The sequence below is a fragment of the Tasmannia lanceolata genome, unplaced genomic scaffold (genome assembly GCF_043159265.1).
Source record: "Tasmannia lanceolata isolate RefF3 unplaced genomic scaffold, GAP_Taslan_0.1 ptg000003l, whole genome shotgun sequence".
Classification (NCBI taxonomy): Eukaryota; Viridiplantae; Streptophyta; class Magnoliopsida; order Canellales; family Winteraceae; genus Tasmannia; species Tasmannia lanceolata.
This window is the reverse complement of record NW_027518680.1, coordinates 40,926,960-40,999,048: the sequence shown is the minus strand read 5'-3', so window position 1 is coordinate 40,999,048 and position 72,089 is coordinate 40,926,960. Positions and strand designations below refer to the sequence as shown.

Sequence of the window (72,089 nt, the reverse complement as noted above, 5' to 3'; positions counted from 1 at the left end):
CTAATTCTATACTAAAATCAGGGTATACTCCCTAAGGGGTAAGATCTAAACAACAAAGGCTTGTATCCAAGGAGAATAGCTTGATGAGAGAAAGTGTGTCTCCTAATGAAGGCTCTACTAGATCACTGATTTAATGGGATTTTCATTCAATTAAAGCAATTAGGGGTTCGGTCAAAATGAGGTGTCTACACCGGTCGACTGGCCCGGTAAATTTTAGGATGTCCTGGAATTACAGGTATCATCCCGCAGTCGTCCGGCATAGCCCGATCGACCGGTCCTTTATAAAATTCCATTTTTACGTTAAGAGATTAGGGGCTTTGGGCCATGGTCTTTGGGCTTAAGTCCTAGGTTTTCAAACACACTTTTGGGTGTGTTGATGGTTTTCACGGATGTGAAATGTTAAGTACAAAAAATTTGAAAACCTTTTGAAAGTGCATTTAAACATAAAATCAAGAGGACTCCAAATACATTTTATGAATACCATGAGTCTTCTTGGAATGTGCCGGCTCCTTTCCACTTTCTTGGACTGCTTCTACTTGGGTGAACATGTTGAGGTACTTGTCCTCAACATTTATGAATACCTTGTCTTGGATCTTGTGACTTGTCCTCCAATCTTCAATATATGTTGAGGTACATGAGGTGTCACCAATGACTAGTTCAACTCCAAGCTCCTTCTTGACACTTGCTTAGGAACTTGTGGAATCTTATGTTGAGCTCCTTGACTTGATCATCTCCAGTTGGTGATGATTTCAATGTAGGTTCAAGCTTTTGGTTCTTTTGATCCTTGATCCAGAAGCCATGTGTTGAGAAGAGTTGTGTAATGGCGATTATGACATGAAAATCCTGTATACAACACAACACCTCAAAGCAACACATCAGTCCATAATTGCCAATCAATTTGGTTTGCTAGCATCAAAACAAGAGGTAAGGTTAATGATTAACCCATGGGAACCCTTGGGCTTACACTCGGATTTTTTATTTAAACAGATTTCGTCATTTCCCCCTTAAAACCCTAATTTTCACCTTTAAAACCCTTTCCCCCCCTTTAAAACCCTGAATATAGTATTTTTTATTATTTTTCTTCTTTTGGTGTCATTTCCCTATATCTTCAGTTTCAAATTTTTAGTAATTCATATATTTCTCCTCCTCAATCGAAATTAATCAGTTTTGGACTGATAATCTAGAGCATTTAAATTTTGAGAACTAATTGTGAGTCCAAAACTGAGTTCAATACTGACTATTGGACCCAAAATTAAATGCAAAAATTGATTGAGGTTATCAATTGTATCATATCAGTTCTTATTTAAATGCATGGGTGGGTGGTGGTTTGATATTTATTTAAAAATTGTATCATATTTGTTACTTCAAATATGCTGTTTTGATATTTTTTTTATTTGTGGTTTGCTGGTGGTGGTTTGGTGGTTTATGGCTGGTGGTTTGGTTGTTTCTTGGATGGTTGTTTGGTGGTTAATGGGTGGTGGTTTGGTGGTTTATGGCTAGTGGTTTGGTTGTTTCTGGGTGGTTGTTTGCTGGTTTATGGTTGGTGGTTTGGTTGTTTATGCGTGGTGGTTTGCTGGGTTATGGTTGGTTGTTGTAGAATAACCTTGATGGATGATTCTTCGTCGCCCCCTTCTGTCTTTCCTGTCGACGAAGTATGTGGCACATCCTCAGGGTTTGTTGAGGATGCTGTGTCACAAGCATGCAGCTTATCGATAAATGATATTGATGAACACGCCCTAATTTTAGGTGATCAAGGGGAAGAATTAAATGAAGGAAACCAAATAGAAGATCAAGGGGAAGATTTAAATGAAGGTAACCAAGTAGAAGATGTTGAGGAAAGGAATGGCGAGGAGAGTGTAGACAACAGGCCATTTGTTGGGCAGGAGCTTGATAGCTTTGACGATGCCTACGTATGTTATAATACCTATGACTTGAATAAAGGTTTTGGAGTGCGAAAATCTAGTACAAACAAGTCAACCAAGATAAATGAAGTGGTATCTAGAAAGTATGTGTGTGACAAGGAGGGGAAGAAAAACCCTAATGACGAGAGACAAGCTGGTAAGGAAATGATTCCGCGTCACACTATTAGGTTTGGCTGTGAGGCCCACATGGAGATAAGATTGAGAGACAAGAAGTGGAAAGTGACAATCTTTGAAGATGATCATTCACATGAACTCACATCTCTACTCAGAAGACGCATGCATCGTTCTCTATAAGACTGAAAGTTATAAAAATTTGATGGATAGTTACCATGGAATTGAGTTGAAGCCTGCTGGAATTGCAAAAGTCGTTAATGTCCAATCTGATGGAGCATATGGTGTTCTCTCATCAAATCAAGTGTAGTCCCATTTGAGATTGAAGAAGAAGAACAATATGGGGCTAGACACTGAGATAGTGGCCGACCGTCTCCAAAGGAAACGAGCTGAAGAGCACTACTTCTTTTTTTCTATTGAGTTGGACTCAGAGTGTACATTAAGATCTATGTTCTGGGCTGATTCGAGGGCTAGAGAGTAATATATGACCTTCAGCGATGTGATTATTTTCAATGTGACTTATAGGACAAATATGTATTTGATGCACTTTGCACCATTTACAGGGACACCATCATAGGCAGTTGTGGACCCCGATCCGAGAGAGGTGGGGGACGAGCCCCACGGGAGAAAGTCTCTCTCTGGAATCATCCACGTGAATGGAGAGCTCTACCAAGGAACTCTCAAAAGAAGTGCCTCTCACAGCATGAGTGGCGATGTAAGGTGAGATACCTCTCAATTCGGGGACTAGCCCGGATTCGAGACGTACCTTAAACAAAGAAGAGTCGTCATCCAAGGAAGTGGGCCCTGGATCCCATACTATGCTCTGCTGCAACGGATAACCAGAGATATAAAAAGAAGGTTCGTGCCTAGTTACGAATTTGGAAGGTCCGAAGAGCACCTCATCCGCCCAAGTGCAAACACCTGGTCTCTTATGCCATTTACTTATTGATTTTGAAGAGTCTTGGGCGAAAGTCATATGAAATGGGAACGAATATCTCCGAGAAGATGTCTATCTAATCATGCATGTCTCGGAGATGAATAATAAGCACACATAAAGAAGTGAAAGAAGTGTCACCTAAGAATAGCTAGGTTATGAGTGTCGTACCTAATTGGTGTCTAAATTCTGGTGTGCAAGCACATGCATGCTACAACTAAAGGTATAGGGTCTGTACATGAAAGTAAGAAAACACAGCAAAACACACAACACAATTCAATTCTATACACGACTCGACAAGACGAATCCTAAAACTCTAATGCAATACTTGACTCGGACCAGAATGGCCATCCACCCTGGCTGCTCTATGTATCCCAGCCTCGGGAAGAATCAGAATCAACGTAGTTCGATGACCTATTCTAAACTACGATGCCTAACCATCTAGAACCGCTATCCTAGACTCAATCCACTAGACTCGACTGATTTTTAAAGCTTTTTGTACAATTGCTTAAGTTCATGTGAATTGTAATTTTTAGGACTCTCTATATGCCCTAATTAATGCAAGTTGATTAGCCTTAAGCTAATGCAGGTGGGCCCTACATTCTATGTGTGACTAGGCTGTGCATCCTAAAGAAAATCATGGGTTGACTATATGCTTTCTAGTCTAGCCATCGGTTCGACTAAATGTCTAACCGACCAGGACTCGAGGCCTCCTAACTCTAGGGACACTCACACGACAAGACACAGCAGATCAACACAAACAAGACAGACTCCTAACTCTAAAACACCCAAACAACTAGGACAGTCTCCTAACTCTAGGGGAAGATCTTTTTGAAAAGGTTTTGAAGATTTTTGTAATTTTGAAAGGTTTGAAATGTTTATTTTTAAAGATTTGGCTGGACGTGGAATATAGATCGCAAGCTGCACTGCATACCTCGTGGAAGAAGATCAAGCCAACGTAGTTCGGAAAAGACTTTCCTAACTACACTCCTAATGACTCAAGACTTTTGAGAATGTTTTGAAATTTTCAGATGTTTTTCAAGTGTTTTTGACTTTTGACTCAAGATGATAGAATCCTATCATCATAAGGGTAGGATAGACTCCTGATATCCCGCAAAGATTGGACAGCATCCTATGCTTTGCGGGGGAATTGGACAGAATCACGACTCTGCAAGGGTTGGACAGCATCCTATACCTTGCAAGAGTGGATAAAAATCACATGACTTGATGAGAGGTTGGACAGAATCCTAACCCCTATGATGATAGGTCTGACTCTTGAAAAACTGACTCTCTACTAAAGACTGACTCATATACGAAAGGACAGACTCCTATTGCACAAACCCTAAGAGGGGAGTGCTAATGAGACTATGCTAGTCTCCTAAAAGAAGAGGAGATAAAAAGGGTGTTAGTGAGACTGGGCAAATCTCCTAAACACAGAGATGGACCCCAAGTAACCCTATCATTGCCCTTGCAATGATGAAAAAGAATAGGATAATTAACAGACCAAGTTGGTCTTCAGCTAGAAAGGGGTGCAACTTATGAGACTTGAGGTAGTCTCCTACGGTCTGACTTACTAATGGGACCAAGATGATCTTCTAAAGGATAAACTATTCTACTAAGACATAGCCTGTCTCCCTAAAGGAGTACAATTTTTTCCCGAGACACACCTTGTCCCCTAAGAGGGCTCTAGATAACTCTTTCATTGCCCTTGCAATGAAGAAATGACCTAATGGTTTTAAGGTTCTTGTCTAAAAGACTGGGCTAGTCTTATAACAAAAAGAGGGGAGCGTTATTCAGACTGTGCAAGTCCCCTAAGGATGGGCTTGGGCTAACGCCTTCATCGCCTTTGCAATGTATGGGCTTCTAATGTTCAAGGGTACACATCTAAAAGACTGAACAAGTCTTTAAAATAAAAGAGGGGAGAGCTACTTGGACTGAGCAAGTCCCCTAATGATGGGCTTGGGCTAACGCCTTCATCGCCCTTGGTCAAAGGGAATGGATCCCTAGAATGCAATAGAGCTTCCAATATCTCAAAGGCTAAGATAAGATTTGAAGAAAAGAATAGAGTAAAAAAAAAAATTGTATCAGCCAGTAAAATCAAAATATTAAACAAGCTTGTCCCTACACCTTAACACATATTTTCAAAATCAACATGCTAAGACATGCCCAATCCAATTCATGCACTTTTAGACAATAAGCAACTATCATAAAAAAATGAAACACAAGCTCTACTTAATAATAACAACCCTTTCTATACTATGCTTTATTAGTTATAAAGGCATCTTATTTCAAAATCTTTCTTCAACAATGAAATTATGAGTGAAGTTTTTTTTTTTTAAAGTGTCTTATGTTCTTCAACTGGTTTTACAAATAGATGAGCAAAAAAATGTATAGACCTTATGCTTCTAAAATTCATTCACTTACCAACAAAAACAAGAATAGGCACCTATTATAATTTCAGTTCACAGAATAATACAAGCATGGTCAGCCAACATAGTAAGAATATTTATCAAAAGCAATTCCTGAACTTGCTAACTTGTTCATTCCAATGACTAGCAAATACTCATCATTACAACAAAGCAAATATTTCTCAACAAATATCATCTTATAAATGCAAGGTAAATGATCATTCAAACAAGTATGAAATGGTTAGAGTGTTCATCACTCTGACAACCCGACACAACTAATGACCTCAAGGCTAAAGTCTGAACTTCATCCAATACTGTATCTAATGTCTATTCTTGTTTCTCAAAATGTTTTAAACGCTGAGCTACACACTCCACATTATCAAAGCTTATTAACACTAACACTCATTGAATAGTGTAAGAAAGAAACGATAAAATAAATAAATAAATCTAACTACTGAACCTATGTAATAGTACAACTAGAGACTGTTTGATCATCACTTCAGTTCTGACAGACTTACAAGCTGATTGAGAAAGAGAAAATACAATAAATGGATATAATAAACATAATTGGATGGGACTGACATGGGCATCACTATGTTTTTATAACACAATGAGGGCTGCTATAGAAATTTATTAGGTCTTTGATAGAAGAATAGGCTGAACAGGGGAAAGCATCATGTCTAAATAAACTTGTTGTCTTACTACTTTAAAGAATAGTGGAGTATTTCAATACTTCCAAACACTTCTTACAAACAGGTCAGGTGCAAGAACCTAATTGAAAATGAGCAGCTTCATGGTAATGTCACCCTCTTATACAAGGGTATTATTTGATCATTTCTATTACAAGAATAATATCATTCATCTCTTAACATTAAATAAACCAAATAAGGTACAACCATCAAAAGAATATCAACAATTTCTTGTTTCATTTATACTTAAACTGTGCCACTATTAGTAGGGTGACTAACTGATGGAATGGTCAAATGGATACGTAAGAGCATGTAAATCGGGACAGTATATTGCAAACTATGAACATGCTAACACCATCTGACAAATAGTACACTAAAAGGATTTCATTTCAAGATTGATTTAAATATACTGAACCCTATCCATTCAACATTTACTTGTCCATTCAACTAACAGTTAAAAAAAAACAATGTCTACGCACATGGAAGCTCAACAATATTAGCAAGTCTACTCTTAACTAATTAATGCCTTATAGACTTAACTATGATACAAATAAAATTTAAAACATGCCATCAAATGATATTCCGTTGGCATTAATTTACAAAACTCTAATGATTCTCACTTTAACATATGAATCCCATCCCAAGAGAAGAAACCTATAAACTGCTTATGTTATAAATCTTATTGACTCAAGAAATACTTCCAATTATTTGAGTATCATTACCCAATTACCCCAAAAAATGAGCCATATGAACCTACTCTTTTGAACAAAGCACAGAAAATCAATTCTCTTCTATCCTCATCAAATGCTCCTCATAATATAGTCTGTTAGAAATAAAAGCTCTCCCAAACCACTCAAAAGAAGATGAGTGACAGACTGATTATTGTGCAAGTGCCTAAACTGATTTGACATTAACAAAATCCAAAGAAAAATGACAAATAACATGTGGACATGGCATCAGTGAGCTTCACCCCAACATAAAATGAAAGTAACTCTAGACAAGTGAACAAGAAAAATCCAAATATCCTATAACTAATTTTCTAACTTAAACCCATTCAACATGAAGAAAGACTTTAATGATTTTGCAAACATCCAGACAAATTGAATTCATATATGTCATAGAAAGAGTGATTCCCTAACATATACCCAGAACCTGTGAAATTAGCAAGCTTGTCTATATTGGCTTACAAAAGTGCTGTCATTTAGCACTATTCTGTTTTGATAATGACTGAACTCATTTATTCCCTCTGATTAATGACATCAAATCCTTAAAGTACAGAGCTTAAATTATTTAACAATCCCATGTCCATGAGCAATTTGAATGACTAAAAGGAAATATGTAGCATTTTTGTTCTAGATATGATCAAATCAAAAAATCATGTGAGGTCGAAATTTAAACACATACAAGTGACAAATTAATTCATATTTCCAAGGAGCATGTATAACCTAATGAAACTTTCTTCTTCTATTTTTTATGTCTATTATTGATTTCATTAGAAATCTAAAGAAGAATGAGAAAAACCTAATTCAATGCAATCTAAAAAAAACAAGAACTCAAGAAGATCTACTAGTGAAATGAAAAACAAAAAGGTGAACTTACCTGTAGCTATGCCGTTGATGAAGATATAGCTGAATAGTGGCGATCGATATCAGCAAGATTGCCGGAAAGAAAATCTGAATCCCTTTATCTTTCTGTCTTTTCTTCTCTGAAATTCCTTCTCTTAGCTTTAATTCCTCTTCGATCTCTCTTATTCTCTCTACTCTTATTTTTTTAAACAAAATGAAGATTTTCTTCTCAGATTTCTCATTTTCTCTATAAATTCCTCACCTTCTTCTGTAGATCTTTCAATTTTCTCTACTGGTTTCTCACTTTCCTCTATAGATTTGGCGAATCGGAGATCTAGAGTTTGGAGATAAGGTTTGGGGATCACAGGTATGGGTTCATGAGGTTAAAAGTTGAAAATAAACGGTAGAAGAAGGAGTGATCTTGCAAAAGAAACAATACATGACATGTTGGAGAAGAGGAATTGGCCAGAGCCTTGCCGGAAACTAGCCGGAGAAGATCGGCAAAAAAAATAAAATAATGAAAATGGGTTTGGATGAGATCCGTTTTTTCTGTCTAAAACTGAGAGTTTCTCTCTCTAGATTAGGGAAAGACCTTGATTAAAAAAAAAAAGAGGGTTAGATGACTATTTATAAGCAAATGATGGTGCTGATATTGGCACTACCGAGATGGATTTGTAAGCAATTCATGCTATGCACCATTCAGGATAAATGCACCCGCCCCTTATATGAATTTGTACTACAACACAATCTCGGCCCGTTTGCTAGGTAAACGTGCTTGGATCTCGACGAAATTTTGCAGGAACCTAGCTGGGACTCTAACCTAACTTAGGGTGAAATTTGGGATGCTAACTCATTGGTTTGATGAAGTTTTGTACACATTGAGGGATTAGGGGACGGTCAAAATGGGGTGTCTACAGCAGTATACCTTGTTTGGATGTACACTCCTCGCCGATGAGACTGAGGAGGCCTTCACTTGGTTGTTTAGACAGTGGCTGCAATGTATGCATGGAAAAGCTCCAGGAACTATTATTACCGATACGGATGTAGGGATGCGAAATGCAATTAAGAATGTCTTCCCCAATACACGTCATCGGTTATGTTCGTGGCACATAACAAAGCACCTAGTTGAGCATGTTCCTGCAATGAGAGAGGCAGATGGTGACTTTCCGAAGGATTACTACCGTTGGTATAACACGGGTGATATAGATGAATGTGAGATGGAATGGGGAAGATTATGTTTGAATTATAAAATTGATGAGAAGGATTGGCTAAGTAAGATGTGGGAGCTAAGGATTCACTGGGTTCCAGCCTATTGGAAAGGTACTTTCACTGCAGGGATGACTTCTAGTCAGCGCAGTGAAAGCATGAATGCTTTCTTCGATGATTTTGTTAACCAAAAGACTTCTCTGCATGATTTTGTTGATCAATATGAGAAAGCGCTTGCTGACCGTTGTAGGAAAGAAACAGAAGAGGATTCCAAGTCAAAAAATTCAAAGGCGACAATGACTATAGCTAGCCCATTGGAAGATGATCCTGGAAAATACTATACAAGGATTGGCTAAGTAAGATGTGGGAGCTAAGGATTCACTGGGTTCCAGCCTATTGGAAAGGTACTTTCACTGCAGGGATGGCTTCTAGTCAGCGCAGTGAAAGCATGAATGCTTTCTTCGATGATTTTGTTAACCAGAAGACTTCTCTGCATGATTTTGTTGATCAATATGAGAAAGCGCTTGCTGACCGTTGTAGGAAAGAAACAGAAGAGGATTCCAAGTCAAAAAATTCAAAGGTGACAATGACTACAGCTAGCCCATTGGAAGATGATCCTGGAAAATACTATACAAGGACAATTTTTGGCCTTTTTCTGGCTGAGCTTAATGGTAGTAGAATATATTGGGGTAAGAAACATAGTAAAATTGACAACGAGACTACCTTCAATGTAAGAAGGAAACGTGGAGATCATGAAATGTCAAAAGGGCGTATGGTTGTGTACAACGATTCCGATGGTGTTAGTGCGACTTGTGATTGTGCCATGTTTGATACTTCAGGTATATTATGCAGGCATATTCTGGCCGTATTTGACCAGAAGCAGTTAACTTCCATTCCTGAGCGTTACATTCTAAGGAGATGGACAATTGACACTAGATATCAGTTGCTGGGTGGAGTTCCTACAAGTCAAGTATGTAACGAAGGCCCAACCCCGTTTAGAAGGTGGTCCCTAATTGCAAAACGACGAATAGTGGATGAGGAACTCGATAATGACGACTTAATTTTTAAGAAGCTGGATGAATTTTACTCTGGATTGGTGGTTGAGATTGAGCATAGAAAGAAAGAGAGGCAAGTTCACGTACCAGTATTTGCCAGCCAAGTGCAGTCTAATTCTCTTCCCACTCAAGTACCTAGGATATGTATTCGAGACCCTGGAGTTGTGAAAACCAAGGGCCTGCTGAGGGAAGCATCACGCTTGAAATCTTCATTAGAGCTCTCCCAATCCAATATGGGGAAACAAAAGTGCGGAGGTTGTGGGGAGTTGGGACATAATCTAAGAACCTGTAAAAAGAAAGCCAAGGTTTGATCTTGAGTTCTTCTCTATATGCACATACACTCTTTTTCTATGTTGTAATTTTGTCTCCAATTATAAGTAAATTTTTATTGGTTCTAATAGATGAGTGAACTGGAGGAGGAGGAAGAGGAAGCAGCGGGAGACGAAGATATCGCTTCGTGATGTTGCTCCTCTCACTAGGTATGTCTTTCTTTAATTCAACTAACTGGCTTATGAAATGTATGGATGATATTTTAATAACATGCATAGCAGTTGTATCTGTATATTATCTAAATTGAATAAATCCGATGATATGGTAGGATCAATTCTTGTTTTTCTTGTTTTCATTTATATTTCTGCAGTTGCTGCTTCATTTTGTTAGCGATTTATATTGGTTGCGTATAGGATTCGATTTTTAATCAATTCTTTAACATTCTTTCTATTTCAGTTTTTGTATGCTGATGTCGTAACTCCTTATTTCTGCCAAGATCCACTACTCTCCTTATTTCTGCAACACGTGTGAGTCTGTAACTCCGCATTTGACAGTTTTATAAATGACATCCTTTCTCATTTCATATCTTAATAATTTTGCCTTGTACTGCCAAGTACTTATTCTCAGTGATCTTTCTCTTTCTTGTTTGCAGTGATAAAAAATAAATGATAGTTGCATCAATTCCGGTACAGAGAGTGGTGGAGAAAGCAGTGGTCAAAACTATGCCAGCTTCACACCCTTCAGCTTGTATGCCAGTCTGCTTGACGCCATTCAGCTTCTATGTCTTGTATGCCAGTCTGCTTGACACCCTTCAGCTTCAACTTCGAGCAGCACGCATTGCCGAAGAGAGGAGATTTGTTGCAACAGATGAAGGAGCTGATCTACCAAGAGGCACTTGCAGATTGTTAGCAGGGGCGAGCTTGATTTGTATTCAATGCTTTAGATTTTCAATGCTGTAATTTGATTCAGTCCTTTGTAATCAATTGATTATTATTAGGTGAAGCGTGAACGAAGATACATTGACTGCTTCGTATTCAACAGATTGTTAGCATCCTTTAATCATTTGAATTGTAATGAATGACAATCCTGAGTTTATAAGGTTGGAAATAAGCATCGTTCGGCAACTTTAGTGAGATTTGGATTCTATGCTTTGTATTCAACAGATTTGGACAATCCTGCTTTGTATTCAACAGATTGTTAGCAGCCCAAGCAAATCAAAGCACATAAAAATGTGTTCCTCACCCTCATGAAAACATGGGGTCTGCTACTTAGGCGAGTGAGAATTCCTTGAAATATGCGAAAAACCAGTTGAAGGAACAGTAGGCCAGGGCGTGTATTAAAATATGACAAGGAATGCATTTGAATTTTTTTAAGCAGGTTGCATTTGACAATTGAAAGTGTTGAAATGGGGGTTGCATTTTTTAAGCAGGTTGCATTTTTCAGCCCCACTGACAGCATAAACTGAAGAAATGGGAGTCTGATCTGATCTGAATTTTAGGGTCATGCCTATTGGAAAAAGCTTGAGTGAGGCTTTGGGTCGTTGTTCATATTACCATGTTTCTGCCAATCCTTTGCTCTATTACCAATAATCATTTTTCTTGAATCCCTAGGTGCATGTACCTCATTTGGAAAGAGATGAAGTACCTCATTTGGAAAGAGATGAAGTTCAAGAGGTAGATTTTAGATGCCACTGCAACAACTATTTCAACAACTATTTCATCATTTTTCTAAACAATCACATAAGCAAGTATTGTCTAATTCATCATTTCCAGCACCCTTCTTTTCTTCTTGAAGTTCTGTCCAATCTCCTTAAATTATTTTTTTTGTGTGTGAAAATTGCACAGTTTCAAAACTTCAGTGGCTTGGGAAACATGCAGCTTGGGATGCCATTGGGGTATTAATAACAGTTGAGTGTAGCTTGTAGTAGGATTTGATTCAATTCGAGGACACTTCAAGGTATAGTTTGCTCAAACATTCTCATCTGTCTAAAAGATAGGTGTTATACAAGTTATACAACTACCAATTAAAGTGAACCATAAGCAAGCTATCATGTTGCACGTTCTAATGGCAAAAACATGATACAAGGAGTCTCCAGATCCACTTTTTGAACTTTGTTTCAGGGATATTTTCAAACATGTTCAGCACAACTATTATTCCAATAGCAATACTTGGTAAACCACGGTTGGTGAAGGGATTGTAATACACCAAACTAGCATATCACTAGTTCAATTAACTGAGTCTAGGATAAGCTGCTCTATGAAAGTGATTAAGGATCTTGGTGGATTCGAACCACCATACTCTTGAGAAACATAGGTTAGGCCATGTTTCCCAAGTGCTCTTCCATTTGAGCTAAAGATCCACAACAAGATTGTTGCAAACAAGAGCCTCTCAAGTAGGAGTGTGGTTATGAACTTTACCACTCTGCAGAAATTGGAGAAGAGGAGAATAAAAGCGCAGAAATTTCCCCAAATACAAACCCTAAACTGAAAAAATTGAGAAATAACAAAATAGGGCTCGATTTTTAGGGTTTCTTGCAGAAATTTACAATGAAAGAAAGGGAATCTGAAAATTCCAACCCAAAATTGACAAAAAAATGGAAAAATAACCCGGAGAAAAACCGCTAATTTCAAATACCCCTAAATACTTTTTTTTAAAAATTTTCTCAGGTTAGGGTTTGTATTTTTTGCAACAAGAGGTAAGGATTTTTGGGTAAACCGAGATTCTTGAGTAAAAACAACGAAAACAACAACCCAATGTAAAAAAACGAAAAAAGCTAAATAAAAATCAGGAAAGAGAGTACTGACCTTGGTTTTTGTTTTGGATTGAAGAAGACGAAGAAAGGGCGTGAGATCTGGGGTAAAAACTCACCTTCTCCACTTCGTTCTCTGAAAATGAGAGAGGCGATGAGGGACGACAAAGGAAATAATCGTTAGTTGTGATCTTCGTTCTCAAAAGGAAGATGAGGGACGACAGTTGCGATCTTCGTTCTCTGAAAGACCAGCGGTGGAGAAAACCCTAGCCTTCCTTTTTTTCCTGAATATCACGGAAGCCTCGAAAAGGAATCTAGATAGAACGAAACCCAAAACAAAAACAGTGATTAGGGCGAGGAGAGAGACGAACCAGAGAGAGAGAGAGAGAGAGAGGAACCAGAGAGAGGGTGTGAGGAGAACCACCAAAAATCGAAAAAAAAAACCCTAGTTTTTTGGGTTTTTAGCGCTCCAAAGAGAGACGCTCGAGAGAGAGAGAGATACGACTGTCTTTTTTTTAAAGGATACGAATGTCTTTTTTTTAAAAAGGATACGAATGTCTTTTTTTAAAACATTAGTGCAATCCAGGGGGCTCGACTGTCATTTTAAAAGAAGTTAAATAAGTTAAAACGAAATGGGGCCCAAGCGCCGATTGAAAGTAAGGGTGTCAATTTTGGCTCGGGCTCGGAAGCTCGCTCGCTCGAGCTCGGCTCGAATCCTTAACGAACCGAGCCGAGCCGGCTGGCCAGGCTCGTTAAGCTTAATGAGCCGAGCCCGAGTTAGGCCAGGCTCGGCTTGGCTCGTTAAGGCTCGTTAAGAATTTAATATATTTAAATATATATATATATATATATATATATATATATATATATATATATATATATATATTATATGTTAATATATACACTAAAAGGGTTGTCCAGGGAGTGAAAGGGGGAGGCAAAATATGTCACTTTTTTTTGGAACCCCATTTGTTACTTGGACTACCCCTCGTAGTGTAAAAAGAGTAGTCAAATTACACTAGATAGGGCTGTCCAGGGAAGATGAGGGGTGTGAATTTAATATAACCCAAGCTCGATAAGGCTCGCGAGCCGCTCACGAGCCTGGCCAAGCCTGGCCAAGCCTGACCGAGCCGAGCTGAGCCTGGCCAAGCTCGGCTCGGCTCGGCTCGTTTACATCCCTAATTGAAAGGAACTTTTAACTAGTGCGCAGATATCCTCTCTACGCTGCTGCATAGAAACACTTCTCTCTCTCTCTCTCTCTCTCTCTCTCTCTCTCTCTCTCTCTCTCTCTCTCTCTCTCTCTCTCTCTCTACATATATATATATATAGAAAAGGGTTCCTGCACTCGAGCGCAGGAAACAAGGGTGGGGCCACATTGTTGGGGTGATCTTAAGCATTCATTTGAAAGGCCCCATCATGAATGGAGTGTGTTCCAAAAATCAACTTCATTGGATCGTCATAGGGTGTCCATTTGTGGGGGTGAAAATGGACAGATACTATTTGTCCATTTATGGGGGGTGAAAATGGATAGATACTGTTTGTCCACTAATCTGCCAATTTTTTCACCCCACAAATGGACACTCTAAGATGATCCAATGGAGCTGATTTTTGGTAGACACCCTATCCAGGAAAGGGCCTTCCAAATGAATTCTTTGGATCTCCCCAACAATGTGGGCCCACCGCTGTTTTTGCACTCGAGCACAGATAAGCTTATCTGCGCTCGAGCGCAGAAACCCTTTACTTATATATATATATATATATATATATATATATATATATATATATATATATATATGAGAATAGGGTTCCTGCGCTTAACCTCAGAAAAGCTACCTGCGGTGGCATTTTATATGCATTCTCATTCGCTGAAAGATGCGGGTCCACATGAGTTGCAAAAGTGAAAACGAAAATAGAAAAAAGACCCACGAACCCTTCTCTTTTCTATGTTTGGGTTTTTTGAACTTCTCTTCTCTGCTTCTCTCTCTCTCTCTCTCTCTCTCTCTGCCAAAACGAGATTCAATCCAAGGGTTTTTGTTCAACGAGAAAACCCAACGAGGATTCTGCCTCTTCTTCAACCCAAAAAGGTCAATCCCCTCTTTCTTTACTCTAATCCCCTCTTTCTTTACTCTAATTTGTTTTTTTTTTTCCTCTAGGGTTGGGATTTTTTCCTTTTCCTCCTCTACGGTTGGGTTTTTTTCTTTTTTTTCCCTGGTTTGTTTTCATTTGGTTGGCTCCCCTCTTTCTTTACTCTAATCCCCTCTTTCTTTACTCTAAATTTTTTTTTTCCTCTAGGGTTGGGATTTTTTCCTTTTCCTCTTCTACGGTTGGGTTTTTTTCGTTTTTTTCCCTGGTTTGTTTTCATTTGGTTGGCTTTTGGTAAATTGTTGATTGGCATTTTTTGCCGCCGTGTGGAGTGGGAGATTGTAAAGTTCGTTGTTTCTACGCAAATCTGCAAATTGTTGAAAACCCTAATAGAACCCTAATCAAATCATCTTCTTTGATTTTTCTTTTTTTGGGTTGTGAAAACCACATGGTTCAGATTATTAGGGTTCCATATGCTGTTTTTTATTTTTTCTTTTTGTGGGTTGTGAAAACCATATGGTTCAGAATATTAGGGTTCCTACCATCTTCTTTGATTTTTTTTGGGTTGTGAAAACCATATGGTTCGAACCCTAATAATCTGGACGAAAACCAGATTTTTTTTCTTTGGGTTGTGAAAACCAGATTATTAGGGTTCGAACAACATTGTTCCCCTTTCATTTGATTATTTGGGTTGTGAAAACCAAATTGTTTGGGCACCCCTTATCTACGTCAGGGCCTATCAAATGACCGGTTCAGATCACCCAAAAAATGTGGGCCCACCATGTTTTTAGCGGTCACCTCATATTTGTATTTTGAATGTAAATAGAATTCCAGTTTGTAGGTTTTGGTCAATGGAGCTTATTCATTTATATAATTTTCTTTCAGATGTTAATTGTTTAGATTGGAAGTATGAAAAAGAAAGTGATGGAATCTTGAACAGGGTTTTATGTGAGGTTTTGGTGTTTTGCATGTGTCAGTTTAGGCTTGCTCGTGGAATTGTTTTTTCTTTCCAGATTTTATTTGAGTGGGGGCCAGAGAACTTTAGGTTCATTCTTTTTTTGTGAGAAGAAAGTTGAGGACGAACAAAAACGAAAGAAACAGTAGGTTCAGAGGCTTTTTTTTTTTTTTTTTTTTACAAATGTAAAGACTGTCTTCTTTTTTGTTGTAAATTTCAAAACCATGCGAGTTAATGTTTATTTCTGGCTATAGATGCGTATAATGGAGGAGATGAGTACAAGGGAGGAGGGGGAGGATGAGTACAAGGGAGGAGGGGGAGGAAGATGAAGAAGAAGATATTGCATTCTGATATTGCTCCTTTAGCTAGGTATGTGATATTGCTCTTCGTCCATTTGATTGCTACTTTGTTTTAGATTTTGAGAACCATTGATTTATGCTCAAATTTCTGTTTAGTCGATGTGTGTACCAAAAAAACATTGTTTTCCATCCATTTTACGTCCATTTTTAGAGTAAAAAATGAGCAGATTATTTGTTTTCCATCCATTTTACGTCGGAAGAAATGCAGCCTAAAGAAAAAAATTTCCCCATGGAAAAAGCTTTTCGTCATAAATGTTTTTCTTGCAGTCCAAATAGGGACTACTATCTCTTAGCATTAATCCTGATCGAAAGTTCAACCTACTCATGGTAAGAAATTTTTTTCTTCTTCTTGCAATCCAAGACTTAGTGTCTGTTAGCAACTTAGCATTAATCCTGATACAACTGTCTACCTACTCTTTCTGTTTATAGAATGTCATGTTTGCTACAATCCAAGACCATGGATAACTAAAAAATACAATGAATTTTTCTTTGAAAACCGCAGAAAAAGAAATCTCAGGTCCTAAGCTCAAATTTCAGTGTCTCATATGGACCTCCTTCACCATTGTGTAATTGGTTGATTAAATAATCCAGAGCTCTTTGACTTGCCTTGCCTTTCAAGGACCTCCTTCACCATTGTGTTGCCATGGCCCCACAACCCCATCTCTTCTAAGGGTGCAAAACTTGGGTCGGATCGCACTGAGCTTTTGCTAAAAAATGATTTGGAATCAACCCGAACCTGACTCAATTTTATGGTAAAAACTCATCCCAAAAAATCGACTAGAGTTGCACCCCGACCCATCAGGGTGGCATCACTTTAGGTCCATGTCATGGATTCGCTAGTCCTACAATCTCATGGACTCCAATCCCTATAGCATCTTTAGATTGCCTATCTAAGTTGGGGGATTTTCTTTCATTAGTTAAAGATAATCAATCATCAGGAATTTATAAAGAAATGAATTATTTGTAGGAGTGTGAAGTTCAGGTTTTAAAAACTTGAAATTGCCCTGCTTAGTAATATAAACTAAGAGGTGAGTAAAGGCTGAGATTTACACTCAAGCGATACTTGAGAGAGGCTAATTTGCCTCTTAATTGCAAGAAGATATATTCATCACAGAAGAGGTACTAAATTTTAGCAATACCCTCATGAAGAGGGTACTTGGCTATCAAGGACCTGCCTCATCGTTTTTAATGGTTTTTTTTAGGCTGCTGATCTTGGCACTACCATATTTTAATAATTGCACAAACTACTTTGTTTTAAATTTGAGTCTATTATTAGATTTATGTTTAGTCCCTGTATGTTTTAGAATTTGAGAACCATTGATATGTACAACCTGTTGATTAGAGAGTAATAATATTTTTTCCTGGTTTTTTTCTCAATGCAGGTAGTGCAAGTGGCATGGAATGGGTGATGAAGCTCCAAGCCTGCTTGAGGGTTGGTTTTGAAGGCTCCTTGAAGGCTATTTCAATGAAAATGACTCTGATTAGTGGATTAGCAAGTTGTTTTGTATAATTTAGAGTAGAGAGAATCCAATTTGTACATCTTTTGACATTCTGTAATTGAACTTTCTACAGGTTTTACATTTTATACAGTTTGAACTCAATGAGAGTATTTTAGATATATTTGTCTACCCTATGTTTTTGTCTGTACATGCTTAGTTGACTTCCCTTCAAGAGGGTATCTTAATTTTTGAAGATATCTTGTGTAAAAGACAATGTGATTTCATTAGTAGAATAGTGAAAACAGATTATGGAGCTTCCTATGTGAAATTGATGGTGTATGTACTAGTTCAGTTGAGAAAAAATCATTGTTCCTAATTATTGACAAAATCATTCGCAGAGACAAGGTGAAAGAAGAGCAATACTGATAAAGAAAACACATTCAGATGATGATAATAAAGTGAGGATTGCAAAATCAAATGAGTGTGGATTTCATTCCCATAAATTTGACCCTCAGGGTCCTGGCAGAGCCTTCTAACACGTGCATTCCATGTTAATGTCTTGCTTTCATCTTCAGTAAAGTGCAAGATATCATGCAAAGTTCCATTTCCAATATATTCATAGACCAGAAGGCGTTGCCCATGCTCTACACAATAACCTTGCAGTGTAATGATGTTTGGATGCCTTAAACGTGACATGTTTGAAACAGCCTCAAGAAAATTATCTTCTTCTTGCAAAGACAGCGCTACGCTATCAATTTTCTTGACAACTAGTACCTGGATCAAGCAACATAATTATGATCCCTAGTTAATTCTGACTATAAGTGAAAAAAATGGAAAAGATAAGCAATATAAAATAATTCATAATAAAGCCTGCATGGACTAAGAGTTTTCTATAAGCAAACAAAATGTCTCGCCAATTCCAGCTCCAATTCAGGAAGACCCCCTGGACAAACACCTTGTTGAATTCAGCTCCAAATTTTTTTAGCAGTTTATACTCAACATGTAATTACCAGAGCAGGAATCAGATGCATGAAACAATGAAAAACGTGGGAATCAGATGCACCAGTAGAGCTAAATAAACAAGAAAGTCAATGTATAATAAGCAAATCTTCAAAGAATTCCATCAGAAATGAATGAGATAATTGACCAGAACTTTCCGTTGATATACGGATACTTCTGTTCGGAGGGAATTCTTAAGCTGAGTATTTCATGACAGATTTTAAGCAAAGCTGACCATGAAAAAATACAAACCTGATGGATAAATAGTGGTAGGGTGGATTTAGCTGTGCGTTCACAATGCATCCATTAGGAAATAGTTCTAGAATTATTCTCAAACTTGTAATAATGGATGTGATCATCCATCATGTTGTTAGCAATTTCCATCTGGTGGCATACCAGTAACAAAATATTCAAGACTCCTAGCTAAAATATTCCATCTTTTTGTTTAGTAGAACCTCGAGCTAATATCAATTGTGTATGATGCACATCACAATTCAATATTTTAGAGAACAGAAATCTCCATCTCAGGCAAAATTAAAGCTTGCCACCTCAGAAAATCAAGGGACTTCATCTTGAAGGAAGAGGAAAAGAAGAAGTTAACTAAGCAATAACTACCTTTATCTGTACTAACTGAAAGAGATCCCAAAGAGCCTTTCCAGCTTTTTCTCATTTCGTCTTACAGAGTATTTATAGGCAAACCCCCAAGAACACTAACTTCACCGGTTAACTGATTATTTTGCAAATAGCTGCCACAAAAATTCAACTTAAAAAATTATGGAAGTTCGACATGGTGCATGAAAATATAAAACCAGATTCTTAGCAAATCCTGCATTCTCAGTACACTCGCAGAGACAAAGTTAAGGATCTTGGTGGATTCGAACCACCATCCTCTTGAGAAAAATTGGGGTCATGCCCTCTCTCCCAAGTGCTCTACCATTTGAGCTAAAGATCCACTTTTTGCCAACATCTTAAGTACTTTGAACCCAATTGTATCAATGAAGGGGGATTATTGTATATTTTGAAAATCAATCCTTGAAATAGGGCTTCTTTTGTTGTTTCCATCGGATGGGGGGTTTGGTCATTTTCATCACTGTATTGCTTCCCAAAGCATAGTCATGTTTTCAAAGACTGAGCTTATCAAGCTCGGCAGCCTGTTAGAATTTGAAGATGAAGCGGTTGAGTTCTTGCTGATTTTCTAGTACTAATTCTTGACAATGAAAACTGTGGTTTTAGCAAACACATGAAAAAATCAGCAAATAATGCCAATCAACAATTTACCAAAAGCAAACCAAATCAAAACAAACCTAGAGGGGGGAAAAACAAAAAAACCCTAGAGTAACAATTTGGTTTTCACAACCCAAATAATCAAATGAAATGGGAACAATGTTGTTCGAACCCTAATAATTTGGTTAGGAAAACATGGAAGAAAAAAAATCTGGTAGATTATTAGGGTTCGAACCATATGGTTTTCACAACCCAAAAAAGAAAAAAATCAAAAAAACCATATGGAACCCTAATAATCTGAACCATATGGTTTTCACAACCCAAAAAAAGAAAAATCAAAGAAGATGATTTGATTAGGGTTTTAAACAATTTGCAGATTTGCGTAGAAACAACAAACTCTACAATCTCCCACTCCACACGGCGGCAAAAAATGCCAATCAACAATTTACCAAAACCCAACCAAATCAAAACAAACCGTAGAGGAGGAAAAGGAAAAAATCCCAACCCAAGAGGAAAAAAAAATAGAGTAAAGAAAGAGGGGACCGACCTTTTTGGGTTGATGAAGTGGCAGAAACCTCGTTGGGTTTTCTCGTTGAGAAGAGAAGTTTGTTTTGGCAGACAGAGAGAAGCAGAGAAGAGAACCTCCAAAAACCCAAACATAGAGAACATAAGGGTTCGACGGTCGTTTTTTTATTTTCGTTTTCAGATTTTTATTCTCATGTGGGTCCGCATCTTTCAGCCAATGGGAATGCGTATAATCTGCATATAACATGCCACCGCAGGAACCCTTTCTGAGGTTAAGCACAGGAACCCTGTATATATGAGAAAAGAGTTCATACTCCCTAGAGTAGATAACTTATCTACTCCTCGCCTTAAAATACAGTGGGGGCCACTTGGGTCGGGTAGCGGTGTGCCCAAAAAAATCAACTCCATAGGATCATCTTAACCCTCTGAACCGTGGAGACAGACAATGGACAGATTTGTGAAGGTTTATGCCCGTCCATTTTTTCCTCCACAAATCAAAGGGTTGGGCTGATCCTATGGAGCTAATTCTTTGGGCACACCTTGTCTATGTGAGGGCCCATCAAACGAATGGTTTGCATCACGCAAACAGTGTGGCCCCCACTGTATTTTAAGCTGGCAGAGTAGATAAGTAATCTACTCTTGGAAGTAGGACCTCTTCTCTCTCTCTCTCTCTCTCTCTCTCTCTCTCTCTATATATATATATATATATATATATATATATATATGAGAATAGAGTTCCTAAGGTGTCACCTCATATAGCTTATATGAGGTGGCGCTCGCAAAACATAAGGGGCCCACATTTTTGGTGTGATCCAAACCACTCATTTGAAAGGCCCTTAGATGGATATGGTGCCTACAAAAAATCAGGTCCATAGGATCATTGTAACCCTTCCATTTATGGAGGTTAAAAATAGGCAAATTTATGGAGGTTTATACCCATCCATTTCAACCTCCACAAATGGAAGGGTTAGGATGATCCTATGAAGTTCATTTTTTGGGCACACCCTATCTATGTGAGGGCCTATCAAATGATATATATGGAAGGGCCCCTTATGTTTTGCGAGCGCCACCTCATATAAGCTATATGAGGTGACACCTTAGGAACTCTATTCTCATATATATATATATATATATATATATATATATATATATGAGAAAACGGTTCCTACACATATGTGTAGAGAGTTCTCTACACACTAGCTTAAAATACAGTGGGGGCCCACATTGTTTGGTGATCCAAGCCATCCATTTTAAAGGCCCTCATATAGATAGGGTGTCTACAAAAAATCAGATCCATAGGATCATCCCAACCCTACGATTTGTGGAGGTAAAATGGATGTCTTTAAACCTTCACAAATTAGTCCATTTTTTGCCTCCACAGTTCGAATGGTTAGGATGATCCTATGGATCTGATTTTTTGTGGACACCCTATCTATGTGAGGGCCTTAAAAATGAATGGTTTGGATCACCCAAATAATGTGGCCCCCACTGTATTTTAAGCTAGTGTGTAGATAACTTATCTACACATATGTGTAGGAACCGTTTTCTCATATATATCGTTTTCTCTCTCTCTCTCTCTCTCTCTCTCTCTCTCTCTCTCTCTCTCTATATATATATATATATATATATATATATATATATTTCGTTTAGTGTGTAAACAATTTACTATACTCATGTCGCCTACTTAGGGTCTCTACTCCAGTGACTAGGGGTGCAACTCGGGTCGGGTTGGGTTGGGTTGAGGCCAACCCGACCCGGCCCGAGCAACCCTTTTTTCCAACCGGACCTGACCCGACCCGTTTTCCAACCCGACGAAGTTCAACCAAACCCGACTCGAGGAATTCTTTTTTCCAACCCTACCCGAGTTCCACCCAACCCAACCCGAATTTTTAAGCTTACAAAAGAAAAAATTTCATAAAAAAAGTCGGGTTGCCCGAACCCTCAACCCAAACTTGACCCGAACCCGACCCGGGTTGGGAAAACTCAACCCGAACCCAACCCAACCCGGCTTTTTTTTGGGTTGAACCTGTCGTGTTTGGGTTGAACCCGACCAAAGTTGCACCCCTACCAGTGACTGAGATAAATCACCCAATGTGGGTTTGGAAGCTAGAACTGCTGCTAGTTATGTGCGGGATGAGGTGTCTGGTCTTAAACCCAACTCTCAACCCCAACTATTGACCTTCTGGGTCTGCAAAGGATTGGAATATCATGTCCAAGGATTGGAATATCATATTATTATGCCCCTTAGGATCAGTGAATCCATAGCATGATATTCATACTTTGTTACATAGTAAAAACATATGTTCAATATAAGTAAGAGAGTTACATATCCCTTTCAATTTATCCAATAAATGTCATGAAATCAACAACTAATCAAGGTTTTCATTGGGTATGATATTCCAACTTTGGAACCAAGAGAAAACATGTTCTCAATAAGTAAGCACGTTATACATTCCTTTTAATTTACCTAATAAATGTTATGAATATAAATTAATCAAGGCTTATTACATAGATAATTGCTTTTAGGACATAAACACTAATATTTACGGCATGTACACTGAATATCCCACTTGCACTCAAAAGCATTCAATTATATACCCAAGACCTATTTTCTTTAAGTTTATCACAAACATCTTCTGACTAGGAGATTTGGTCAAGGGATCTGCTATGTTATCTATTAAACCAATCTTTGTAATGACTACATCTCCTCTACTGATGATCTCTTGGATTACGTAATACTTTAAGGGGCTGTTTGGATACAAGGATTTTAAAATCCTAGATTTCCTCAATATCCTGGATGGGAGACGAGAGAAGGAGACCATCTGTCATTTTCTTTCGTCGAGCGAGAGAGTAGGAGATCATCCCGTGTTTCCAGGTTTTAGAAATCTCTGGGTGGCGGAGAGATTTCTAAAACCTAGATTTCTTGCTTAAAATCCAAGAAAATAATTGATTTCTCACCCCTCTTTCCATCGTTTTCAGATTTCTTGCCCCTCTTTTACATTGCTTTCAAACTAATACTTGGATTCTAAAATCCACGTTATCAAACAGCCCTTAAAAGAACGTGCTTTGATTTTTTGTGATATATCAATTCCATTGCTTGAGCATCATATTAAGCTACTTCGTTAATTTCTTTTTGTGTTGCGTCTCGGTAAAAGGATTGTTAAGAACGTACTTTTTTTTGTGATATATCAATTCCATTGCTTGATGATGTGGGCCGGGTTCCCCGGCAAAGCCTTGGGGTTTCGTAGATAAATGGGTGGTAGTTTACTAGTAGCTTTTGTATAATTTTTGGAGTGTTTGAGAGGCTTTATGGTGAGGGCATTCTTGTAAATAGAGTGTGATATAGGAGGTAATTGTAATAAGGCTGGGTGAAGGTGGTTGGAGGCAAGTGGAAACTTCTAGACCCCACCTTTCTCTCTATAAATAGGAGATAGTGGGTGGCATGTGGGAAGCTTTTAGAAGGAGTTTTTTTAAAGTGGGTTTGGAGGGAGTTTGGAGGGAGGTTGTTGTGTACTTTGGGGATTTCTTCATGGATTAGCAGGGAAACTTCTTAATTTGTAGGAGTTCTCTTTCCTCTACCTCTCTACTTGTGAATTCCAAGTAGAAATGAAGAAAATTCCTTTTTATTTTCCTTAGATCTGTAATTTTGTCATACAAATAGCCATTTTCTGCTTGTTTTCTTGAATTTTCCCCATTAAAATATCATCTATATCTACTGTAATTTTCTTGTATGAAAACTCTTTTGCTGCCGCTCCCTAGATCCACATCAAAATTTGTATCAGAGCAAAGCTGGAGAAACTTCTTAGCTTTCTCCCGATCCATCATGTCCAAGACTAGTTAGTTTACTAGTAGATAAATGGGTTCCCGGTCAAAGCCCTGGGGTTTCGAGTTAAATGGGTGGTAGTTTACTAGTAGCCTTTATATAATTTTTGGAGTGTTTGAGAGGCTTTATGGGGAGGGCATTCTTGTAAATAGAGTGTGATATAGGAGGTAATTGTAATAAGGAGGGTGAAGGTGGTTGGAGGCAAGTGATAACTTCTGGACCCCACCTTTCTCTCTATAAATAGGAGATAGTAAGTGGCATGTGGGAAGCTTTTAGATGGACTCTTTTTGAAGTGGGTTTGGAGGGAGTGTGGAGGGAGGTTGTTGTGTACTTTGAGGATTTCTTCATGATTAGCAGGGAAACTTCTTAATTTGTAAGAGTTCTCTTTCCTCTACCTCTCTACTTGTGAATTCTAAGTAGAAATGAAGAAAATTCCTTTTTATTTTCCTTAGATCTGTAATTTTGTCATACAAATAGCCATTTTCTACTTGTTTTCTTGAATTTTCCTCATGAAAATATCATCTATATCTGCTGTAATTTTCTTGTATGAAAACTCTTTCGCTGCCGCTCCTGAAATGCAGGTGTGACAACCCATGAGGGAGGAGGTGAATTGGCTAATTAAAATTTTTACGCTTGATTAGGTGGAAGATTAAAAGTTAATCCACTAATTAAGCACTAATTAGTCTAACCCTTTCTTAAATAAGCATAGTAATGAAAGCTAGAGTTTATACATTACTTTATCATGCATTCACTAAACCTTGTTCAATTTAAAACATAAAAACAAGTTAGCGTTAGAGTTTACCAATCACCACATGTGCAAGAGAGGAAGGAGAAGAAGAGTCATCCACAAGATTTATAGTGGTTCGGTCTATCACAAAACCTACTCCACTCTTCCAAGTTTACCTCATTGGGGACTCCACTAAAAATGAGGTTCTTCAATGGCAAACCTTCAAGCCTTACAAACACCTCCTCCAATCTCCAAAGGGGACAATCCCTTTCTGCACGAAGCCTTGCGGGGGCATACTCCCTCTATGTCGGATTCTCCTCTCTTACCAGGCCGAATCGAAGACCCTCGTACAATGAGTCACCTTAGTTACCGGGCCGAATCAGAGACCCTCTTACAATGATTCACCTTTGTTACCTGGCTGAATCGGAGACCCTCTTACAATGAAGAACAAATAAAAAGAAAAACTCTCAATGCCTCTTAATAGGTGGATTACAACTTTGTAAGCTCACAATCACTCCAAAGAAACATATAAATGTAAAGCCTATGAAGTTCCTCTTGATAAGATGTGGAAATACAAGTTCAAAGAGGTTTAGCTTTTGATAGAAAAGTTTAAGCTCAAAAAGATAGAATTTGATCTTTCAAAAATGTTCAAAAGCATGTTTAGATAGGTTTAGATAGTGTATATAGCCCATTTGAAAATATGACCGTTTCGGGGTAAAACTGTAATAAACTGGGTTGAAAAAGTCAACATGTGTAAGCCCCAACGGCTAGTTTGCAAGACCAGCGCGGTCAACCGAGCCACAACGATCGCCCACCCCTATCGGGCGCACTTTTTTATTTTCAAATTTCTCATCGTCACGGTCGACCGACCCAATGGTGGTCGCCCTAAGAGAGCTAACTATTTGATTAAAATTTTGGCTCATAAACCTATCCGAGGTCGACCGAACCTTGGCGGTCGCCCGCCCAAACCATGCTGGAATGGATCTGTTCCAACAGAACCCATTCCGCGGTCGCCCGGCTTACCCCGGTCGACCGGCCCGCTAAATTTTCGCAAGTGGTGGATTTCCAGCGACCTTACCGCGGTCGCCCGGGATAGCCCCGGTCGACCGGCCCTGTTTGAAAATCCATTTTAACATAAATTCAGGGATTTTAGGCCATGGTCTTTGGGCTTAAGTCCTAGATTTTCAAACACATTTTTTGGTGTGTTAATGGTTTCCAAAGATGTAAAAAGTTAAGTATGAAAACCTTTTGAAAGTGCATTTAAACATAAAATCAAGAGTACTCTAAATACATTCTAAACGTGTATACCATAGAGTTTTCTTGGAATGTCTTTGCTCCTTTGCACTTTCTTGGACTTCTTCAGCTTGTGAGTGAACTTCTTGACCTTGTTTGGCTCTTGTGACTTCCTCCAATCTTCAATGCATGTTGAAAGGTACATGAGGTGTCACCAATGGCTAGTTCATCTCCAAGCTTCTTCTTGACACTTGCTAGGCAACTTGTGAGATCTTGAACTTGAGCTTCTTGACTTTGAACATCCTCTAACTGGTGATGTCTTCACTGTGACTGCAAGCTCTTGATCATTATGTGTGCGGATCCACAAGCAATGTGTTGAGATGAGTTATGTAATGACGATATGACATATCAAATTCCTGTATAGAGTACAACATCTCAAAGCAACACATTAGTCCATAAATGCTAATCAATTTGAGTTTGCTAGCATCAAAACAAGAAGGAAAAGGTGAATGTTTGAACCCATGGGAACCCTTGGGCTTACAGCTCCCTAGATCCATATCAAAATTGGTATCAGAGCAAAGCTGGAGAAACTTCTCAGCTTTCTCCCAATCCGTCATGTCCAAGACTGGTTAGTTTACTAGTAGATAAATGGTTTCTCGGTCAAAGCCCTGGGGTTTCGTAGATAAATGGGTGGTAGTTTACTAGTAGCCTTTATATAATTTTTGGAGTGTTTGAGAAGCTTTATGGTGAGGGCATTCTTGTAAATAGAGTGTGATATAGGAGGTAATTGTAATAAGGAGGGTGAAGGTGGTTGGAGGTAAGTGGAAACTTCTAGACCTTACCTTTCTCTCTATAAATAGGAGATAGTGGGTGGCATGTGGGAAACTTTTAGATGGATTCTTTTTGAAGTGGGTTTGGAGGGAGTTTGGAGGGCGGTTGTTGTGTACTTTGGGGATTTCTTCATGGATTGGCAAGGAAACTTCTTAATTTGTAAGAGTTCTCTTTCCTCTACCTATTCACTTGTGAATTCCAAGTAGAAATGAAGAAAATTCCTTTTTATTTTCCTTAGATCTGTAATTTTGTCATATAAATAGCCATTTTCTGCTTGTTTCTTGAATTTTCCCCATGAAAATATCATCTATATCTGTTGTAAGTTTCTTGTGTGAAAACTCTTTCGTTGCCGCTCTTTAGATCCACATCAAAATTGGTATCAGAGCAAAGCTGGAGAAACTTCTCAGCTTTCTTCCTATCCATCCTGCCCAAGACTAGTCAGTTCGTTTCACCTCTTGATGTCATTTGCAAAGTATGGAATCTTCATGATATGTAGTTAGCATTGCTCCAACAACCTTTCCTAAGTTTCTTTTCCCAAAAAGAATTATCAAGATTTTAAATTTCTCTGTAAAGATCTAGAATAATTTGGCTCAGATCTGTTCTTCTGAAACTGATTCTGCAATTTTCTTCACCAACGGGGCAATTTCTTTCGTTACACACTCCTGAGTTCTAACTTTGCATCAAGAAGGATTATTTCAATTTCACCTCTTGCATGAAAATTCAGATCCGTGCTCTTTCAAGATCCTGTTGCGCCTATCTTTTAAGATTTGGAATTAAAAACCTTATTCCAGTTCTGAACCTACAAGCAAATCAAGAAATCCATTTGGAATTGATGCCCTCATATTGATCTTCAAATCGATTTTCTTTTCCAAGCAAGATCTGTCAAAATACCTATTTCTTGGAGTATATCAGCCTCAATGGCTGGATCTGATTCTAAAATCCTATATGGAGACATCTTTGAAGTTTCGTAGCATCTGAATGTTAATAAATACAACTCAGTCCTTCATTCGTGCATCATTCCTGCAAGCCGACTTCTAATTTTGGGAAAAAAAAACTGGTCACTAAGAGTCACATGAAAGTCCTCCAAGCTAGAAATCAGAATTTAAAGCTTGGATGAAGATTAGCTTAAGCTTGAAGGAGATTCCAACAAGAAACAAAAAATCCACTAGCAGCTATCAAGGAATGAAAGCACGATCTGCAAGGTGTTTATAAAAGATCCGTTCCATGTGTTTCCTGAGCTGATTATCCCTTTCTCTTTAAGTCACCTTTCAATCTCCTATTCATCTCGAATTTACCCAAGGAATGCTTTGATTTCATGATTAAATGAGGTAGAGCACGTAATCTCTCTGGTAAGATGCCAGTGTTAGTGATTTTTGACAAATTTCAATCACATTGAACATTTGGAAATCACATTGGGATAGCCAATAATCCTGATTCATTGTTGGACTTTAAATTCAAGGAGTTATGTGAAAGGATAGTTAGCTCAAATATGCTTTATGATCACCACTTGTGGGGAGGCGATCAGACTTCTATAGTGCATTTGATGAACTCACAAATTATGTGAGGTGATGCCCAATTGTTGCTATTAAGAGGCTCTAGATTGAGTTAAATCTAGCTTTATTATATTGTGTCTTGCATACTTTGCCGGCATATCATTTTGTTCAAAGGCCTTAAAAAAATAAATCTCGAACAAAGGGGCCCACTCTAGTAAAGCAAATCCCTCATTTGATGTTTAGTGCTAACTGTCAATTCCTGAACAACTACTTCACATGATCTTAGAGCTTATCTTGCAAACCAGCTTAATGCTTCAGCATACCTTCTCTGTCATCAATTGGCATCGAGCAGGTCCTCATTCTTCGTGGTTTTGAATGCCATGTGTTGTGTGTAATAGCTATCTGTTGAATGTGAAGTTGTAAGCAACGTTAAATTCATTGGAAGACCAGAAGGGTTTTGGGTTGGTTGATGACAAGAAGGCCTTAGGTCGGCACTTGACAAGTGTTCAATACATGTTCTGACTTTGTTAAAGCCCAGAACTTGGTGTCATAATTTGGTTAGAGCACAGAAACGTGTTTCTCTGCTGCCTTGATTTGAACATTAGAATGTTAGTAGCCTAGACCTGAAGGACACCAAGTTGACTTCTGTCTGAGTTTATGCTGGCGAAGAAGAATCACTAAAGTGTTTTTGTTGAAATCAGTGATTAAGGAATTGTTTCTGAGATACATACGATTTGTCACATATGGGCTTGTAAACTTTACTTTGGGTCTTGGAAGTTGCTTGACTTTATTGTTAGTGATGCTTTAGTGAAGGCCTATAGCTCGCTTGATAGAGGATTCAGGTCCTGTAAGGGAATCACGCAGTAAAGACCAAGAACTCATAGAGTTCTGAAGCAGAATTCTTGCAAGTTCCTCTTGAATTACTAGTTGACGCCAAGGAGGTTTAATGCCGAATAGTTGATGACTGGCTATTGTTAATCCTTGATCAGAAAGTTGTTAGCCACTTCAGTTTGTAGTAAACTGAACTGAAAGTTTCCATTCAATCCTTCAACCATTCTAAGGTGCAGTGAAGCAGAGAATTTCTTGGTTGACCAGTTGCAACCATAGTAGCCGGTCAAGATTTGTTTTGCTAGAAAAGGTCTGATATGGATAAAATGTGGCACTATCAGGATCCATCTGGGAAAATCCAAGGGCCCTTTTCTATGAGACAATTATGTAAATGGAGTACAACTGGATACTTGCCAGCTGATCTGAGAATATGGAAAGCATCTGCAAAGTAATATGACTCTATAATGTTGACTGATGCACTAATTGGTAAGTTCCAGGCACCACCATGGGAGCATCAGTTGGGAAGCTTTTCACAATCTCAACTTGCTATTTCTGCATCTTATGGTATAGATAATAACATGGAGAGAGAGCTTCGATATGAGGCCTCCATGAGGGAGTTCCATCTTTCACTTCAGAGGCTAGTCATCGAGCGGAGACTTAGAGAGGCTTCCTCTCCTCCATCTCATGTAGACGATGATGCTGTTGATGATGATGAGGAGGAAGCAGATGAGTTAGTGACAGAGCAAATAGAGGACATGATTCCCGGTGAGGAACCAATGACCGATAAGTGTCTGGTTAAAGAGGATTCAATGAGTATTGAGCCTTTTCTTGAGGGTTCAGCTGCAAAGGCATCAGATCAGGGTGAGATCATGTCCACGGGAGCTAGAGATAGAGTCTATAGAGACAACGGGTTATTATGAGCATTTGGGTGGATAGTTTGGAGTTCACCAGGACATTGGTTGATCTGTTTCTTGAGCAGGGTTTACAGCAAAGCACTAATGTTTTCATGGAGTTATGGCAAGCAGAGATGAGCAGATCATTTGTGGACAGGGATAGCCATGACCCACCACTGGTTGGTTTGTGGTGGTAGTGGATACACGCTCTGAGGTTCATACCATGGCAAACTAACGGCCCCCGGATAACGGGCCTTGATTTGGCCAATTTTGTCTTCGACCCCGGCATTGACATCATATCGCCTTTGGCCGGTTAGCGAGGGACGACATCCCTGCATGCCCCGACTTGAGTCTACGCCTCCTTCACAGCAGAGTCGAGCTTGAGGGCAAGCTCTTTTCTAGGGGGGGGAGAATGATGTGGGCCGGGTTCCCAGTCAAAGACCTGGGGTTTCGTAGATAAATGGGTCGTAGTTTACTAGTAGCCTTTATATAATTTTTGGAGTGTTTGAGAGGCTTTATGGTGAGGGCATTCTTGTAAATAGAGTGTGATATAGGAGGTAATTGTAATAAGGAGGGTGAAGGTGGTTGAAGGCAAGTGCAAACTTCTAGACCCCACCTTTCTCTCTATAAATAGGAAATAGTGGGTGGCATGTGGGAAGCTTTTAGATGGATTCTTTTTGAAGTGGGTTTGGAGGGAGGTTGTTGTGTACTCTGGGGATTTCTTCATGGATTAGCAAGGAAACTTCTTAATTGTAAGAATTCTCTTTCCTCTACCTCTCTACTTGTGAATTCCAAGTAGAAATGAAGAAAATTCTTTTTTATTTTCATTAGATCTGCAATTTTGTCATACAAATAGCCATTTTCTGCTTGTTTTCTTGAATTTTCCCCATGAAAATATCATCTATATCGGCTGTAATTTTCTTGTGTGAAAACTCTTTCGATGCCGCTCCCTAGATCCACATCACTTGAGCATCGTATTAAGCGTCTTCGTTAATTTCTTTTTGTATTGTATCTTGGTAAAAAGTTTGTTAATGGATTGAGTGTTGTCGGATTTGTAATAGTTTCCTTTTTTATTCTTCATTAGTACTTTCTCTAGTTTCTCATATGTGTTTTTTATAATATTATTAGGGCAATGATATTTTCCCCCCTCTGATGGATATCACCCCCCCACCCCCCACCCAACAGAAATCGTTAACTTTTAAAGCATTTGAAGTTAACGGTTGCACCTCCCCCCCTTCATATATCCTAACGGTATCTATTAAGGGGGAGGAGGAATATCACTGCCCTATTATTACTGCTAGATGAATAATTGTTGTTAGACATAATATGAACTGTTCTCACTTGTATTAATATTGTTACCAGTGTTATCTAGGAGATTGTTTTGATATAAAAAAAATAAAAATAATAGTTAGTTATTAAAAGGGTGAAATAAAAATAAAAAATACTTAAAAATGATATGAACATGAACATTGAAAATTACTAGCAATTTATCTAACTAAATCAGGTTATTTTTTCTTATCTTAAAATTATTTAATAATTATTTTTCTACAAATTTTCATTCTTCACAATATTATTATTGCTCGATGAATTGTCGCAAGTCATATTGAAAATGTTACAAATTTTTTGTTTTGCTCAAGCATATAGCTTGGGCTATCTTATGAGTAATCAAAATAGCTTTGTAAGTGATAGCCAATGGTTTCTTGGTGGGCAAATACACGCATGATCGGGAACCAGACTCCGGTCAGCAGTCATTTAATCCATCGGGATCAGCCATTCAATACGAATAGAAGAATATTACAAACACTAACACTTTCATCATAAAAAAGAAAAGAATTTACTATTCTTTTGTTGCATATAAAATATAACTGGGTTTGTTGAGATGCTCCACCCCTGCAACAAAAAATGAATAGAACATAAAAAATCCCAAGGCAATAACACTTAGAACAGATAAATTTTACATATCCCCACCTCCCCACACTGCTTCTTCCCCATCTGCACAAAAAAAGAAAGAATTTTCGGTTAATTGAAATACAGCTTTGGCAGCCAGTTTGCCCCCATCCATAAGCTGAAGTAAAAATATGCTCCTTTGGCGGGGAGGAATGCTTAAGCTTTTGATTCTCCGAGTTCAGTATCCTTAGAAAATGTGTTTTCCATCCCATCCTTCAACAGCCTAATATCCTCTTCGGATAGACTCTCTTTAGCTCGCTTCTCAATCTCCACAGCCCAACTGTAAATCACCATTCCAAGGACTGCTATAGCCATCCCAAGGATATTTTTCAGCGTCAGTTCAGAATCAAACAACAGCCAGCCTAACATGAGCACACATACAGTTTTCATGTGTCCTAACACCTGGAATGAGACCGCCGAGAATCGGCCAATGCAGAGGTATTGGCTCACATTGCAGAATACAGCCAGAGAGCATGAGAGGAGTATGAAAACCTGAGCCACTCGCAAGTGTTAAGTATAGAAAGAAATAAATGGAAAGGTACAAAGTGAAAGTTAACAAAGTAGTGATGACTTACAATTGCAGCTGAAGAAAACTTGTAATTTGAAATGAATTGACCATTGAGATAGTAATCTATGAAAGGCCCAAACAAGAGAAGAGAAATGGCTTGTATTGGAGCTGTCTTGCTCAGCAATTCAAAAGAGCCAATAGAGTATTTCTTCTGTAAGGAGCCAATTGACTGCAATTGAGAGTGCAAGATCAGACTTTGGAGGATAAGACATAGTTCTAAACTACAAGATCTACTAGCATGCAATGCATATAAAAAATATGAAACCAGAAGTTTCTTTATAAGATCCAGTAGTGGGCAGGGGTGCACAAGTAATTGTTACACGGGACATGTTTTAAAATCCAAGACTTGATTCTTCCCAAGCTCTTAGTCTTTAAATTACAGATATAGGTTCTTTAGGCTCCGTTTCTTTGGAAGCAAAATTTGTTTTATGTTTTAAAAATGGGCAAAAAAATAATTTTACGTCCATTTTTACGTCGAAAGAAACAGAGCCTTAATTCTTTCCAAGTTTTGAAATTGATTTTTACATGGTCTAAGGCACGGAAAAATGACTTTAGCCCTGATCGAGTCGAAGTCACCTCTAGTTTTCTCAGTCAACTGACTCAACTCATTGAGCTTTAAGACATGCATCTCATAGAAGTGAGTATAACATGCTAGTAAATTTGCATGCATGAGTGGGGAACACATTTTGCAAAAAAATATGCACAAATGTGTGGCATCACCGCTGCATGAATGCTCGCATGGACCCCTTTGGCAACGAGCCCTAGTTTGAAAACCCCAAGTATGGGAAAGGAAATGACAAATCGGCATGAGATAAGTAGCATATTTGATGATCCTTGAGAGGTGTTTATCAGCCTGTCCGTCCCCTCCAATGCAAAAGCATAGGTTTCCGTCTGCAGTAGTTACTTATACCATCCATCCATCCCTGGGTCTTATAGCAATCAAGACAAGCCCAGCAATCATACTCTTGGCAAGCTGTGGGGCAGCCTAAACCTCAGTTCCAAAGGTAGAACCGAACCACAACTTCAAAAGTACAATATGTGATGAGGACATTTAAGGTTACTAAAATATTGGTAGGGGCCCATCATGTACAATACAATAGGGGGGATTAGACACTGGCGTGGCCTTTCCATCATTGTATATATCATGTGTTTACACAAGGGTGAATGCAGAATTACTTGGGTAATGTCTGAGTCAATTCACACTCTCATTGCCATAGCATCCACTTGTCATCGGCTAGTATTTCAGATGGACGTTAAGAATGTTTTCTTGCATGGAGAATTGTAAAACTTACGTGAATCCTCCACCATCCTCAACCACCCTTCTATGGACTTAGACAAGCCCCTCCTGATTGGCTTGACAAGTTCAGGGAAGCTATTGTCATCAACAAGTTTCATCAGAATGGCTTAACTATTCACTCTTCACAGCATAGCGGGGAACACTATATTACTTATTATGGGGATGACATCATTATATTTGAAGATGGAGTGGGTGGTATTTCTCAGCTGCAGTTACTTCTTTAGTCCATGGCATAAAAGTTTCGTCCGAAATGTACGAAACATTTCGTATCAATGGAAATTAGAGTACAAATAGGTGTAACAAAACATTCTGCTCAAAAATTGGTGCAAAGCCCGGGAGGGTTTGCGACAACAACCAAGATCTAAATGGAGATCATGGGGATTAATATTTCAAGTTTCAATAGCCATGTCATGCCCAAATAAATAAGTGAACAGTAGCAGTTAGTTTCAGCCAAGAAAACCCATGTAAAGTTAGCCTTAAAGATAGAAATCAATGCGAGATGCTAAATCAAATAGTAATTGAATATAAAAGTCCCCAGCATTAACAAGACATGAAAGGGTTCACAAAACTGAAAAATCAGATTTATTATGCTTGCTGTCCAGAAACTTAAGTCAATAAATCTAGGGCCCAAAGGACTTATTTAGGGTGAAGAAACAACCTAGATCACTACTAAGGGGTAAAGGTGAAAACTGAAAACCTACCATGAACTAAAGGTCTAAATAGTCAAGAAAGGGGTTTTGAGCATACTAAAACGATCTTACCCAATAAACGCAGCAATACCTCAACCCAAAAGCTTGAAAGATGCCAAAAGGAGCGGTGGAGAAGTCCGTCGGTGTGTTCTTCAAGTAGGGAACCTCCAAGGGGAAAATCAAGAGAAGGCAAAAGAGAGGTGAAAAGTTCGTAGGAAAGAAGAAAGAAAAGGAAGATGATGGGAAACAAGCAGGAAGAGGGTTTGGAGGGGTGAAAATAGAGACAGAACAGAGAAGAAGAAGAAATGAGAGAAAGAAAAGGTAGAAAGATCAAGAAATAGAAGGTTTTGAGAAGAAGATGAAGGAGAAGATGATCAAAGAGAAGATGATTGGTGAAGAGAAGCAAGGGAAGAGAGAAGAGAGGGAGGAAAGAGAGGTAGGGAGAGAGAGAAACCTACCACATGGAGAGAGGAGAGCGATTGACGCCCTAGGCATGGAGGAGAAGAGGCCGTCGGTTCCCTTTGCTATTCACGTTTTTTTTTTAAACTCTCAAAATTAGGGTTATTTCTCCTCCACCACTCTCTTTTATATCCTATGTCATGTGAGCCCCAATATCAACCAATAAAAATAAGTCATAACTTAACTGACTTAAGTTATGCATAAAGACTGATCTACCCGTCCTACAACACAGGAAAATATGCACTAAGGGTAAAAGAGTCAATCCTAATGAAAACTATTAAGATAAAGGTCTAAGTTGTGTGCAATGTGTGGGCCCTAGAATATGCGGATATCCCCCACATCTAGGCTATCAAAATAATGAATAAATGGTCCAATAAATGTGCCAAAAAAAACAAATAAAATGAAGATCCAAGGGTAGGATCACATCAAAAATTCATTTTGATCTACTCTGTTTCGTTAGGAACCGTATGTTTTTTTTTTAAAATAGAATTTTGCCCTCCCCCAGCCCCCATCGGCTATTACTTTACGTATAAGTTTTTTACCTTTTTGACCATTTAATAGTTGTTAGAAGGGTTTTTGCGTCCTTTATCCCACAACCCCACCCAACCAAAAAAACAATGAGGGCTATAAAAACCCATCAAACTTTCCATTTCTTCAACACTTGTATCTTCCTCAAATCATTTTATTATCATTATTCCAGGTTTATTTGCATTTGCATTTATGGTTCTACTTCCAAAGAACTTTACACCATGAGGAGGCCCGGAAGAGTATTTTCTTTCTTCAAAACTGTATATTCGAAAGAGGTACCCCATATAAGTATACTACATTTTATAAAAATCAACTCAACTCAACTAAGCCTTTGTCCCAAACTAGTTGGGGTCGGCTAATGAATCCTCTAGAAAATTTTCATGGACATTTTATAAAAAAAATAAAAAAATACTACATTTTATGTTTTATTTGCATTCTTTCAGATTTCTTTTAGTTGTATTATTCTTTTCTTTGCAATTTCAATTAAGTTTAAAGAACAACATGAGTATGGGATGACCATTCAAAAATAAAAAGATGATTGTGGGACCCTCCAAAGGAGTCTAATCCATTGGTTCCGCCCCCGATAGATCCGATGACCTGGAATTAGCTTATAATACACCGGTGTGGGGTAAACGAAATCAAACAATTTGCATATTTTGCGACAAAGTTATATCGGGTGGATGTATTACCGATTAAAAGAACATCTAGCATGTGTTAAAGTGAATGAAAAAAAGTAAAATGGAGTTTCAAAACTTTTAGAATCATACAGAATAGAAAATCTAGATTTTATGGCAGAGGTTGGTAAACCACATAGTGCGACAGTAGAAGTTGAAGGGGAAGGGGAAGATGAGGATGATAATGTTGTGGGGTTGAAACAATGTTTTCCACCACGAACGACCCCAGAACACCAACCAAGCAAAAAAAGTGCTTTGAAAAAGGAAGGTATCGTTGATCGAGATGAGATGACATGATGGTTGGCATGCTTTGTTATGATACCAACCTCGATTTTAATGTTGCCACCTCTCCGTATTGACAACCAATGTTTGATGCAGTATTATAAGATACACAATTACTTGGCTGAGATCAAATTCTCATGAAAATTCAATGGTTGTAGTATTATGGATGTTGGATTGACGGATACAAAATAATCTTTATTACTCAACTTTTTAGTTTCTTATCTAAAGGAGTTGGTTTCCTAAAATTCATTGCATCTTGCATGGTTAAGAATGCTTATTTTCCTTTTTTTATTCCATTGTTATAGAAATAGATCCGGAGAATATCATGGAGTTTATAACTAATAGTGACCCTAGTTATAAATCTATAGAAAAGAAATTATAGATCAAATATCAACTATTACTAGACCATGTGTGTAACCTACTGCACAGCCCTTATGCTATAAAACCTGACCCAACAAAATGAGTTTCCTATTATAGCAAACACGATTCAGAAACTCCTATACAACTTATCTATAACTCTGAATGGTTTGACAAGTTTAGGGCAGCTACAAAAAAAGACCTTAGAAAATGGGATTAAATGCTTGCCATCCATTAGGCTCTTGTGGGAAAGGAATTCTGGGAATATCAGTCCAAGACTATCAGAGCTGGAAAGGGCAGCGAAAGGATAGTAGACCAATGATGAGGAGATTCACTACATAGGTAACAGGATATTGAATAGGTTTAATGTATCATGTCCGACACAATAGAATACCTAACCGACATTGAGTACTCCATGGATACATCTAGTTTTCGAACTAGTGATCCTGCTTTAAATATAAAGAACACAAGTCGTATCAACTATATTGTTTTGTGTTTGTTAATGTTACATGTGTCTTGTAGATATTGTAACCAATAAATATTTACTAATCTCGTTTTTTAAGTTAAATCTAGTGAAGTTTTCTATTTCTTTTTTTTAACACTTAACCGGTATTTGTATTTGTGCCTAGGATTTTGAAAAAATGGACAGCCATACCTCTGACACCTTATCCATGTCTTTAACCATATCGAGATATCATATCAAACATATTACATTTTTAAAATCACAATATCTCATTAGACAATCTAAGTGTTGTAAGCATCAGCACTTCTTTTAGGAATGATGGTGAAGAGGTGCTGGGAGTCTACTTGCGTAGAGTAGGGATAAAAGCTTACAATAAAGTCAAGGTGTTGGTTCTTCTTACCAGACATTAAATTTTTTGTCGTGATTTAGAAGGAAAATTGGTGGCGGAGAGTTACTCCTCAATGTTATTGCTGGTCAACAAAGGACAGTCTAGCTCCATGGACGATTGTTCATATATTGATGCTTCATTTTTGCAAAATTTGAGGGAAGCTACCAATGTGGCTCAAGGGAGGTTTCCTATACAAGAGTGGCTCGGTGGGCAAGCTACGCTTTTTTATTAATAAATTTCATCATTCATAAACAATTATGTGAATAAATGCATTTAAAGATTGAAAATGACTGATTGATGATAATGAGATGGCCAAAACTTGAGAGTCCTCTCCCTTGGTGAAAGAGGAGTGCATTTAATGATATGAACCATTTTTTCAAAACTGAAGGAAATTAAATCATTCAAAAAAAAAAAAAAACTACTGTTTCAAAAATACCCGCATCAATCGTCGACTCGCCCAATTTGACTTCCTTTTACCTATAGAGCGAGTTCTTGTCTGACCAAGTCGATGAAAACTCCTTTGACTCTCCTGAGTTATGACTGTGTCAACAAAGAACTCAATAGTGCCGTGAAAAGTCATCGAGGGTTTACTTTGGCTGAATTTTGTCTAGCATTCACGTTTTGAAACATTAATTTGAAGAATCGCTTATCCAAGTGAGTGGAAAGTATTTCCTCTAACAATTGTGAAGGGAACCATAGAGCTGATAAGTTAGCAAACTTAGCAGTTGAATGTACTGATTTAGTTGTGTTGGACAAGATGTCTATTCTGTAGGAAGGCTAGTGGCAGCTTTTTGTGTTTTGTTTGTTCTGTTTATTTTTCTATCTAGCTTGTCTAGGTTCAGTTTGTAGTATTCATTATCTGAGTTTTTTTTTTTCGAAAAAATGTCAAATAGAAGTTATGTGAAAGCACCATGGAGTTTGAAGGTAACGACGGAGACCCATGCTAAGATTCTTACACAAAATCAAGCACAACTTTTATAATAATATATTACTAAAATCAGGTCTGAAAATAACATTATAAAATAAAAAGAACAAGTATGCAGAAAATTACTAAATTAGGCAATTACACATGCCTACATCAACAAAAGAAAACCATGACCTAAAAAAATCAATATACTGAATGATAGTGTAAGTATTGAATAAAATTTATGCACACAATTAGCAAAATAATAATAAGAGGAATGCTTGGAGGATGCCAAGATATTAGGGTTGGGACTGCCACTCCTTACGCACCACGCGCAATGGTCAGCAGTCTGGCTCACGTTCACAGTGAGCAAGGAGTGGCTGTCCTGATGCCCTCTCTAGGCATCCTCATATCATTATCATAATAAGAAACTTGAATATAATCCCGATCACAATGCAGCTGAATTCACAGATTAATCAGACAAGAAAGAAATTCCTTCAGTAGAAAAGATCAACGCAAACAAAGAAAAAACTACTTACAATTTGCTGCAAGGATGTAGCGAGGACTGCTACACAGGCACAAAGAAAACCCTTGGCATTCACTTTTACATCTGTTACCGTACAGACACCCACACCTACGACAACTACAACCACAGCAATCTTCACCTCTCTTGAGTAATTTTTGCCATGAAGGATCCATTCCATTATGCAGACCACAGGAATCATGCTAAGCTTTGAAATCTATATCACAAATTTAGCAGCAATCACTACCATATCTGGACAGTTAAAATTCAACTTCTATGTGAGGTCTGATGTTTTAAGTAACCCAGACCTGATAAAATCCCACGGAATTGAGCATAAGGCTGAGGTTCATCCCAGTGATGGACATATTAGCAACAATTGAGAACCATAGAAGCTCCCATAGAGGAACGTGTTTCGATGTAGAATAACCGGTGGCATTGGAAACCAAACCGACCAATGCAGTCACAGCAAAGTGGAATCCAGTTAAAGTTGTGGCTGAAACATTAAACAAGATTAAGCATACATAATAATGAATAAAAGGAAGACAAAATTTACACTCCGAAGCAAAATGGAGATACTTCAGTAATGATTTTTAAGTGAAAAGAAGACACACTGACTAGTAAATTATGGTAAGTCACAGAAGAATGAGAACAATTTACAGAAAAGAAAAAGGATAAGATGTGAAGAGATAGAAAATGTGAAGATATATGGAAAGAAGCTGCATCATTCCAAACTAAATACAGAGATTGTAGAACTGATTAAAATACCGAAAAAGGACACCCAAGGACAGGTTCAAAAGATTCAATTTAAAGCAATTTGCACTCAAAATGTATAAAATATAGAGAACTTTACAGAGAATGATCCATAAGATACAGAATTACATGAGAAATTGTTGTTTTAATGGATTACAATTGAAATTGTTTTCAATACAAAAGCAAACAAAGACAGTAGAACTGGTTAAACGGCCAGAATGCAATGCTCAAGAATGCATCAGAGAAGTGAAGTACGAAGCAATTGGGAGCTAACATACTAGGCAGGTAACCTGATCCCCTTCACAAGTAACTGCAGTTCTTGATTCCTTTTTCCCAGATCTGTTTCACATTAGAAAACTAACACAGCGAATTTCTCGTGTCGTCTGCACATCATTTTTTTGGTAAAGTGGCCGGCTCACAAAGCACAAAATGAAGAAAGTATTGACGAGGATGATTCATTGGGAAAGGCTTTACATGAAAAAATAAAATCCAATACAACTTCGAGAGTCAGATTCCAGTCAAAGGGATCGAGCTTAAAATGGTGGGCAGAAAGCACGAAATGAAAAAAATTATTGAAGAAGACGATTCACTAGGAAAGGTCTTTACATGAAAAAAATAAAATTCAATACAACTTCGAGAGAGTTGCCGATCAAAGGGCATCAAGCGTAATATGGTGGGCAGAAAATTCAGAAGAGAGAGATGAAAAGAAAAGATTGTGGTTAGAAGTATCAATATAAGAGAAAATTTACAAAATGTCATCATGGCTGGAAAGATCAAAACAAGGGATTAATTATGGAAAGATGACTGTAAGGCAGAGCTTTACAGAAAGAATTGGCTTACATACATTGCAGAACTAAGGTTTCCAATAATTCAGGACTGGAACAACACAAATTGAAGGGAATTGACATGTTTTTTACGAAATTGAAAAGGAAATTATCAGATTCTTTTGTAGGAACTTCTATAAAGAATTTAGATTCAATAGAAAAAATGGAACCGAGAGTCTGCAAAGAAGCAGGACTAGAAATACACCACTGCATTTAGTCTCCACAAATGAAAAAAAGAAAAGAAATGAAAGAGAAATTATTGCCCAGAAGAGCTGACAAAAAACATAGCCGGAGGAGAAAAGCGCAAAATGAAAAAGTTATAACAACAGAAAAAAAATTAGAAAAAGACATAACAGATAGAAATTGGGTATGGTACAGATCAAACAGAAAGGTTGCAGATGCCGGTTGAAAGTCTGAAAAATGATATGACAAAATTTAAGAAGGTAAGCATGAAACAATGTGCAGATCAAAAGGAAAGATGAAGAAATCCTAGAGAAAAATAGTCTGTTTGAGGGCGAAACAGTATTTGATAGAAAACCAATGAGAACCCACAACCAAGGATGCATGTAGGAAGTGCAATCTGAAGCAATTTGCAGCTCAAAAAGCACAAATAAAAGAAAATCACACATAAATCAATAGGATGATTTCAAAGGAAAATAATAGATTACAGTCCAGTAATTTAGGCCCTGTTCGTTTGAGATTATGTCAACTGAATGCGAGTCTAAAACCAATTATTGGACTCAACTTACGTTTAAAATTGAGTCCAATAATTGGTTTTGGACTCACAATCGGTTGGCATAAGAAAAAAATTGCCTTAGAGAAAGAATTGCCTTACTGGACTCACAACAGGGCCTTAGAGAAAGAATTGCCTTACAGAGGGAATGCACAAACAAAAATCAATTTCTGTCAAAATAGAAATGTTCAGATCTGAGAACTGAGTAAAGGAGAAAAGAAAGTATGCTCATTGTAGAGTATCCTCTCATTAGGCCATGTTTGGATTGTAGGAATTTTCTGTAAAAGTTGGGAAAGGAAAAATCTTTCTAAAATTTCTTACTTGTCTACAGACAGAAACAGATGACTTGAACCATCCCTCCTCGAAGGGACCTTCGGGTTATGATAATATATCCCTCCAAATAAAAAATAATCATATCATTTACCTCTAAATTGTAGAAAGATAAAATTTCCATCAAAAATGTTTTTCTTGAAATCCAAACAGGCCTATAGTGAAATTCGGTCCAGGGTTAGGACTGAGAGAAAATAATTGGTTTCAATCCAAAATCAGAGAGTACCAATCAAAATGAGGGAGTACACTATCAATACAGCATCTTGGCTGAAATAGCTCAAACTGGGAAAAAAAAATCACATTGGATTTATAGAAGAACGATCAGATCGGAATGGCGGAGATTTACAAATAGATGTCGGATTCAGTTCAGTTCAGAGAGAGAGAGATTGCAAAACCAGTTAAAACAACGGAGCAATTACTAGTGTAATTTATGGCTGAAAAGCACAAATTGAGATGAAAGTGATGCAAAATTCGGGTAAAGTCGCGAAGACAAGGAAAGATCTCAGATCTGATTGAGAGAGAGATACTGACCGAAGCTGAAAGCATAACCGTTGGGGGACATGAGCTGCTTGTTGGCCATTATAATTCCAACGGAGCTTACAACGTTCATTGCCCATGCTCCCACATCTGACACGGAAGATGATTTCTTCCCCTCCACCATCTTCTCCGGTAGAAAGCAAAAACCTCTGCAGAGATGAGACGAGACTCAATAATAATATAAAAGAAGAGGAAAAAGAGAAGAGTTTTTTTTTTTTTTTTAGCTTTATGTCTAGGGTTCGGGCATGTTTAAAAAACAACAGCTCAAATTGTCTCTCGCTTTTCCTCGCTAAAATTGCCTTTCTATTCTCGTCACTTTTCTGATTTCTCGCCGTTTGAAAAATACAAGGTCGTTATATGTTCGATGAGGAAAATGATTGTGAGCTTGAGCTTATATAAGCTTGAGGGCCCAAACACATGGGTCCCACATTTTTTGTGGTGATCCAAACCACTCATTTGCAAGGCCCCATCATAGATAGGGTGTGTACCAAAAATCAGCTCCATTGGATCATCCTGACCCCTCCAAAAGCGGAGGGCAAAAATGAGTAGATTTGTGGCAAACGGTGTCTGTCTATTTTGCTCTCTACTTTTGGATGGGTTAGGATGATCCTATGGAGCTGATTTTTTGTACACACCCTATCTATGTGAGGGCCTTTCAAATGAATGCTTTGGATCATCCTAACATTGTGTTCATTATCTCTCTCTCTCTCTCTCTTTCTTTCCTTCTCTTGCACGTGTGACGATTGGTTATCTCTAACCTAACTTATATTTGTGCTTTTGATTGAACATGGGTTAGTAAATGCACTTGATTGAAATGTTTAAACCCCTAAGCATTATAATATTTATTTGAACAAGGGTTAGCTAAATGTGCATGATTAGAATGTCTAAACCCTAGCTTTATTGATATACCTACTTGAACAATGGTTAGACTAATTAGTGCTTAATTAAATGGAATAATTTTTAATCTTCCCTTAATTAAGCCTAAAATTTCTAATTGACCAATTCACCCCCCTCTTGAGTTGTCACACTTATATTTCATTTGATATCAAAGCTAAGGCTCTTCAAGAGATTTTTTAATTTTAAAAAATCTACAAAAGAAAAGATCTGTGACAATCCATATGAATCTTGAGAAAGGCCGAACCACCCTAATTCTTGCACTCTTTGATGGAACAAATTATGGAGGTTGGAAAGCACAAATGTATGCCTATCTCAAATCCATAGATCATGACATTTTAGATGTCATTGATGAGGGAATTTCTTTTTTAAGAAAATGCACGGAAGGTGATATGAAATTATTTTTCTTGAACTCAAAGGCAATGATCTTATTGTGTTGTGGTTTAACTCCTAATATTTTTGACAAAATTTCAAATTGCATCAATGCAAAAGATATTTGGACTTCATTAGAAAATATTTTTGAGAAAAATGTTTGTCTCTTTTCAAATGATGAAATTCTTAGACAAAAAGAGACTTTACAAAAATCTTTTGCAAATGAAATTTCTTTCAAACATTTAATTTTTGATTTTGAAATTCAAATTAAAAATTTAAAATTGGAAATAAATGAAAGTTTGAAAAGAAATGAAAAATTAAGTAAATTGAGCATATTTTTTATAAACAAAAATGTTGACTTGTTTCAAAGATGCAATGCCTTTGAGAAAGAAATTAAAAGCCTTGAAATCACAAACATTGAACTTGTTGAAAAATATAAACATGTTTGTGAAAATGAAGAACAAAGAAATGAAAAACTCTCTAATAAGAATCAAAGATTTCAAGAAGAAAAAGATAAACATACTTCTAAGTCTTGTGATTCCATTTGTTCCTTATCTACCAATCATTACTATTGTACCCATTATGGTAGATCTAGACATCACAATTACGAGTGTAAGCTTAGAATTATGAAATCTAACAAGTTTATTTTGATAAGAAAAGGTACACTCCCCACAAATAAACTTGGATGGAACTAAAGGGATTTGGGTTCCAAAAGAATCACTCTAATCTAATTAGTTAATGAGTTAGTTTAGGGGCTATGCTAAATGTTCATTTCATTCACATTCTTACTAGGTACTTTAATTCACTGAATACTCTTTGTATCTAGTTTTCATGAGCTTAATGATATATCTTTTTAATTTTGAGCTTAAATACTCGTCATTATTCATGTTCTTAATAGTTTGTATCTTTGCTCTTTGTGCTTAAACGATCACATTTTTTTTGTGCTTTATTGAATATCTTTACTTGAAAAGCCTATCTAAGTGCAAATCACATCACTTGTGCACTTAGCGTCCACAATAGAAAATTCAATGTGAAAACCATATGTGTCCTTTCATGAAAATTGACCTCTCTTTTTGCTCTTGAGTTCAAATTGATCTTTCAAGTTCATTCATTTCTTTCTTGAACTCTATTTAGGATAATTTTGGCTTTTGCTAGATCTTGAAATATTCAGCATAGGTGGAATGCTATTTCTAGCAAAATTGAGTGTTAAAACCCATGTCTAAGAAAATTCACTCAAATCCTTTCTTAGACATCTCTTATTCCCTAGGTGAGTATGTTTATTACTATGCACCTAGTTTTCCTTTAAACTCATTCTTATGTGCTTAATGAGTATCATTAAATGCATAAGAAATCTTGATGGGTTAAATTGATGTATTTCAGAAAAGCTTAATTGAGTAAATTGAGTATGTTTATTACTATGCACCTAAAGAATTAAAAATGAGTCTAGATTCAATGTGTGAAACTCAATTGAGTAAAATTGAAAATGCCATAGGAATCTAGTATTTCTGTTGGGTAACTACTCATTGTAGTGGTTATCATGTAACCATGGTTTTAAATTTCGACCGAAATTCAAAATTTAGGACCGAAATTTCGGATTTCGGTGGAGACCGACACCGAAACCCATAAAAACCGAAACGATCATTTATTTCAACCAAAATTTCTAAATTTCAGTCGGAATTTTGGTTTTTCTTAAATTTGACCAAAAAAATCTTTTTTTTAATATTATTTAATATTTAATAAAATATTACTTTCGGGGTTTTGTACCAGATTTCGACCGAAATTTTAAACCTTAAATGTAACACATTGTGATGGGAATACTTGTATCCCACACAACTTAGTTTTCCATGGGCCTTTTGCACTTTGTGCTTAAAAAGCCCTATCTTTTATATAGTGGTTTGTGGATGTAGGCATAGATGCTTGGACCATGTTTCTTGTGTCGAAACATGGTAGACTATCCATGAATGCGCTCATTGCATGAGCCATGGATGTCTCTCTTAGACATGGGATTCTATTGATCCCTCTTATAATGTCTAAGTTCTATAGATTTAAGCTTAATTGATAATCTATATAATCTACAGTTATTTCCCCTTGTATGCTACTGGGTACATGGTAAAGATGGTAAACTTAAATTTAAAAATCACTCAATTAGTACTCATAGTCCTCTTATCCTGTAAGATAGAGAGTGTACACTCACCTTTAATTAAAACACTAATTTCTTTGGCTTTTAGCCAACATCTTAACCATGATTAGCCATATGTGTGCCGTGTGTGTTACACACACACACACACATATATATATATATATATATTATATGCACATATTTAGGGGGAGCATGGTATGCTAGGTTTATACCTTAAACCTTAGCAAATCATGCATTAGTGGCCCAAGGGTGGTTTGAAAATCATTCACCTTTAAATCCCTTAGTGTCTCTGCGGTTGGACAACCCTTTGGATTCATACACTGTATGAGTCACTTACAAAGGGAGAGTTATACATGCTCAATGTCTGTCCATCCATCCTATCATATGATGTTTGATGTGCATCACATATGATAAGTAAACTCATGTGTAGCCACATTGCTCCATATGTGTTGTAGTTGGGTCTTGTCCTATTCTTTAAAGTTGAGATCATCTCTCATCTTTTGACAAGTTCCTTGGCCTAATGCCTCAGTGCCATATTCTTTTAGGCCTTATACTTATCTTGGATAGACTTATATATTTCTATCTCCGCCAATGATAAGTATCTTATTCTAGAGTTAGAAAAATCTCTAGAACCCTTCTTCATTGGATAGTGCTTGAGATGATCATCTCATTGTCTATGAAGTAAGCTCTTATCATGTATTTTTGAATGAAAATATATTATCATGATAAGATCCAATGGCTGTGCTTTTTACATTCATATCTAAGCCATTGTATATATTTAGGCCTTACATTATAAGAATTATCAAATGCCAATGACAATTTCTTGGAAGAGGGAAGATTTAAAAATATTTTTGAGTTTGGTCCCATCATCTATTCCAAGATTCTAGCTTCGGAGGACTCTACTCAAATCATATGTCCTTCGCAGCTTCTCTATGGTACTTGTCTCCTTCCATAGTGCCAGATGTAATAAGATGGTATATGTACTCAATTTTCTTGTGTCCATCTCTACATTTTTTGCAGTGAAGGATGTACAGAAACTAAGGAAATTGAAGATTCATGTCTAAAGGCTAGCATGTGCACTTCATGCTCATCCTCTCACGGATGACCCATTGATGAAGGAGAAGATTTAAAACAAGTACCCAATCTCTCAATCTGGAACGATTTATCAGAAGATGCTCCCTTACATGGAAGAAATGGTCAAGCATTGATCTAAGCTCTTATAAACACTCATCAGTAGAAGAGTTCCGGATAGAAGAAAGGAAGTTCCGTTTTACTTCTTTCGAGAGATTTTCAAATATCACTTTTATCATTCTTGAAGTGATAAAAGCAATGTGGTATTATTCTTCCATTTTGATCATGTATATTGAGCTTTATTGTTCTTATCTTCATATACATGATCTTTTGGTTGCCATGGATATGTACCTCATTGATTTCATTCTCTTATCCATGTGTTTATTAGACCATCTGCCTCAAATTCATATCCTCTGTCTAATATTCATCCATTCCAATTCAATATGTGACTATCATTTAAATGGAGCAACTCAAAATGGTTAAAGGTGATTAACCTTGAATCAAGGGCTTACGTGCTTGGAACTCTAACATTTAGATTAGATGCACATAGATAGGGGGAGCTTTCACTTTGATATATGTGAATTTCTGTAAGCAAGAAATAAGTAATATCAAAAATACATATTATAGTTCAGAGCATATCTATGCTCTCGAAGAGACTTGTCTACTTACAGTCAAGAGATCCCCTTGTAGGACCCGATCCCGCAAGAGGGGAATGCCCCGCGAACCGCCTTCTTCTCTCTTGGTCTCTCGTACCCACGCGAATGGCGTGTGCTTTTTATTGTTGATTTTAATTACCCAACCAAGCAGGCAGCAACCAAGCCATAGGGTACAAACAAGCGTGCAACCTAGTACCCATAAGGGCAGGGGTAAACCGCCGAGCCTAGCAAGGTGTGATTTAATTCACCTTTTCCGTGAACTTGGGATCACTAAGGCAATCCGAATTCCACGCAAAAGAGAGTGACAGAGTCGCCACCTAGATGAGGGATCTAGGACCCATAATTGACTAGAAATCTCGACTCGTTTCCTGGTTACGAGAATGGAAGGTATGGGGAGTTACCACCACATGCACCATTCCTACCCGATAATCGGTCTTCAATTCCAAAAGTTAACTCTTTTGAATTTCTTTTCAATGGCTCGTTTAACTCTATATTAATGTGCGAACTATGTGACATGCATCCTAAGATCTAATTTTAATATAATTCCTAAATGTGTATCTTAATTTTCTTAATTTGTTTGAATTCAATCTAAGTAAAAGTTCTCCTAAAATTCTAATTTTATGGAAAGTCCTAAGTGATTTAATTACTTTTAATTTAAGGATTAATATACAAAACCCCACCACTTATGTGTGGAGCCGACTCGGGCTTGGTATGCCACTCAAATATCCAAGTTGCCTACGTATTCCAGCTTCACTGGAATCAGAGTCGATCGTAGTTCGGTGCACCTAAACTAAGCTACTTATATTTAACTCATCTAGGACACCGATCTAGACTGGATTGACTGTTTAACAGTTTAAGATAAATTATTTAATTCAAATTGAAGATTTTACTATCCTATGACTTCATCTGAGATGCTATATGGTCATATTTAAGAGTAAGACATCTCTTAGACTAATGTAGGTTAACCTACATCCTGGTAACTAGGTTTGTCCTAGGAGAAAATTGGGTGACTAGTGTAACTAGATCTATGGCACGGTTGCTATCCATAGCAATCAGTTGTGATGAGGCTGAACTCCCTAACTCTAGGACACCCTAAAACCTAGGACACAGCGCGAGGTAAGTGTTCCTAATTGATCCTTACGAAGAGATACCATTATCCAATGGTTCCAAAAGCATTGATCAAATGATCTTAATTTATTAAGTAAATAATTTTTAATTTTTCAAAGATTTTCAATTCCTAACATCTAAGGAATACCATAGGCTCTATGGTTGGCAAATTTCAGCCTTGAGTTGCATCCATGGAAGGGCATCATGCTCTCAATCCTTGTATAATTTAACACATAAATTATAGTATATTATTGCCTGGCATGATTCTCAGGATTTCCGTGGATAGTGGACCTCGGAGCCAACAACATACTATAATTTACATGGTCAAATTATGCAGGAACGATCACAATTAGTATACGATTATGAATGCGATCTCGGCAGTTAAACCGTCATAGCATAGTCAATTTACAAAGGGAATCTATAACCTCTAGGGTTTCTGTTTCAAACAATTTAAAGTTAAATATATGATGAAAAATTAGGGTTTTCTGAAAGTTTTCACTGACTTTTGTGTTGATTTGCTATTAAGTTGTGATTTATTAACATTAAGACCAGATTGCTAGGATTACACAGTAACCCTAAGCAATTGAACTCCAAATTCATTGTAACATTTTTAGTAACAAGATATGAATGAGTTTAGACTACTGGAAGCGTTTCATAAATTTGGAATAAGTTTTGCTATTAATTTTCGAATTTCTAAAATTTAGGTCAGATTACAAATTAACAAATCAACTCATAGCATAAGAATCTCAAATCAAGTAAAACTTTACACTATAGATAGAATCATGGTATTAGACTACTGTAAAAATTTCAAAAGCGTTTATCAAGATTTGATGCCAATTAAAATTCACACACAATTCGGATAAAATCATTGAATCAATTAAAACGTAGATTAACTGGTATCCTAAAATCATGTACAAATTCCAGTAGATATAAAATAGGTTATATGATTTACTGTCAAAATTTCAAGACCTAATAATTAATGCTCCTCCATAAAATTAATTTTTGAATAAAAAAGGGATTTCGTTTCCTAGGAATTAAAACCCGTTTTTTTTAAAAGAAAATTGTGAAACCATATTAAACCTTTGTAAAATCTTTTGAAAATTTTTCACTAACCTTCTAATGGTCTAAACTACTGGTCTGTAGGAAAAAGATTCGAAATTTCATTAATTTAATATAAAAAAGAATTACTACACGTAAAACGAAGAAGCGATTAGAAATCAAACAAAATAACCCTTTTTCGAAAAACAAATTTCATGAGAAATTCAATTTATTATTGAACATTAATTCTGGAGAGTTTCATCAATTTTTAAAACCTTTTGATATTTATAAAAACTGGCCGAAATTTAAAATAATTTCAAACTGGATTAACGAAATTCTAAAAACTCCAAAAAATTTTGGATGGTATAGAAATCACAAAATTGGTTTGGAAAGAAGATTTCACAAATTTTGGACATGGTTTGATATATGTTTGGCTTCGTTTATCAAGAAATAACCCCTTTCGGGGTTATTTTTTGAAAAATAGAATAAAAATTAAAACGTCAAAACCGCGATTGGTAATTAAGTTTCCAATAGTATTTTATTTTATAAAATTCCCAAAAAATATCAGTTTTTAAAAAAACCCACGTTTTCAAACACTTGCTTTGATAATCCGATTTAAATCCATATTCAATAAAAAACGAAAGAAAATCATTATTAAATAGAGGAAAATTAATTTTTTGGTGAAATTTTGGATTTTGAAAATTTATAATCTATATTATAACATATTGGAATTTCAAGAAAAAATTCATTAATTTGATCTATCAAAAGTAAAACCCTAGCATGCTTTTCTACTTTTGATATTACAAAGATAAAGATCCTACCGTTGATCGTGCTCCTTGTCTATAGGGTGCGTAGATCCGAGGTATACGCTTTGTCGCACCCTTTTATATAATGAAGAAGTCCCAAAGAACACCCCAAAGATCCTTGATGTGTGATTTGTTGAAGAAGAAAAGGGAGTTCAAGAATCCCTTTTGTGAAAAACCCTTGAGAGAGATGAACACACTTCAAGAGAGAAGAAGTTTCTTTCTCTTTTCTTTTTTTTTCTTGGGAGAAGAGAAAAAAATGAGGAATTTAGATTTTTTTGAATCCTTCCTATGATTGTTTGCTTTGATTTTTATACAAAAAAGCTAGGGTTAAGAGAGAAATAGTAGTTTCCAATGTGACAACTCTTATTTTTGGTTGTTTCGAATTTTCCCCTGTTGCTTTCTTTCTTTCTTGTTTCCAATTTGGATTTGATTCCAATCTTAATTACTTGTCAATCAAGACATGCTATTCTCATTCCACATTGCTTCTTTTGGAAGAAAACATTTTTAAGCAATCATTCATCTTTTCTTTCTTTCCTTCTTTTCTTTTTTTATTCTTTTTATTTTTCTTTTAACAAATATGATGTCAGTATTGTGACATCATCAAGGTTGGATGCTCAACTCATGTGGGTCAGCCATGTGGGGCCCCCACCATGGTGGTTGACCCATATGAGTGAACACACATGAGCTTCATCTTTGCAGGCTTTAGCCTAATGGGCCATTTCACACGGGTTTCAGGTTTTTTCCGTAAAAATTCAATAAAATCTTTCTAAATTCAACATTCTATATATGGACCCAACCCATTTGACATTTATGGTGCATCCCTCACACATGATCGGACTATCTTTTCTGAAAAATAACTTTTCGGACCAAAATCCCCTTATTCGACTGTTACACATCCAAATGCGACCAAAATACCCTCAAATTGGTTCACCTCTAAAGGGAAAAATTAAAAATAGAAAGTCTTTGTGGTCAACCTTCAAAAATAAAAACTTTTAAAATTGGGTCATTTCGGTGAGCAATATTAAACAGGCTCATTTGGTATCCCTTGAAAATACTCAAAATGCCCTCAACACTCAGAATTTCCAAATTAAGCGAAACCTCTGAGAAATTCTAAATTTAGCAGTTTTTCCAAAATTTAGGAAATCATTCATAATCTTTCAGACATATTTCAGGGATCAAAAGAATTACAAAGGAAAAGACCAAATTACCCCGAGGTGCTAGAATTTGGCGAGACTAGGGAAAACCCTGAGAAATTCCAAAAATAGCAGATTTCTGAAAATTTATGAACGGACTCAAGATTTCTTAGACACAACTTAGGGACCAAATATGATATGTTGAAAATGTCTAAAATACCCCCGAAGTGCAAGACTAAGAGAAAATCTTGAGAGATCTAAATTTAGCAGGTTTCCCAAATCTTACGAAATTACTCCTAATCCATCAGCCGTACCCTCAAGGTGGTTTTGGATATATGAGAAATGATTGAACTATCCATAAGATGATGAAAATGTGGAAGCCCCATGAATTTCTAAAAATAGCAGCTTTTTCAAAATTTGTAAAATCACTCAAGATTTTTCAAATATAACTCGGGGCTCAAACAAGACACATCGAGAATGACCAAAATACCCCTGTAGTGCAAAAATAGGCGAAAATGAAGGAAACCTTAAAAATCCCAAAAAATAGCAGGTTTTTTCACTTGCTTGAAAACTTGATTTTACATATTTCGGAGGCCAACGGAACCCCCTAGAGACCTTTAGGATCACGGATCAACTTCAAAACTCCTATAACGAGATGATATCTACCCTAAAATGCATGAATGCCTAATCTAAGGTGGAATACAGACTCGAAACTTGACAAACTACCAAATCTTTTGCTTCTTTAAAGTATAGCAAAATGGGGGTGTCTACAGATGCCCCTCTTTGGCAGAGATGACGTAGTCATCGAATACAAAAGCAAAACTGACAGAGCCATTTTTCGCAGCTTTAATCAACAAAGGACTTTAGACAAAATGCAACCTAGACGCAAACATATACTCCCTAATGCAAGACCCTAAACGAAGTCCTAGAATTGGAATGTAATAAAAAATTATTTATTCTCGCTACCATGAGCTGGTAGTTCAGAATAAATGGAGAAATGAATTCAATCTAAGAGCGAAAGTCACACAATTTAGAATGAAAATAATCCCGATGCGGCGCCATTCACAAACGGACAATGAGAGAATGAGATATCATTTTCGAATGGATTCTGAAGAGAAAGAACGAAGATCGTTCTGAAACGGTTTTTAGAAGAAAATGAGACACCGTTCACAAACGGGCTCAAAGAGGACATGGGGCCATTCACAAATGGACTCGGAAAATGAGACACCGTTCACAAACGAGCTCAAGGAGGATATGAGACCATTCACAAATGGACTTCGAAAATGAGACACCGTTCACAAAAGGGCTCAAAGAGGTAAGAGACCATTCACAAATGGACTCGGAAAATGAGACACCGTTCACAAACGGGCTCAAAGAGGATAAGAGACCATTCACATATGGACTCAGAAAATGAGACACCATTCACAAATGGGCCTAAGGAGGACATGAGACCATTCACAAATGAACTTCGAAAATGAGATACCGTTCACAAACGGGCTCAAAGAGGATATGAGGCCATTCACAAATGGACTCGAAAAATGAGACACCGTTCACAAACGGGCTTAAGGAGGATATGGGGTCATTCACAAATGGACTCGAAAAATGAGACACCGTTCACAAACGGGCTCAAGGAGGATATGGGGCCATTCACAAATTGACTCGAAAAATGAGACACCGTTTACAAACGGGCTCTAGGATGATATGAGGCCATTCACAAATGGACTCAGAAAATGAGACACCGTTCACAAACGGGCTCAAAGAGGATATGAGGCCATTCATAAATGGACTCGGAAAATGAGATACCATTCACAAACGGGCGGGTAGAAGATAAGAGACCATTCCTAAATGGACTCGAAAAATGAGACACCGTTCCCAAACGGGCTCGAAGATAAGAGACCATTCCCAAATGGTATCGAAAAATATGATACCGTTCACAAACAGGCTCGAAGAATTTTAAGAGACCATTCCCAACTGGACTCGGAAAATGAGACATCATTCCCAAATGGGCTCGAAGAATTTTAAGAGACCATTCCCAACTGGACTCGAAAAATGAGACACCGTTCCCAAACGGGCTCGAAGAAGATAACAGACCATTCCCAAATGGACTCGGAAGATTAGACACCGTTTTCAATCGGGCTCGAATCAGATAAGAGACCATTCCCAAACGGACTCGGAAAATGAGACACCGTTCCCAAACGGGCTCAAAGAAACGAGATAGCTTCGATTGATGAATTCAACGACGAAGAATTTAGAGATTTTTCATGAATTTGAATTTGACGTAAGATTGGATTTGATGAATTTTAGATTTTTTGAACTCAATGAAATCAGGGATAATAGAGATCGTGTTCGATAAAAATATTGGAAACTAAGACTTTGACGAATGATGAGATGACAAACCTTAGGAACGAAGAAGCATGACTAACAAGAATGGTTTATGAACACTTTCATGAAGCTTCAACAAGATTTTTCGCAAAGAGACTGTTGGCCTTGTCTTCTGGGGATTTTGATAACTGAAATCTTGATCTAAATACTTGAAATTGGTAATCTTGAACAACGGCTCTCTTGGATATTAACATGGAAAAGTGGGATTTGCCTCTTGACAGGTGTTTAGATAAACATTTCTTGAACAGGATAATATTTAACTAGCTGGAAGGAAATTTTGAATTTTAATGGTTCATCTTTATGAGAAATTGGCTCAACCACCATTGCATCTGAGGTTCTTCCAAGCTTAAGGTTCCTTCCTGGGGTATGATCTTCTTATTGGAACTCGGCTTTCTGATGTTTCTACTTCTGAATTCTTCTGAGTTGATCTTCTTTGAAATGAAGCTGTTTGACTAGATTCTCGAGCTTTTTCAGGTACAATCACAGGTAGCTGACGAGGCCGGGCCTCCTTCACCGAGACAGTTGCATCATTTGGGCATAAGGACGACGATTGACTCTTTCTAAAGAGAAAACTTAGATAAAAGGCACTACTCAAAGGATTGAGGAGCTCTAAAGGAGTGAACTTAGAATAACAAAGATTGATTGACTATACTGACAAATAGAGTGGTGCTTCTGACTTAGTTAATATTTTATTTGGTAAGTCTATCCTTTCGAGGAATAGTTTGTCAATTGGTAAACACTGGACTTTTTTCTTAAAACAGTAATGCCTCAAGGATTTAATTACGACTCCTAAGATTGCTTAGCTTCAATGCCCCCAGTTTTGAGGATGTCACTTGAATTTGCCTGAACTTCTGTTGATCTTCAGTCTTGATACCGGCTGTAGCCTTCTTATAATGATTCTCTTACCGTGACCAAGTCACATCTTCGGGGTTTTAACTTGGCGGACCGTGTTAGCCTTAACTTTTGCCTGAACCACCTTTCTAGGTTTTCGATCCAGCAGGCTATCTCCTTAGCTTTTGCCTAAGCCGCCCTTTCTGGTTTTCAACTTAGCAAGGGAATGATCTTAAATTTTGCCTAGACCGCCCTTTCAGGTTTTCAGTCTAGCAGATCTTCAAACTCCGTTCTTTTTTTTTCTTTTTCACTTTTTGTCTTTCGGGACCTAGATCATTAATTCTGAACACCGGAAGGACTTTATAGGTAGGATAGGGCTTTTCAAATAATGGCTTAAGGTTCAACAAAGATTTCGACTGAACCTGTGAACGGGTTGCCTACGTATCCTAGGGTAGGAATCAGGTCGTGCGTAGTTCAGGGCGAATGCCCCTAGTTTGAAGATAAATTGTTTGAAGGTTAATTGATTTTTCTTTCTTTCTGGAATGATTGACTTCTCTTCTTTTGGAACTTGTCCCACTTTTTTCTGGAACGATTGAATTTCTTTTCTTTTCAAATGAACGAACTCGGTTTAACCGAGCTGCCTACGTACCCCAATGTAGGGATCGGGTTTAGCGTAGTTCCGGGCAGATGCCCCTAGTTTGATGAGTTTTCAAGCAAATTTCATTCAGGCTCAAAGGGTTTGCAAACCGGTTTTCTTTTGACACCAGATTATGATTTTGGGATTTATTTGGCCAAATGAGGCCTCCCGATGTTCAGATTGGGAATCGATCTAGGTTAGTAGAGTTCCTCTGGTACTTATTATTATTATTTTTTCCTTTTTTTTTTCTGGAGTTCGACGGTATTTTCCGGTAAGAGATAATGATTCTTCTTCCTTCTGGATATTGATAAGTACTTTGACTTTGAGGGTGCATACCGGTTTTTGGACATCATTTCATCCTTGAATCGGTGGCCCTTGATATTTTGATGATCGCTCTGAAATGATTGCTCTTGCACTTTTCATATTGAATTTGATGGCTTTACATTGTCACTGGTGAAACCTGTGACCGGGGCCATTGACTGGAGATATGGAAGTTGTTTCGAATTCATGCCCCTTGTATAGCATGTGATATTCACTTCATTCTTTTTTTAACCTTCTATCTGGATCTTTCTCCTGGCATTAATGGTAGCGCTTACTGGACCATCTCTTTATTCTCGAAATAGATTTATCAATTCCTCACATTCTTCAGAGGGTAATGTATTTTCAATCGGCATTCACTGTATCAAAGTTTCAGTGCTAGTGTTTATCACTTCAATTTCATCTTTGAAAGGTTGGGATTGGCGCTCCTCCTCTTGTTCAAGTAATTGCTGTGACTCAAGTGGAGTTTCATCAATTTTGTCCTCATTTGAGGAGGCAGTCTTACTTTAAGATCAGAAGCATACTTAAGAAATAGACACAAATGAACTATTGAGACTGTAATTTTATTTAAAGAAAAAGCTATTACATCTGACGACCTATCCTGAACATGCTCATGATTCACAACTCTAAATAAAAAGAAAAGCAAAAGATAACTTGCCTGGACTAGGCATTGACCTTGAACTGTAAGACCGGACTCAACAATTGTACTGACCATGATGACTGACTCAACATAAAATAGTAAATGACTAAAACTTTAATTGCTGCAACTGTCTAGCTTTGGAGGCTCGGCAAAGGCTGGTTCACATCAGGATAGTAGCTACTAGAACATCTTCACTCTCTGTATCTTCTTCTTCTTCAAAAGGATCTGACCCAGACGTTCAGAGGTAGGTTCTAAGGCACAGATAAGAGTGAGAGGATCAAAATTTGGGTTTCCTATGGTTATAACATTGACAGCAGCAGCAGGGTTTGCATGACCAAGTAATGGGTTATTGGTAGCATTGGGTCTTTGCTCGAACACAAGGCCTCTACTGTCCAACAACCTCTAGATTCTGAATTTTAGGGCAATGCAATTATCAGTGAGATGGCCAGAATTTCTATGGTATTCGTAGTGTTGATCTGCTCACCAATTTGCTGGCAAAGGATTGGGAGGAGCCCTAATGTCGGGTAGGGTTATGCGACCTGAGGCTAGACAGCCCTTGAGTATCTCAGATGGTGGAAGAGGGAGAGGGGTAAATTCTGTATGGGCCTGTGGTCGAGGTGCCGCAGCAGGTTGGGTATAGTCCATCACCATGGGGTTCTGAGGTTTTGGAGCTGAGGCTTGGAGCGGGAAAGGTTATTAATTTCAACTGATGAAGGCTTCCTGAATTCTCTGGTATTCGGGTTACTTTGGTTAAATATTCTTTGAGCCATAGCTTCCTCAATCTGTGTGCCTGCTACGATGAAGTGTTTGAAATCCGGATAATATTGGAGAGACATGTGATATTGGAGCTGAGAGGATATATTCTTCATAATCATCTGGACCTGTTCTTCTTCAGAAGGGCGCTCCATCATCTGCGCCGCTAACCTTCTCCTTCTTTTCACAAAAGTTAGGAAAGACTCCTTCGTATCTTGTTTGGTCATCTCCAGATCTTTTCTGGTGATCTCGGTGCCATCATCATACTTGAACTGTTTGATAAATTGTTCCCCTATGTCTTTCCATGTCTTATAACGGGTTTTGTCTAAGACCATGAACCATCTTCTAGCAACTTTAGTGAGGGAAACAGGGAATAGTTGGGCCATTTGCTCGGGAGATAGGCCTTGAGGCTCACACATGATGGTAAACATCTGCAAGTGAGTGACGGGACAACCAATGTCGTCGTATTTGTCGAAGTCTGGCATATGGAAGTTTGCCGGGGACGGATTTCAGGGAACAATGTGAGGTCACTCGGATTGAAACCTCCTTGATCAAGCATATCTTGAACCTTCTTGGTGAGACTGTCCAATTTTTTCATAACCAACCTATCAACCATCGATTGAGGAAGTTTACTGTGATCTTCGTTGTACTGCTTTATCTCAAACTCTTCTTCAGTTTTATCTGGGATAGGGATGAATGTTGGCTGGGCTGGTGCTGCAGAAGTAGTTGTATGGTGCATGGGCTCTTTACCTTTAGAACTGAAAGGCGATGGCCCGAGTTTCTCAGCAAGTTGGGCTTTGATGGCCTGATTTTCATCTTTGATCTCTTGTAATTGCTGGAGAACTAAGGCAAGAGTTTCAGCAACAGTAGCGAGTAGAGGATTCTCTTGGTTTTCTGCCATGGGTGAGGAGAAAGAAGGGGACGCCGGAGTTCTCACAGATGGTGGTGGAGAGATAGATTTTCTCTCCAACCGTGAAGAAGTCCGAACCCAAGGAGTGGTAGACTTAGCTATGGTGCCAACTTCCTGTCATGAAAACAATGAATACGAGGTTTATGAGCTTGAATTTCATGGAGTGTTTCTTCTCAATGACTGAAAAAGATTATGGAGTAAGCAAGTAATTGGGACAATAAGATGAATCCTAAAGGACCAAAACATGACAATGATGACAAAATCGTATAAGGAAATGCCCCTAGTTCAAGGATCATGAGAGTGAACTCTGAAGGACTTAGCAAAATATTCTCGACAAAGGTTGCCCTTAGAGTAAGAAGAGACTAAGGGTACAAGTACGATCAGATCATCAAGATTGCACAATCAAATGATTGAGACACAATTCCTGCCAATTGAGAAAGGGAATGAAGACATAATCGAATTCCACAAGAGGCGAATGATAGACACATGATCAAAAGATGAGATTGCATAGGATTGCTTTCAATGGGTAGATCAGGAATGGCTAATCCTAAGAGATCTTAGGAAAGATGAGATTTATATTCTAATCCCAAAGGGAAAGTTTTTTAATCTTCGTACATTTTAACAGTGTTACCTGAAGGCATCAAACCCTAATCCTAATCTAGCGGAGTCGAGAGAGGATCTCGACTCAAGACTTTGTTAGTGTTCCTAAGAACCGATCGTAGCCATTGGAACATGGACTACGACCTAATCTAGACACCATTGGATAAGATATCCTAATCTAAGCTCACACACGTGATGCACGTGTGTTCGTATACTATATGAATGTGTGGGGTAATCTAGAGGTAAGGCCAAGAGTTCCCTTAGCGCGAATCCGTGCTGAATATACTGTACCAGTGTCCGGTGTTTCAGTACATGAACAAGAGATCCGTTTACGCACCATAAAGGTACTAGGCTAAGAGTGGAATGCTTCTCTAGCACAGAGGCATCAGGTGATGAAATCCCAGTCAACCATGCTAGATAACACTCCGGGTTCCTAAAATAGGACGTGTGTCAATGTGAGATGCAAGGGTTTAGATAAGTGTGTGTAATAAGTTTGCGCAATCTATAATGCCTTCAGGTTTTGTTAGATTAAATTTGAGTAAAATGTGATGAGAAAATAAAACATACAAACTAATCTAACAAGTGTAAGATATAAGATAGAGTTTCTTATAAGCCAGTTAAAATAAATTCAAACGAATTATCTTTTAAAATTTTAATGAAGTTAGGTGATCCCCAGCAAAGTCGCCAAACTGTGGGACCCGATCCCGCGAGAGGGGAATAGCCCGCGAACCGCCTTCCTCTCTCTTGGTCTCTCGTACCCACGCGAATGGCGTGTGCTTTTTATTATTGATTTTAATTACCCAACCAAGCAGGCATCAACGAAGCCATAGGGTACAAACAAACGTGCAACCCAGTACCCATAAGGGCAGGGGTAAACCGCCGAGCCTAGCAAGGTGTGATTTAATTCATCTTTTCCGTGAACTTGGGATCACCAAGGCAATCCGAATTCCACGCAAAAGAGAGTGACAGAGTCGCCACCTAGATGAGGGATCTAAGACCCATAATTGACCAGAAATCTAGACTCGTTACCTGGTTACGAGAATGGAAGGTATGGGGAGTTACCACTACATGCACCATTCCTGCCCGATAATCGGTCTTCAATTTCGAAAGTTAACTCTTTTGAATTTCTTTTAAATGGCTCATTTAACTCTATATTAATGTGCGAACTACGTGACATGCATCATAAGATCTAATTTTAATGTAATTCCTAAATGTGTATCTTAATTTTCTTAATTTGTTTGAATTCAATCTAAGTAAAAGTTCTCCTAAAATTCTAATTTCATGAAAAGTCCTAAGTGATTTAATTACTTTTAATTTAAGGATTAATATACAAAACCCCACCACTTATGTGTGGAGCCGACTCGAGCTTGGTATGCCACTCAAGTATCCAAGTTGCCTACGTATCCCAGCCTCACTGGAATCAGAGTCGATCGTAGTTCGGTGCACCTAAACTAAGCTACTTATGCCTAACTCATCTAGGATACCGATCTAGACTGGATTGACTGTTTTAACAGTTTAAGAGAAATTATTTAATTCAAGTTGAAGATTTTACTGTCCTAGGACTTCATCTGAGATGTTATATGGTCCTATCTAAGTGCAAGACGTCCCTTAGACTAATGCAGGTTAACCTACATCCTAAGTAACTAGGTTTGTCCTAGTGTAGACACCTCCATTTTGTTATACTTTAAAAAGCAAAAGATTTGGTAGTTTGTAAAGTTTCGAGTCCGTATTCCACCTACGATTAAGCATCTATGCATTTTAGGGTAGATTTTGCCTGGTTGAAGGAATTCTGAAGTTGATTCGCGATCCTAAAGGTTTCTAGGGTGTTCCAATAGTATCTAGAAGATGAAAATTCAAGTTTCCAACAAACTAAAAAAAACCTGTTATTTTTAGAATTTTTAGGGTTTCCCTCATTTTGCCCATTTTTATACTACAGGGGTATTTTGGTCATTCCCGATGTCTCGTTTGACCCCCAAGTTATATTTGAGAAATCTTGAGTGATTTTACAAATTTTGAAAAAGCTGCTATTTTTAGAAACTCACGGGGCTTCTACATTTTCATCATCTGATGGATATTTCAATCATTTCTCATATATCCAAAACCATCTCAAGGGTACGGCTGATGGATTAGGAGTAATTTCGTAAGATTTGGGAAACCTGCTAAATTTAGATCTCTCAAGATTTTCTCTTAGTCTTGCAATTTATGAGTATTTTTGGGTGGTCTCGAAATCAAAATATGGTTTGGAACCAAGATTTCACAAATTGTGGACATGGTTTGATATACTTTTGGCTTCGTTCATCAAGAAATAACCCCTTTCAGGGTTATTTTTTTTAAAATAGAATGAAAATTAAAACGGCCAAACCGCGATTGAAAATTAAGTTTTCAGTAGTATTTTATTTTATAAAAATCCCCAAAAAATCAGTTTTTAAAGAAACCCACGTTTTCAAACACTTGCTTTGATAATCCGATTTAAATCCATATTGAATAAAAAACGAAAGAAAATCATTATTAAATGGAGGAAAATTAAAGTTTTGGTGAAATTTTGGATTTTGAAAATTTATAATCTATATTATAACATACTGGAATTTCAAGGAAAAATTCATTGATTTGATCTATCAAAAGTAAAACCCTAGCATGCTTTTCTACTTTTAATATTACAAAGATAAAGATCCTACCGTTGATCACGCTCCTTGTCTCTAGGGTGCGTAGATCTGAGGTATACGGTTTGTCGCACCCTTTTATATGATGAAGAAGACGCAAAGAACACCCCAAAGATCCTTGATGTGTGATTTGTTGAAGAAGAAAAGAGAATTCAAGAATCCCTTTTGTGAAGAACCCTTGAGAGATGAACACACTTCAAGAGAGAAGATGTTTCTTTCTCTTTTTCTTTTTTTTTCTTAGGAGGAGAGATAAAAATGACGAATTTGGATTTTTTTGAATACTTCCTATGATTGTTTGCTTTGATTTTTAGGCAAAAAAGTTAGGGTTAAGAGAGAAATAGTAGTTTCCAATATGAGAGCTCTCATTTTTGGCTTCTTTCCAATTTTCCCCTCTTGCTTTCTTGCTTTCTTTCTTGCTTTTTTCAAAATTGAATTTGATTCCAATCTTAATTTCTTGTCAATCAAGACATGCTATTCTCATTCCACATTGCTTCTTTGGAAGAAAACATTTTAAAGCAATCATTCATCTTTTCCTTCTTTCCTTCTTTTCTTTTTTTATTCTTTTTATTTTTATTTTAACAAATATGATGTCACAATGGTGACATCATCAAGGTTGGGGGCTCAACTCATGTGGGTCAGCCATGTGGGGCGCCCACCAGAGCTCCATCTTTGCGGGCTTTAGCCCAATGGGCTATTTCACATGGGTTTCAGGTTTTTTCCGTAAAAATTCAATAAAATCTTTCTAAATTCAACATTCTATATATGGACCCAACCTATTTGACATTTATGGTGCATCCCTCACACATGATCGGACCATCTTTTTTGAAAAATAACTTTTCGGACCAAAATCCCCTTATTTGACTTTAGACATCCAAATGCGACCAAAATACCCTCAGATTGGTTCACCCATAAAGGAAAAAATTTAAAATGGAAAGTCTTTGTGGTCAAACTTAAAAAATAGAAACTTTTAAAATTGGGTCATTCGGTGAGCAATATTAAATAGGATCATTTGGTATCCCCTGACAATACCCAAAATGCCCTCAACACTCAGAATTTTCAAATTAAGGGAAACCCCTGAGAAATTCTAAATTTAGCAGGTTTTTCAAGATTCAAAAAATCATTCATAATATCTCAGACATATTTTGGGGATCAAAAGAATTACACAGGAAAAGACCAAATTACCCCGAGGTGCTAGAATTTGGCGAGACTAGGAAAAATCCTGAGAAATTCCAAAAATAGCAGATTTCCAAAAATTTATGAATAGATTCAAGATTTCTTAAACACAACTTATGGACCAAATATGATATGTTGAAAATGTCTAAAATACCCCTGAAGTGAAAGACTAAGAGAAAATCTTGAGAGATCTAAATTTAGCAGGTTTCCCAAATCTTACGAAATTACTCCTAATCCATCAGCCGTACCCTCAAGGTGGTTTTGAATATATGTGAAATGATTGAAATTTCCATAAGATGATTAAAATGTGGAAGCCTCATGAGTTGCTAAAAATAGCAGCTTTTTCAAAATTTGTAAAATCACTCAAGATTTCTCAAATATAACTCGGGGGTCAGACAAGACACATCGAGAATGACCAAAATACCCCTGCAGTGCAAAAATGGGCGAAAATGAAGGAAACCTTAAAAATCCCAAAAATAGCAGATTTTTCACTTGCTTGAAAACTTGATTTTACATCTTTCGGAGGCCAACGGAACCCCTTAGAGACCTTTAGGATCGCAGATGAACTTCAAAACTCCTATAACGAGATGAAATGTACCCTAAAATGCATGGATGCCTAATCTAAGGTGGAATATGGACTCGAAACTTGAGAAACTACTAAATCTTTTACTTTTTTAAAGTATAGCAAAATGGGGGTGTCTACACCCCTACATAATGCAACTTGTGAACTTGAAAGTTATGTCTATGACTTGAGCATATCCTTGGTCAGGTAGAGACTTATCTGCTGAAGTTGTAAATGAAGCCCAAGTGTTCAAATCACTTGTCTTTCAACCATTCTGTCATTGTCATGCCCTAACATAGGTTTCACCTAGGGCCTTTGACAAATACATAGGGGGAGAGCTAAATAGTTATATACTCATGATTATATAGATCATTATGATATGTTCAAATGATCTATTGCCCCCTTAGTTGTGCTTAATTTGAAAATCTTTAGATCAAAATAAATAAATAAATATTCTGCTTATCATGCATTTTACCTTGTTTTATATTTTGATAAGTATTATATGAGCTTCATTGACATATCATATAAACTTTGAATAACTCTTATGAGTTATTCTTCATCTTGACACCCGACTTGCACTTTCACTTGCATATCCAAGGGTTCATGGGTCTAATCATTCACCTTATCTCTTGTTTTGATGCTAGCAAACCAAATTGATTAGCATTTATGGACCACTGTGTTGGTTTGAGGTGTTCTGCTATGTACAGGAATTTCATATCATAATCGTCATTACACAACTTATCTCAACACATGGCTTGTGGATCAAGGAGCAAAGGAACCAAGAGCTTGCACCTACAGTGAAGACATCCTCATTTGAAGATGTTCAAATCAAGAAGCTCATCATGAAGATTCCACAAGTTCCCAACAAGTGTCAAGAAGGAGCTTGGAGTTGAACTAGCCATTGGTGACACCTCATGTACCTCAACATGCATTGAAGATTGGAGGAGAAGTCACATGAACCATATCAAGTTGAAGATGTTCACTCAAGCTGAAGAAGTCCTAGAAAGTGCAAAGGAAACGACACATTCCAAGAAGACTCATTGTATTCATTTTTAGAATGTATTTGGAGTCCTCTTGATTTTATGTTTAAATGCACTTTCAAATGGTTTTCATACCTAACTTTTTACATCTTTGAAAACCATACACACACCCAAAAATGTGTTTGAAAACTTAGGACTTAAGCCCAAGACCATGGCCCAAAAGCCCCTGATTTTTAAAGTTAAAAATAGAATTTCACACAGGGCCGGTCGACCGGGCTTTCCCAAGCGAGCGCGAGATGGAACCTGGAAGTCTAGGAAATCTCGAAATTTATCGGGCCGATAGACCGGGACAATCCGGTCGACCGCGGATTGATTTTCTGAAAATTCAAAAAACATCAATGTTAGGCTTGGCGGACGACCGCAATGGGCCGGTCGACCAAGGATAGGTTTTTCAGCCGAATTTTTGAGCTAATAGGCGGACGACCGCCTTGGGGCTGGTCGACCGTAACGGTAAGAAATTTGAAAATATAAAAAGGCGCCCGATAGGGGCGGCCGACCACGGTGGCTTGGTCGATCGCGACGGTCGGGCAAACTAGCCGTTGGGGCATTTTCTGCTTGACATTTTTAAGCCTGTAAATATTATTTACAGTTTTACCCCAAACGGTCATATTTTCAAATACCCTATATATACATCATTAAAACCTATCTTTACAAGCTTTTGAACATTTGAGAAACAAAAAATCCCAGTTCTCTTTGAGCTTCAAATTTTCATTCAAAAGCCATGGTTTTAAATTTGGACCGAAATCCGAGGACCGAAATTTCGGATTTCAGTGGAGACCGACACCGAAATGCGTCAAAACCGAAACGGTCATTTATTTCGGCCGAAATTTTGGAATTTCTGTCAAAATTTCGGTTTTTCCGAAATTTGACCCAAAAATATGTTTTTTTAATATTAATTTAATATTTCACCGAAATTTCGACCGAAATCACCGAAATTTTGGCCGAAATTTAATATTGAATAAAATATTAGTTTTGGGTCAAGTACAAGATTTCGACTGAAATTTTGAAATTTCGGTCGAAATTTCAAAATTTCACGATCCGAAACCGGTACCGAAACCGAAATTTTAAACCTTGTTAAAGACTAAAACGTCTTTGAACTTGTATTTTCACATTCTTTCAAGAGGCACTCCATACATTTATATTTTTTTGGAGTGATTGTGTGCTTATAAAGTTGTAATCCGCCTATCAAGAGGCATGAGAGTTTTTATTTTCTTTGTTCTTCATTGGGGGTCTTCTCTTCGGCCCGTTAAGAATTGTGACACCTCATTTTGACCGGGCCCTATGGTCCCCAAAGTAGGGTCGAGGTCTCGAAGTTGAATAAATTCTCGAGAAAGTAGACCTAAATTAAGGGAAAATTTTAAGTTTCCAGCATCCTATTATGCGCATTCGTGGGTACAAATTCCCTAAGAGATTGTTAGTGTTCTCAGGGGTACCCCTGCAAAATTTCGTGGCAATCGGGCTAAAAATGTAAAATAAGACGGGTAGCGATAGTGCAAATGTCAAAATGTGGGTATGCTGATATCAATTCCCTGTATCCATAAAAGACAAAAGATTTTTGTTTGATAAAGAGGGGATTTGCCGTTTGTTACAAGGGTAATTTGGTAATTTTGATTATTGCTTCTGTTGTAAGCAATCTCTAAGAACCATTGGATCAAATCAGTGGGTTAGGATCATTTAGAGAGAAGAGAGTCTTCACCCTGCTTTTGCTTGGACAACCCCCCAACTTAGGTTAAAAGTTGTGTGGAATGCACTATGTGGTGGCTGTCCATGGAGGATTGGGGGGGGGAGGTAAATTTATCATTTCCCATTTACATACTCTCGAATTAGGGTTCCAGGGGAGAAAAAAAAACTTTTTCTTCATCTTCGTTTGAGAAAATAAAACAGAGAAAGAGAGGGAGAGAAGCGGAGAAGAGGGGATTATATCTCCGACCGTCCTCATCCATCTTCACCTTCAACTTCATCTTCTTCAAACCACCATACCCTTTAGCCCCATCTCCACTTAGATCCACCATTCAAACCCCTTTCATCTCCTCTTTTAAATTCCTGGCCCTTGAAACCCATGTTCGAATCACCCCCTTTTTCTTCCCCTTTCTCTGCAACTTTCGACCTCAACCCTAACTCCGGCCAACCCGAACCAACCACCAGCCACCTCCCTCTCCGATCCCCATCCACCACCTCTGCCATTTTCACCAAAACCCACTTCGGTTTTCTCCACCAAACCCTTCTCCATTGATTCCGGCAACTTTGCCGGAATCCAACCGAGAACCCGGTGGAATCCGACTCTATTTCACCACACCTCTTCATCTTCCCTATCCTATCCCCTCTATTTTCCCTACAAACCCTTGAAACCCATCATTCCCACACCCAACCACCATCTCTGTCAAAACCCTCTTTATTCCCTTCATTAGCTTCTCCGGCCGGATTGCCGGAATCCGGCCAAGCCACCATCGCCGCCGGAATCCATACCACCACCACTGCTAGCCACTAATAGCCTCCTCCTACCTCCACTCCTACTATTGGATTTCTCCTCTTTTTGATTTTAGATTTGGGTTTTCAGAAAAGGGTTGATTAGAGTTTGCAGGGAGGCTTTTTGCTTGAGGAAGAAGAGGAATAAGAGCCTCTACCAACATCCCCACCATCCCTATTCCAATTCCCACGGCCACCCCCATCTCTTTCCTCAAAAATCCGGTCCCTACACCCCTACACCCATCTGAATTACCCCCTTTTTCATAACCTACCTCTATTTCTACTGACCTCTACCTCCAACACATTCCCTTGACCATCTTCTCCATCAAAGCCCTTTCTAATTTCCCCCATTTGCAGCCATTTCCATTGCAGCCACTCGCTATTGCCGTTGCCGCAACCCATTGGTTCCATTAAAATTATCTCTTCTTCTCGGGCCACTACTCACCGAGCCCGGGCACTAGCCTCTATCCACGACCATCACTATAACCTCCACTTTTCCATCTCTCTAATTTGGTCGAGAGAGATTGATTGGGTTAGAAAAGATTTGCAGAGCAAGAAGGAGAGCAATTCCAAGAGTAGCTTCCGGTCAGGTGAACTTCATCTCTAGTGACCTTGGTTCCGATCATCTTTGCTGGTAAAGAAGCTTACTGAATTTCAGGTAATATTTCCTTCCTTTACTGTTTAAAATTTGGTTAGAATGAAGAGTCTTTTTATTGAGAATGATGAGTGTGAATTGGGTGTTCTTACTTGTTATATCTGTGGCTATTTTGAAAATCATGTTGTTTGAGTCAAAATTACTGTTTTAAATGGAATTAGAAGTTCTGATCTGTAGAAGTCATTTGTGAGCTTAAATCTTGTGTGAGATAATAGCAGGAATTTTAGATCTGTAGCTGTTTGGGAATTGTATTTGTTTGATATAAAATTCTTGTTCTAAATGAAATTAGAAGTGTTAAATCTATGATAACTCAGGAGTTGTGTTGGGATGACTTGAAACCCTCGTCTTAATTGGGTAGAAAAAATGATTTGTAGAAGGATATTTGTGTGTACATGCTCATTGGTGTGTTAATTTGCTCATTGGATGTGTAACCTGTTGACTATGTCGGTATAGGAGTTGAACTTATGTAGTACCACGATATGTATATACTCGAGTGAAAGTTTTCTTCCTCAGAAAGTTGGTTTTGGTTTCCAGGGAGATTGAAGTTGTTCCCTGATTGGTTCTACCCATTTTGCTAGAGTTCAAAACTTGTACCGAGCAGGCTTGTTGGCGAGGACTGGATTTGTAATTTTATTTTATTTGTTCTGAATTTGTCCCAAATTTTCATTATCTTGGTTGAATGAAGATAGAGAGGAAGCTTGGGGTAGGCATAATGCCCCTTTGATCAGTATTGTTGACACCACTCTGTCCTGACTTGGGCATGCCTTGGTTTATGCGTTGTTATTTATTTAGGGCTGTTTGCCTTGCCGCATGTAATATATACATATAGATGGATTTGCATTAGATGAGCTTGCCAAGTTTATAAATTTTTGAGAGATGAAATGTTGTGTGGTAGTGTTAATTACCCCCCCCCCCTCTCTTGTTTGACTCATCTGACTTTGAAGCCTGTGTGAGCCCAATTTGTCTTCTTGTTAGTGGGTGCAAATAATTCATTTTACTTAGTTCTACCCAACTACAAATCTCGTGGGAGTCTTCACAATGTGATTTATATATGTCCATTTGAAACAAGTTGGTGGAATCCCCCCAGACCTGCATCTTTTATTAATTCACACAACACAATGTTAATTGGAGCAGAGTAGGCAAGTTTTGCATTGTAAAGAACAATTGTACCAAATTTTTCGTGAGAGTCTAAATGTTGCATGTTTTGATGGTTCATACAACACAACATGGTTGCAATTTGAAACAAGGGAATTTCGAACCACTGTTGGAATAGGGAGAGAAGAATCACTTCAATTTCTTAGGCTGATGCTAGTAGTGTCATGCTTGTTGATAGCTTAATTTATGAATATCACTTGAGGAACAGATGTTTAAGATTTTTTTTTGATGATTGCATACATTTCCCCAGTCCTTGGAAATCTATAGTCATTGTTATACCCTTCCTTATAATGGGAAAATGTGATGAGGTTTAAAAGAGGACTGTTAGGGTAACATTCCCAGTGTTATCTTGATAGTCTCTCCTCATTAGGATCAAACTCTTGATGATATCACTCTAACCCGCGGCGAAGGAGAAATTTGCTGAATTAGTAGTGTTGTTACCCAAGTGCTATAATGAAAATCTCAAATTTTGTAACCAATGTCAACACTATCATGATTTGTTGTTCCTCCATGGTCATAAAGAATTATGCTTAATATCCTGTAACCTTTAATGACTAATTCTGAGTATAATTGTTAAAGTTGAAGAGTCCCTTTTATACAGCAGCTTGAGTGCCATTCTTTTGTGGATAGATGCCCATATTGTCACATCTTGGTGATAATACCGCTTTCCTTACATTAAGGAGAGTATAGAATGAGATGAAGATTATGTTCTCTTTCAGGCCCATTCTCAATGGGAACTTTCTATGCTGATATCAAGAGAGGTGTAGGAACCTCTCTTATCTTTTCTCTTTCCTTCCATTTAGACGCCTTCTCCATCGTTCCTTCAGGATAGGCTATGACGGAATGCTTCTTGAGCCAAACCCTTCCCTTCTTGCCTTAGAGTTTTCGCAGGTTGAGGGATCTCTTCATCTTTAGGGAGAGTCAGGAGTCTGTCCTACCGTCATAAGAGTTAGGAGTCTGTCCTACCCGAGTTAGGAGTCTGTCCTGCAGTCGTAGAGCGATGGGAGTTTGTCGTATCGTCACATAGAGTTAGGAGTCTGTCCTGCCCCTCATAGAGTTTAGGATTCTGTCCTACCTCTATAGGGTTTAGGAGTCTGTCCTATCCCTTTATAGAGTTTAGGAGTCTCTCCTCCCCCTTATAAAGTTTAGGAGTCTGTCCTACCCTCTATAGAGTATAGGAGTCCGACCAACCTTCATAGAGTTTAGGATTTTGTCCTTCCATCTTTCAGAGTCAGTCTTTGCATGTTCCTAGGCTTCATACTTTAGAAAAGATCCGAACTACGGATGGCTTGATCCCTAGCTGAGGGGTACGTAGGCAGCTCAGGCTTACAGCTGGCATCCTGAGTTCAGTCACAACTTCAAAAACTGCTATAAGCTTCAAAACCTTTCAAACCTTCTAAAACTACAAAAATGTTTCAAAATAACGTTGCAATTCATTTTCTCAAAAGATCTTCCCATAGAGTTAGGAGTCTGTCCTAGGCGTGTGGAGTGTCTTAGAGTTAGTAGGAGTCTATCCTTGATGTTTTGATTTGCCGTGTCTGGTCGTGTGAGTGTCCCTAAAGTTAGGAGGCCTCGAGTCGTGGTCGGCTAGACACTTAGTCGATCCGATGGCTAGACTAGAACGCACTTAGATAGCCCATGGTTTTCCTTCGGACGCACAGCCTAGTCACACATAGGGTGTAGGGTCCACTTGCATTAGTTAGGGCATATAGGGAGTCCTAAAAATATACAATTCACTCGAACTTAAGCAATCACACAAGAAGCTTTAAAAACTAGTCGAGTATAGTTGATCGGGTCTAGGATAGTCGTCCTAAGTGGTCAGGCATTGTAGTTTAGAATAGGCCGCCGAACTACGTCGACTTTGATTCTTCCCTAGGCCGGGATACGTAGAGCAGCCTGGATGGATGGCCATCTTGGTCCGAGTCAAGTATTGCATTAGAGTCTAGGGTTTGTCGTGTGTGGAGTGGTGTTGTGTTGTGTGTTTTGCTGTGTTTTCTTACTTTCATGTACAGACCCTATACCTTTAGCTTTAGCATGCATGTGTCTGCCCATCAGAACTTAGACACCAATTAGGCATGACACTCATAACCTAGCTATTCTTTGGTGGCATGCCTTTCATTTCTTTTGCGTGTGTTTATTATTCCTCTTCGAGACATGCATGATTAGCTAGACGTTATCTCGGGGATATTCGTTCCCATTTCACATGATTTTCGTCCAAAACTCTTCAAGGTTAATAGTAATTGGCATAAGAGACCAGGTGCTTGCACTTAGGCGAATTGGGACTGCCTAACCCCTTCCCCATTCGTCATCAGGCATGGACCTTTTGTATCTCTGGTTATCTGTTGCGACAGAGCACAGCATGGGATCCAGGGCCTACTTCCTTGGATGACGACTCTTTCTTTGTTTAAGGTACGCCTCGAATATGGGCTAGTCCCCGAATCGAGAGGTATCTCACTTTACATCACCACTCATGCTGTGAGGGGAACTCTTTCGAGAGTTCCTTGGTGGAGCTCTCCTTCACGTGGATGATCTAGAGACTTTCTGGGGGGCTCGTCCCCCACCTCTCTCGGACCGGGGACCACAGGCTGGCGACTCTGCTGGGGAATCCTTGAAACATTGCCTAACTCTGTAAAAATATCATTTTAATTAATTTTGAAGAAATTTGGGTCAAAACCCAGTTAAATGGGAACTTTATCGTTAGAAATCCAGGGGCACCAAGTAAGTGCGTAAATATAACAAGGGATTCACACACTGCACATCATACATTGTCATATTCTTTATTTCTTTCATTGTTTTCATTTGGGCCCCAGGGAATAGATACGACACGTACCAGATGGGAAATCATGACCTTGAGGGAACCGTTGTATCTATTTCAAAGCTGTGCCCCGGAGCTGCAGCCGTAGACACTGGGTGTGCTGGTGTTCTACAGCAGCCGATGAGCGGTGAACATACTCTGTATAATGCTGGGTGTGCTGGCGTTATACATCAAGGGTATAGTCATATGCATAGTACCCTGCAGATATGCATGGGCCCTACTTTTATTTCATTATATTATATATATATATGTTAGTTGCCCCATTTAGAACCAAAATTAGGAAACCCTTGCTAGGACACTATATATATGTACTCATATAGGATGAACATGTGCGACCAGCATATGTGAGCCTAGGATAGAAGTCAGCCTGCCCATGTAGTGTAGAATGGTAAGTCACACCGTGATTACCCGCCGCGTTATCTAATACACTCACAGACACTTTTGAGTCGAGACTTTCTTGGCTCCGCTAGATCAGGTTAGGGCTGGTGCCCCTGGTTAGGGTATGTATGTGTATATGTACGTGCATGTATTATATCTATTCTTAGATTAGGACCTGTCTCCTAGATTAGGTTTCTGTATCTATTTCAGTCGTGCCATTCTTTCAGACCTGATCAATGACCCTTACTCTCGCTTTGGTCATCACCCTGATCATGGGCTACCCTGTGATCTATTATCATATGATTGTTCCAGTGTCTTGGGTTT

At 37.9% G+C, this 72,089-nt stretch overlaps 3 protein-coding genes and 1 long non-coding RNA gene across 9 annotated transcripts; 3 read left to right on the top strand and 1 right to left on the bottom strand.

The window, feature by feature from the left end:
* The first annotated feature begins 8,531 nt into the window (after nucleotides 1–8,531).
* LOC143869776 (protein FAR1-RELATED SEQUENCE 5-like) lies at nucleotides 8,532–9,191 on the top strand. The gene has a single exon (XM_077376333.1). It carries the CDS (start codon nucleotides 8,532–8,534, stop codon nucleotides 9,189–9,191), a length of 660 nt encoding a protein of 219 aa, XP_077232448.1.
* Nucleotides 9,192–14,812: 5,621 nt separating this feature from the next.
* Nucleotides 14,813–18,060, top strand: LOC143862335 (uncharacterized). 2 transcript variants are annotated; one of them, XR_013240261.1, is made up of 3 exons: nucleotides 14,813–14,993; nucleotides 16,201–16,315; nucleotides 17,688–18,060. It is a non-coding gene; the product is annotated as an uncharacterized LOC143862335 (long non-coding RNA). The 2 variants fall into 2 exon arrangements; XR_013240263.1 differs by lacking the exon at nucleotides 14,813–14,993 and adding an exon at nucleotides 15,638–16,091.
* Nucleotides 18,061–24,956: 6,896 nt separating this feature from the next.
* Nucleotides 24,957–64,272, top strand: LOC143854635 (uncharacterized). 5 transcript variants are annotated; one of them, XM_077364716.1, is made up of 2 exons: nucleotides 24,957–31,072; nucleotides 63,964–64,272. In XM_077364716.1, exon 1 carries the CDS (start codon nucleotides 29,892–29,894, stop codon nucleotides 30,345–30,347), a length of 456 nt encoding a protein of 151 aa, XP_077220831.1. In that variant the 5' UTR covers nucleotides 24,957–29,891; the 3' UTR covers nucleotides 30,348–31,072; nucleotides 63,964–64,272. The 5 variants fall into 5 exon arrangements, with proteins under 5 accessions (XP_077220831.1, XP_077220805.1, XP_077220814.1 ...); XM_077364690.1 differs by lacking the exon at nucleotides 63,964–64,272 and adding an exon at nucleotides 38,014–38,604; XM_077364699.1 differs by lacking the exon at nucleotides 63,964–64,272 and adding an exon at nucleotides 37,886–38,020.
* Nucleotides 32,119–42,925, bottom strand: LOC143854627 (UDP-rhamnose/UDP-galactose transporter 2-like). The gene is made up of 6 exons (XM_077364678.1): nucleotides 42,835–42,925; nucleotides 42,568–42,722; nucleotides 39,708–39,892; nucleotides 39,416–39,616; nucleotides 32,843–33,004; nucleotides 32,119–32,759 (listed from the first exon to the last, which is right to left on the bottom strand). The coding sequence occupies exons 2-6, from the start codon at nucleotides 42,695–42,697 to the stop codon at nucleotides 32,424–32,426; spliced, it is 1,014 nt and encodes a 337-aa protein (XP_077220793.1). The 5' UTR covers nucleotides 42,698–42,722; nucleotides 42,835–42,925; the 3' UTR covers nucleotides 32,119–32,423.
* Nucleotides 64,273–72,089: the final 7,817 nt, after the last annotated feature.

What these genes read in the sequence shown, in the direction of transcription:
- LOC143869776 (XM_077376333.1), top strand. Translation starts at nt 8,532, where the DNA reads ATGGGGTGTCTACAGCAGTATACCTTGTTTGGATGTACACTCCTCGCC.
- LOC143854635 (XM_077364716.1), top strand. Translation starts at nt 29,892, where the DNA reads ATGTTGACTGATGCACTAATTGGTAAGTTCCAGGCACCACCATGGGAG.
- LOC143854627 (XM_077364678.1), bottom strand. Translation starts at nt 42,697, where the DNA reads ATGGTGGAGGGGAAGAAATCATCTTCCGTGTCAGATGTGGGAGCATGG. An exon ending in CGGTTATGCTTTCAGCTTCG is followed by an intron (nt 39,893 to 42,567) that starts GTCAGTATCTCT and finishes TTAATGTTTCAG; the next exon opens with CCACAACTTTAACTGGATTC. An exon ending in ATTCCGTGGGATTTTATCAG is followed by an intron (nt 39,617 to 39,707) that starts GTCTGGGTTACT and finishes TTTGTGATATAG; the next exon opens with ATTTCAAAGCTTAGCATGAT.